The sequence below is a fragment of the Magallana gigas genome, chromosome 2 (assembly GCF_963853765.1).
Source record: "Magallana gigas chromosome 2, xbMagGiga1.1, whole genome shotgun sequence".
In the NCBI taxonomy this organism is placed as follows: Eukaryota; Metazoa; Mollusca; class Bivalvia; order Ostreida; family Ostreidae; genus Magallana; species Magallana gigas.
In genome coordinates this window covers 12,029,081-12,081,998 of record NC_088854.1, presented here as the reverse complement: position 1 = coordinate 12,081,998, position 52,918 = coordinate 12,029,081, and the positions used below count along the sequence as shown (strand labels likewise).

At 33.7% G+C, this 52,918-nt stretch overlaps 1 protein-coding gene, 1 long non-coding RNA gene and 1 other non-coding gene across 3 annotated transcripts; 2 read left to right on the top strand and 1 right to left on the bottom strand.

The window, feature by feature from the left end:
• The first annotated feature begins 5,169 nt into the window (after window positions 1–5,169).
• On the top strand, window positions 5,170–6,755 carry LOC105321814 (uncharacterized). The gene is made up of 3 exons (XR_010710066.1): window positions 5,170–5,673; window positions 5,969–6,145; window positions 6,262–6,755. It is a non-coding gene; the product is annotated as an uncharacterized protein (transcript).
• An 8,176-nt stretch (window positions 6,756–14,931) lies between these two features.
• LOC105321815 (heat shock 70 kDa protein 12A) lies at window positions 14,932–19,752 on the top strand. The gene is made up of 6 exons (XM_011420267.4): window positions 14,932–15,204; window positions 16,065–16,184; window positions 16,432–16,728; window positions 16,836–17,060; window positions 17,664–17,823; window positions 17,922–19,752. The coding sequence occupies exons 1-6, from the start codon at window positions 15,151–15,153 to the stop codon at window positions 18,971–18,973; spliced, it is 1,908 nt and encodes a 635-aa protein (XP_011418569.3). The 5' UTR covers window positions 14,932–15,150; the 3' UTR covers window positions 18,974–19,752.
• Window positions 19,753–35,189: 15,437 nt separating this feature from the next.
• On the bottom strand, window positions 35,190–49,645 carry LOC136272726 (uncharacterized). The gene is made up of 2 exons (XR_010710762.1): window positions 49,223–49,645; window positions 35,190–35,709 (listed from the first exon to the last, which is right to left on the bottom strand). It is a non-coding gene; the product is annotated as an uncharacterized lncRNA (long non-coding RNA).
• Window positions 49,646–52,918: the final 3,273 nt, after the last annotated feature.

Genomic DNA, 52,918 nt, shown 5'->3' with positions numbered 1-52,918 from the left:
CATCGAATATTAACCTAACGCAAACACCTAATTTAGGTCGGGCGTGATCTACTCACAGAATCGTAACTTGGCGCACATGAGTTATCACACAAATCGCACACGATCGACAATTTCTAAATATACTTTAACATTTCCGATTAACAAAAACGATCAATCAATAGCTTACTTGCGTTTCAGACAATGTTAACATCACGTATGTAAGTCAATTGACAATAACAGTAGGTAGAGTGACAGTCGTTGTAAACAAGGAAAATATATTTTAAAAATGTCGAGCCCGATTCTAATTACTACTAAAAAATCTATGTACAACAAATTTTGCCTGCGTAACCTCTACGCTACATCATTTGAGCAATTTTAAAAAATTAAATCATAAGACCTAAATAACATATGTACATAATTAAACAATAAAAGTGCATATCATGATCAATCTAATGTTATATTAGGCACTTACAAAGAATATTTAAAAGCAATTTACAACTCAAAATAATTAAGACTTACATTCTTTATGCATAGGAAAATTATTATAAAATTTATATACCAATGTATAAAGCTATCTATTCACCATGATAAAAACATGTGTAGTATAATATACCAATAATAATTCCAATATAAAATAAAAGTAAATAGTCATTTTTGCCTGAATAAAGATGAAAAATGCAATTAATAAGGTTTTACGTCCGTGCGGTTTTATTCAATATGGAAAAGTGACCGACACGGGGACGCGTACCCAGTTTGCCGAAAATGTGATTTTGTGAAAAAATTGACCAATGAAATTCTTTCTTTAAATTATTCTTTTCTTTAGGGGTGTAAAAGTCACCAGCGCACATGTGTTCATACGAAGCGCGCATGGTGATGGCTAATTGATTAAAGAACAATTTGACAACACATTAGTGGTGATAGAAACTCGGACTATACTTAATCCGAACACAGAGGCTAGCTAGCTTTGAACAGTCTAATGGGGTTTTTGTTCATTAACGTTTTCACCTACACAATTTACCTAACAGATCAATTCCTTACAAGAGTAATAGATGACAAAACATAAAAAACATAGATTTTAGCAACCCTGTGGAAGGTAAATAATATAATTATGTAATGTTACATAACACTTACTCCGAAAAGTAAATTGAGACATGCCATCGGATTAAAAGAAGAATTTGATAGCTTTACTTACATGTTATTAAATCAATATATTCAAAAATATATACTGGTGTCTCATAATATCGCGGTACTTATTTCTTTTCCATAAAATAAGATATTCCAATCTGTCATTTTAACATGTCATCAAGTGCTTTTAAAAAAGCTTATATTACACTAACTTTTCAGTGGTACATCATTTTCTAATCTTTCTTCGTTTAATTGTGTGCTATTTTTAAAACCAGAAGTCTTATTTACCTTCAAAAGTAGAGAGTTCCATTGTATCGCGGTATTAAGAGTATGGAAGCCTGGTATAGTTATAAGAAAAGTTTTATTTTCTAAATTTAAATATGATACTACTTGAAAACCAAAATAAAAATCTAACAGGTAATATGATATGAAATGTGCATTTTATTATTCTTTTTATGAAGTTTATTTCTTTAGATACAGTGTGGACACTTAAACTCACTTCCTCTCCGAAGAACTTTCACCTGTGAACAAAATTTTAGGTGTGTCCAATGTCCACAAATGTCACATTGACCCCAATTTACAAAGCTGATTCCTGCCATATGGGAAAGTTCTTCTGGTTGCCATTTGTTGCAAATGCAACACACCTCCTCATCATCAGTAAAATTGTCATCTGAACTGCAAGTATCGACGGGTATAGGGCCAGATGTTTTTGATTGTGCACCAGATGTTCCTGGTTTCGGACTTGCACAGACTGTTGCGGTCGATTTTCCTTTTGATTTACTCGGTGTTTTGCCTCTACCTTTTGGGTTTTTTTTCACATTTTGTTTCCTTTTCTAACTTTTGCTTCTTAATCTCATAGGATTCTAAAATTTGAATATTGGATTCTTTTAGAAGATTTCCGGCGAGGAATGGTGGCACAAACTTCCTCTTGATTTTCTTAACAGATTCTTTTCTGATTGTCTTGTTTTTAAAAAAATCAGAAGGACCAATATTCTCTTTATTTTGTTTATCATCTGTTATTAGTTGTGCTACCACACCTCCCGTCTGCTCTGCGCACTCTGTCGGTTGTGTCTCATCATGGGCGTATATGGTCGCAGGTGCTGTCGATTCAGGCATTGTGTCAAAAATTTCAGGTTTCAAGGGAAATATTCCAGTTTTTCTGAAGGAGGAAACAAGATTATCTAGGGACATTGCTTTCAGATAAGGTTTGCTGCTTAATTTGGCTATTTCATATTTAGTTACTGTGGCTCCTGGAGACTGTTGCATATAACTAGAACACTCTCTATAATACATATTTTTGAATGGTCCAAATATGGCTACATCGAGTGGCTGAGTAATGTGAGGTGGAAGGAGAAATAAAGTGACATTCCTTTGGCGGACCACGTTTGTCAAGGTCAAACGTACATGTGATTTGTGACCATCCAAAAGTATTAAAGTTGGGTCCTGGTCTGGGTCGTTGGTAATTCCAACATGACGTGCCAAGTGATTGGTCAAAGTTTTCAAACACTGCACCATTTGACTAACCACTTTCACTCATCTCACCTGAGGCTCCTGGTGGTGCTCCCTCAAGAAAAACAGGCATCCAACGCTTACCCGGATGAAATATGGAGGAATATGATTACCAATAGCATTTCCTGCTGCAATGATGGTTACTGTTGATGACATTGGTGATGTCACAGCCTGTGCCCTTGTTATCGTTGTTGCAGACAATTTTGTTCCTTTAGTTGTTGGATTTTTCTGCATTCAATTTTTTTATTTCATGTCCATCTTTTGTTTGTAAATAATGCATTAAAGCTGAACACCGCTCGTAAATAGGCTCTGTTTGCCATATTTCTCTTTCAGCACCGCTTTCCCTACAACCCCACAGAACTATTAACAGTTTAAAGTATTTCCCTCTATAGGTCTCATCTGTGTGGACGTACATCTTGCCTCGCCGTGTTACTCAGTTGCAATGAATTTATCAAGTTTTACGCACTTTTTTCAAGCCAGGAGAGTACTATCATCAAATCAACTGGTTAAAGCTGAACACCACTCGCAAATATGCACTGTCAGCCATTTTTCTTTATCACCGCAATCCTTATAACCCCTATTAAAACCACAGACCTATTAACAGTTGAAGTATTTCGCTGAAGAGGTCTCAGACGCCTATGTGGACGTTCACCTTGCCTTGCCATGTTACTTAATTTTACGTACTTTTGTCAAGCCAAAAGAATACTAACATTAAATAAACAGGTAAATGCATTATTAACAAACAAAATATGCACATCAATTAAGAAATGAATGCATAGAACCAAAAGATCGCGAAAGGAATTCTACACGTCGGCCACGATTACTTGGCCAGGGTGACAGTGCCTTTTTACGAACGATGTTCAGCTTTAAAGGGGCATGGTCACGATTTTGGTCAAATTCTATTTTTCTGTTTTTATTATTTACAATGCTTTAAAAATGCATTTCTAATGGTCAAATAAAATTTCGTAGAGTTACAAGCAAGATACAGGGCTCACAACTCGTTGTCATGTAAACAAGGCTTGTGCCCTGTTTTTGTTTACATAGTTTTATTATTACGTTCAATTTACCAGTAAAAAATCTTTTTGCAGTTTATTTGACTATCTTTTTATCTATTTTAGGCATAGATAAACAATTCCTAACGTTTAACACATTTGTTTAAGGTTTAAAGCTGAAGTTTTTACTTCAACGTTCAAAATGTAAACAAACGCTTTGTTTACATAGCGAAGAATTTCAAGCTCAGTGACTCGTTTATAACTCAACTAATGTCACTCAAATTCCGGTTGCCAATTAAAAAAACCTTTCTGAAGCATTGTAAATATTAAAATCGGAAAATTAATTTTTGACCAAAATCGTAACCATGCCCCTTTAAGCTTGCCGTTAGGACACTACTGCCTGCACAGAAACAGGAATCTGTCTCTGTACTTTTTGAGGCCTTCGTTTAACGAGATTCCCTAGGTTTGGCCGATTTTCTTGCATAGTTTGAATCCGTAGAAAACGAAATTTGGTGTCGCCCGAGTTGAGTCTCGCGATTATCTGGCGGGGTCCAGCTCTTTGTCTTCATTGTTTTCCAACGCGGTGCAGGTTAATAACCTCATTGGGGGAAAGTTTGGTTCCTGCTTTTGAGCTATCTTCTAGTATTTTGGCTTTGATATCTTCTGAATTGGATACAAGGATGCAAGATAATCTTATAAGAGAGCGTCGTCAATAATGCTCTAGCTTTTCTAGATTTCTACAAACATTCATGTTTTGTAACTGTATTTGCTCAGTCTTTTCTTCGATCATGTTTGAAATTTCATCGCAAAGGGAGTCTTTAATGGCCCCTTAAACCGCCTCTGCTATTTTTATGTCATCTGCGGAGATGGTTACAGGATGACATATTGAGGGTGGAAGCACTGTATGCTCGAATCGAACTGGAAGTCAGGATCAGCTAATGTTGACATGCCGATGCGCGATGGAGATGATGATAGACCAGTTGGTGGTGTGTCATATAGCCTTTATGAAGGGAACCTACTTTTGAATTTTTTTTGGAGGAAGGGGGTGGTAATTGATCGACCTCAGATGATTTAGAGAAATCATTTAGTGCTCATTTCTGTGACTTAGACATATATAGCGAATTGTTAGGCGATTAAACAACATAGGTCACAATCAGTAAAGGCATTCACAGTCTAGCAACCAAATGAGTTCAGCTATAAAATATGACAAACGTACATGTTTAAGTCAGGTTTTACTGGACTGTTTACATTGAATGGGATAGTCTCTTTACCTCAATCAACTCGAAGTCCGTTCCACAAGCACACACAAAAGTTATTCAGGAGAAATTACATGTTTTAGCTGGAGCTCTACGAGACCGTTAACAACCAAAGAGAGGCAGCAACTCTCTTATGCCGTTTTGCAATCCCCGCATTAGACTCCAAGCAAGGCTGATACGAATCCTGCAGGATGATATAAATTTTTGTTTTTCCTTGGACTGAAATGTCAGAATTTCATTGGTTTAGCCAGAACATGTGACTGCATTATATGTCTCTATGAGCGTTTTTATCTGGAAACTTTAGTCTTGACTCTAGTTATAACAGGACGTAAACAATTCATGCGCACGCAACTCTCCAGATAAACACGTTTTGCAGCGGAGTCTGTACTCGCAATATGGAGGTTATTTTGCTGCAATAGTTTTTGGACGAAAATGTCAATGACATGGCAGTATACCTAGCGAGAAATTTAACAATTTTTGCCTTGCTGAATCACAAACGATTTATTCCGAGGATAAACAATTATGCCGAAAATATCGTGCCATTGTTTGATGCAGCATTATTTAGATCTCAATTTCGGGTAACACCAGCTGTGTATGACGTTATACTTCGTGAAGTGCAAGGCTATATCGTATCAAAGCATGGCGGAGGAACAGGGCAGATTGAGCCAAGTAAACAGTTACTTATTTTTCTTGCATATATGGCAAGTCAAGAATCTTTGAGGGAAATAAGTGTGCAGTTTGGAGTTGGGATCAAGACGGTCCACGACGTAGTCAAATCCATGTCCTACGCAATAAACACTCTCTTAATAAGAGTAAGTATAAATGAACTTGAAAATGATGGTCCAAGACCATGGATACCGGTAACCTAAAGCGGATATCGGTATGCTGTAAATCAAACTATAATGGTATCTATAAATTCATGATATTTTTAATTTTTTTTAAAAATATTATTGTTAAGTTTTAATTCTTACCAATTAACTGTTTACAGAAATGTTTCATTTCATTTCGTTTTGCACACTGTTTTGCAGTTGACCCCCAAATGGATTAGGTATACTGTTTTGATATTGCTGCTTTTCCTCTCAAAAATTTTATATTTTGTTTTATTAGATAATTGACTGGCCTAGTATTCAAACGCAGCAAGCCATATCCCGTGACTTTCAATTACAAAGTGGAATTCCTGGCATAATTGGAGCCCTGGATGGAACCCATATCCGACTTTATTCAGCACCAAAAGGGGACCGAGATTACTTTAACAGAAAACAGTTTCCATCCATTCAGTTGCAGGTATTGCATATTTCCTGAATATTTAATTAAATGTTTGTTTTTATAATTAATTCTTGTGAATAAATGCAATACATGTAAATAATAAACTGATTTTTCGTATTGTCACTTATTTTCAGGTAGTATGTGACAGTGACATGGTCATTCGTCATGCATACACTGGCTGGCCAGGCTGCACTCATGATGCAAGGGTTTTGCGCAACTCGTCACTATTTGAGGATGGGGAGCAGGGAAATGCTATTGGTCAACTCAACTTTATCATCGCAGACAGTGCATATCCCTTAAGAAATTGGCTAATCATTCCATTTAGGAACACAGGACACCTTACTCCAAGGCAGCAAGGTTTAACAGGAGACTTTCGAGTGCCCGGCAAATAGTTGAACGATGCTACGGTCATCTTAAGGGGAGGTTTCGGAGGTTGAGGGAAATTACTGTCAGGAAACCACCTCAGATAATTGCAATTATTATTTCCGGGTGCATATTACACAATTTGTGTGTTCTTAGTCATGATGATGTTGAGGACTTTATAGATGAAGATCATGATGTAAATGCTAATTTTTATCCTAACATATACCTGGATGGAGGGTGTGGAGCAGCCAGGAGAAATGAAATAATGAACCGTTACTGTGAATTTGAGAAATATTAAATAGAAAAACAAAAAAGCAATGTGTTTATGTTTTAATATTCATAACAAATCAACATAAAAATTTAATACACTGCTTGTGTATAAATAACATTAAAAAAAGTGTAAACCACAAAATTAAGAAAAATATCACAAAGTTTTAATTAATATGTATCAGTATATACCTATATTCTGATATAAAAAAAAAGTCTGACAATCATATGACGTGACTGATATGAGATCACATTTGTTACTTTTGGTCCAATGATCTTTCGAACAAATCGAGCATTCTGTCCATTCTTTGAAGTTTGTCTCTGTGCTGTGTTTCCATTTGATCCATTAGTTTTGAATTTTGCGCATCCAACTTTTCCATCAGATCAGATTTTAAATTGGGCCTAATCTTCTTTTTTGGCAATTCAGCTTTTGTTTCCAATGTTTCTTCCCTATCTCCCTTTTCCAATTTTCTTTTCAAACACTCATTGGTTTTTGGTTACTCCTTCAGTCGACCGGTGTCAAAAGACACACTTAGTTTTGTTGATGCCTTATTTCCATATGCCCCATCAAATACATCTTTATGTTTCCAGTCCATCCGATCTGCCCCTGTTTTTGAGTTGTGGTCATTTATTTCTTTATACTTTTTCTTCAAACTTTTCCACTTGTTAATTATCTGCTGCTTTGTCAATTTCAGCCCCTCACCATTCAATTCCTTTGTAATAGCTTGCCACAAGGAGTTATGCGACTTGTTACCACAGAAATCTTCCTCTTTGGATTATCAACAGTCTATAAGGCGTTTTTCTTCTGCGATCGTCCAAATATGAATAGACTGAAATATATATACATTAATCTAAATGTAGCTTGTCAAGTTTTTCAACGAGGAGATTGTGAAATTCCTCCAAAGACATACACATATCATTTGACACTTGAATACTCTCTTTTGACATTATTTTTTCTTCTTTCTCCCAAGGAGAATAAAGTTCAGAAAAACATTTTGTGCTCTCAGGTGACGAGTCAAAAAAAATATATCTAAATTTTTCTCAGGGTAACATTTGTTTCTGTGATGTTTTTCTAAATTTGGCCAGAAATAATTGTCTCCCTGTTCTGATGTTGATGATGAGGCACTGGTAGACTCTGGTGTGGAGAAGAAACTTGACCTTGAAGAGCTGCAAGGTGATTCATTTTCAACCGGAGTTTCATTACTGGTACATGGCATTTCAGTGGTGGTACATGGTGGTTCATTCCCAGTATTCTGAGCCCTTCTGCCAAAGCTTTTCTAGTCATTGGATCTAAAATTTAGGATTAAATAAAAAAGATATAGAAGAACAAATATTTTTCATATTTTAAAATATTCAAATTTGACTAAAATAAAAATGTAGTAACTTATAAATATAATTGTGCTTACCACACTGGGGGGACCTGTACAGTTCTGCTAACTCCTTACTCATTAGAGCAGTGTAAGTGGTACTGTCAATCTTTGTAGTTACAAGGACACTGAAAGTTATGACAATTGTTAATTATGATTAAAATGGAAAAGTTCATATGAAACATTCAATAATAAATGAAATTGAGGTCCTATTAAATAATCATTTTACTTTCATGGTCAAATCTTTAATATTTTCCTGTATTACACTGATTAGTACAAGCACACACACATTCACACACACACACACACACACACACACACACGTATATACCCAAGTGCGTCGGAAAAAAATTGAAAGGGGGGGGCTAGAAATCTTGAACAAAAAAGATTTTGGTTATGGTAATTTGTAATTGTGAAAACTTGGGTGGGGGCACTGGGGGCCTAGCCTGGTAAATATTGTCTCGAAAGCTTACTGGAGTCACTTTTGATAATCTGAGTTGTGAAGTAAATGAAATTCTTTCGTCTTTTGACTATTTATATGCTTTTGGATTAGTTACAACTGTAGCAATGTATCATTAAATAATATCATGTTCAATTTCACAAATTCAGCCATTTTAATAACCTCTGTATTACATTTTCGATAATTTTTAAACTTACAGATTTTGACTGCTGCCGCCGTCGGTCATTTTTAATCCATACAATCCCTGCGTCAGAGCAGGGTCGACCTCGATATCAACCCCGGTAGAATTCGGGTCGGGAGAGTCTCGACTCGAGACGGAATTCGGGTCCCAGATAAAAACGCTCTATGTTAGTTCGGTGAGAATTAATATAAGGCTAAGCAATATGGCCGACGCTTCGTCTACTCGTTTCGACATTTCATATTATTTCATACAGAAACCGCATGCTGTAAGTTCTTAAAATATTTGGAGTAGTTGCCCTTTGAAATTATTTAAATTAGAGTAGTTGCCCTTTGAATATTGACGTCACATTGTTATGTCTGGAGCAGAACAAAATGGTAGCGTCGGCTCAAATACTTGTATCTGCAGAGAAAAGGGATAAAACGTTAAAATTTGAATAGCAACAATTTTCTACTCAGATTTTCAAAGAGTATTTGAAAGGTGAGATTGATAATTTTGAAACGTTTAAATGTGTTAAAATTGACGAGATGTTAGGCATCTTGAACATTGCTTTGCATAGATCATCGCTATTTGTGATTACAAATGTCACTAGATAGTCCTCGCCTCGCCATCTATGCGATTTGTCAACCCAAAATATTTCTGTAGTCAGTCAGTAACAAACCGAATGAGTAATAGTAGGGCTGAAACGGATCCATACCACAACTCTTGCGGGACTGCTTTAATCGTTCATCATTGCAGATTTAGTTTAGCAAACGATTTTGTTATAGGTCGTTAGTTACAAAATAAAACATTGTATATGTCCAGTCGCGTGCCTTAAATGAGTTCGCAAAATGGCCGCCGTTACGTCAAAACAGTCGCTTATGTGAAAATATTGTTACGAGTTTTTAAGTAAATAAAATTTTAATTAATTGTCTACCTTCATCAGTACTTTGTTATATGTCCTCGAAAACGCGATACAGTCCGAATTCTCATCGTGAAACTCTGGTAAAGGCTGGTAAAATGCATCGCGCTTCTCACATTCTAATGGGCGAATATACACCAAAGGGAGCCTATTTCATATGTCAAGAACAACTTATTTCAGGTCAATGGCAGTTCGGATTTCATTTATTCGCCTTTGCAATTGAGCTTTCAGAACTTTCCACACATTTCTATAACACATTTCTATAACAGGTCTATGTGGGGGTCAGGGAAGTGTTTCTTTGTTGTTGTTTTGTTTCCATTAATTAGATCTTAAGGACACATGACATGGGGAATTGTCTTCCTGGAACCCAGCGTTGATTTCTGAAATGTCTAACAACTACTGGCCACAGACACTCGTTCAAAACTTCATATTTCCTTTATTTCCCTTTAATGTCCCACTCCATAAAAGGTAATACAACCCCAAAACATTACAGACGCACGACATGTTGTTTCCCTATCACTGCGTACACAAGGCACTCCGGTCGCAATCTCTCGTCTGCTTTTCTCCAATCATAAATTTTATTATTATTTCCAAGCATAATTTTTGTTTCATCACTAAATATTATAGAGGACAAATGATTAGCTACTGTCCAATATAATTTTGTCTACAAAAGCGATTTCTTCTTTCACGACTAATTTGAGAAATTGTTGTCTTTGAAATAACACATCGTTTATATCCCCCTTGATTTAATCTCATTTTTACGGTTCTACAAGAAATATCACATCCTGTTCTTGTTCTAAACCTGTTTGTTAAATCTTAACACTTCGTAGTAAATACCTCTAATCGCGCGCTGTTTTTCTTGTCCTTCGACTTCGCGGTAAGTTTAATATACTTCTTCTTTCCCAAACACGTTACAGAAATTTCTGAATTAATTCCTACGAAAGCCTATTCAGCTCATTTTTGTAGGTAAAAAACTATTTTTTCGCGAATAAACGCAAAACTTTCGCGAATAACGCGTAACTTTCGCGAATTAACGCAAAACTTTCGCGAATAAATGCGAAATTTTGGCGAATAAACGCCTAACTATCGCGATATAACGTTACTTTCGCGAATAAACGCGAAACTTTCGCGATATAACGCGTTATTTACGCGAATAAACGCGAAACTTAAATATAAATATTGTTATTTCATAGAAGAACTCCTGTGAAGAATAATTACTGAAAACAAGTATATTAATTTAAAGAAAACAAAGTAATATTTTATAAAGATGTAAATGAATAAGATTTAACCTTATACAAATTAACATAAATTCAAACGTAGGAAATCTTTAAAATCTTAGTACTGATTTTCAAAGGACAAAATGCATCGCGCTTCTCACATTCTAATGGGCGCTGTATTATTGAAAATGAGGCAGTAACATATTTTAATTAAAATAATTTTAATTCGAATTAAACGTTTTATTAAATATCAATTAAGAATTTAAAGGATATCATTGTTTGAAAGGTTATAATATACATGTATGTTATATATCGTCTAGTTTAATATCAGAAAGATAAGTCAAGCTGGGAATTGAAATTTTTAAGCTTTTGTTCCAATCTATATGACGTAAATTCGTCCTTCAAATTTATCATATATGTCATTTGAAAATTAATACTAAGATTTTAAAGGTTTCCGACGGGTGAATTTATATCAATTTTATAAGAAAAAGATAATCAATGAATGCCTGTTCGAACACAGGGTCGGCGAACAAATGAAAATCGTAATATGATGCACAAACTTATTATTTACTTTGGACATATAACATATAAAAATGTTATAAAGTTTTATCATATTTATTAATACCTATATGTTAAAAAGATAATTTTGTCTTCATAAATCAACGTAACACGGATATTATAATAATAATGAATAATAAGTATGTTATGATATAAAACTTAAATATTTTTCTTCATAAAGGTTATGTATGAAATGACAATATTTATATAATGGTTTCGCGTTTATTCGCGAAACTAACGCGTTTATTCGCGAAAGTTTCACGTTATGTCACAAAAGTTTCGCGTTTATACGGGAAAGTTTCGCGTTCATTCGCGAAAGTTTCGCATCTTACACGTTATTTCGCGGAAGTTTCGCGTTTATACGCGAAGGTTTCGCGTTTGTTTGCGAACGTTTTGCGTTTATTCGCGAAACTAAAGCGTTATATTGCGAAACTAATGCGTTATATCGCGAAACTAACGTGTTATTTCTCGAAACTTTTGCGTTTATTCGCGAAACTTACGCGTTAAATTGCGAAAGTTTTACATTTATTCGCGAAACTTGTGCGTTATATCGCGAAATTTTGCGTTTATTCGCGAAAAATATATTTTTTTACCTACGATTATGAGCTCAATGGGCTTTCGTAAATTCCAATTAAGTCCTGTATTTTGTGGCTTGAATAACCCTCATTTGACAATTGGATGATTATTTCTTTTTGCTCTATTATTAACTCACTGCTAAGAGGAGCCGACGGTATTTGTTTACCAAAGGGGGATAACTCTAAAACTAAAATTCGGCGAAAGCAGAAAATATCAAAGTAAACCTGCTCTTATTTCTATTTTTAAAATGTACCATACAGAAAAAACAATGTGACGGCGGTCATTTTGCGAACTCATTTATGGCACGCGACTGTACATATGGTATAAGTTAAAACTGGAAATAATGTCTGTGAGTAATAGCTACATGTAAATATATTAAGTTATTGACACAATTTTAATTGCGGCTTGCAGGTTTTTATAAAAAAGACAAAGAAATGAAGTGTAATGGTACATTTGTTCGTCAATATTTTCTTTAGAATTAAAATTGTTACTTGAATCCATATTACTTTGATAAAGATAATCTGAATTCAAATTCATGATAATTATATGATAGAAGTTTTGATGGCAATTTCGGCAATTGTATTTTTGAAAAGATGTATTTACTGTGTTATTCCTTAGTATTTAATATATATAAAAATACATTGCCTTTTTCATATTACAACTTTTATCAACAAAGCCACTTATATCAGCCTAAGGGAAGAATATATTATTTTCAATACACTAAATTCATCAATTGGGTGAATAATCAAAGAGAAAAAGCTACCAAAAATGAGTAAGATTCTGCTTAAAGAAGGTAAATAGCTTTAAACTCATACTCAATGATTTTGTAATGAAGCCAACTGATACAACAAAAGTACGTTTAATATTTGGGCACTCTTCAGGTTATTAGTCAATTAATTTTTAAAAAACAGGGGTGACTAAGAACATGCAAGATGCTTGTAAATATTCGTTCAACAAGTCAAAATACTATAGACACATAACTGTTTTAGAAAAACAGAGATAATTATATAATTATGTTTTTCCAACATAATTTCCCTCCTAATACCGTGTATATTTTGCTTTTTATTTGTCGGCGAACAATAAAAATGAATTCTATTCTCATAACTGACTTTACAGTGTAGAGATAATACTTATGTAAAGACTACTATATAATAGATAAAAATCATTGGTCAAGGTATGATGAAAGGATAACAGATGATTGGTTCAAGTTAACCAAGAGAGCTAACTTTTTTAAAAATAGTATCTAAGTTTACTAATATTGGTAAATTGGTTTATGTTTGTGACATTGAACAGTGTTTCAATTTTTACATCATTTGGATGTAAAGAAAATTTTAAATGAAATTGGGTTCAATGAAGTTTGGAATAAACAAACAACTGATTCACTTACTCTAAAAGTCATAAATCAACGAATCGCAGACCGGGCTAAACAAGATATTTTTAGTAAAATAGAAAATTCGCAGAAATGTCATTTTTATAAATATTTAGTGGATGGATTTTATCTTCAATATTATCTTAGAAAGTTAATTCCTGTAAAATTTCAACAGTGTATATCAAAATTAAGATTGTCTTCTCATCGTTTAGCTATCGAAACTGGAAGGTACAATAATACACACAGAGCCCAAAGGAACTGCTTTTCATGTAAAAATTATGTTGAAGATAAATTCCATTTTATTTTAGTGTGTCCAGTATATATTGAATACCATCAAAAATACATTAAAAAGTATTTTTATGAGAGACCATCGATGTTCAAGCTGTTGCTATTGTTTAATAACGAAAATTTTAAAGATATGTGTAACCTCGGCAAATACATTTATTATAGTATGAAATTAAGAAACGATATATGTAATTAACGTTGGATGTTTATTCTTTTGATTCTTTTCGCCTTTACTTATGTCAATTTTTCATATTTATGTATGTACAATGTAATAGTGTCACCTGTAAAATACCCACTTCTATACTTTACTGTTTAATTTGTAAAATCTGATGAGCTGCAAAGCTTAAAGAAATAAAGAATGAATGATATCAATCCACATTGATTTATAATTTTCTTAATAGCTTCGCACCATGGGTTATTAAAATTCTTTAATTCAATTTTGAGTTCTGGAAATTAAGTAATGTACCGCAGAAGGAAATCATTCTAACTTTAACATTAACTGTTAAGGGGTATCTTCCAAGTTCCCCATATACCATTACCTGAACCACTAAACCAATTATCATAAATTCAAAATTTAAGCAGCTCTGGGGCTCATCTTATCAGAATACTGTGGTGTAGCGTCCACCCACCCTCCTGTACTAACAGGTAACCACCATTTCGCGTTTTGCGCGTCAGTGAGGCCCCTTGTCTTTTCATATACATGTATTTTAGGTCACGCTACGCCACTGGGAAATTTATCACACAGGACAGCTATGGCGTTCCATAGGTTATAATTCAAGTAATATCTGATCTGCGAGTCATATTTAATGTAATATATACGAACAAAAACCCATTATTAAAAAAAATATTCACATTTGGTGTACATGGTATGCACAACGAATGCTTGTTTACTTTACACATCAATTTGATGAAGCTTTCAGCAACTTGATTTGTTTTTGTTAAAGAAAAATAGCTGATTCGGTATATACCGGTAGTGATTTTTTAAAATTATTTCTCTGTATATAAATGTATATTACAGTATATACACGCAAAGTTTGAAAAAATATTGTCTTTCATTAAAGATATTGACAAAGGTTAGCCGAAATTACCATTTTTGACAAAGATAATATTTGTAGTTAACAATATGTTGGAGTTGGTTGCTATAATTTAAATCATTTTAACATTCAGTATATTGTTCGTAGACACGCAAACTACGGCGTTACACGCCGATGGTGCTTAGATATTAATCTTATAAATGTACAAAGTACGGTCACATTTAAACATAATACACTCTATCTTGTTACGAAGTACTGTGACTTTAAATAATGAACAACAATACTGATAAGGATAACCGATTAAGCTGTGGTTAGTTTTCGTTTGGTTTCCGCGAAACGTGAAGATTTATGACGTTCTGGCGGAATTAAAGTATTTTCCGAAAACGGTTTTCTATTTTACCTGTTTAGGGTAAAAGTATTTGAACGGAGATATTGCTTATAGATCACAATGGGACAATGCTTAGGTCGCTTAGACTCAGGAGGGAGAACACCACAACATTCTGTAAGTGTTCAGTAATCAGCAGATTGTTTATTTACATTGCAATAATGTAACTAATTCAAAAAGGAGATTATTAAATTTTTCTACCTGCATTCATGCTATTGATTTTTATGACACTGACCTTGTTGTACGATAACTGTTCAATCGTAATTCATACCAATTTATCATCAAAGTAACCATTTTGAAGGTTTTTGTTGTGATAAAAATTATATTCAACTATATCACGTTGTTCATTGACATTATGTAGAATTTTTAAAGAAGAATTTTTTTCATCACAAAAATATAAATACAGCGAGGAATAGAAATGTTTGGTCCCTGGCCCAATTAAAATAAATAAAAACATATCAGTGTGCAGTGACTTGAGGTTAATGCAACACCACTTGAAGTTTTGAATGTGCACAAACTTATAAGCATTACAATCAATATTGCGTAATTTTTCTGCCAATGCAAACACAGGTATGCAGCTGTCGTCAGGTATCGGGGTGTAGAGTAACAGATCCTAGTACATTTTAAAAGTAAATTTATTGTGTATGAAAAATAGTTGTTGCAACACGGTGAATATAAGAGATACATTCAACCTTGTGTCTATTAAAACGCTTTATCGGGACCAGTCGTCTTGAACCTATAATTTCAGTACACATTTGCAGATATACATCATGTTTGGCGTCTATTCATAGCATATTAACAGGGCAGATTATCTTTAAGAAAAATATTTTACCATTTTTTCTCCCAGTTTCTCACGTGAAAGTGGCCAAATTTTACTTGCAGTATTATTTCTTTTAATCTGTGAGGTAAACTTTACTTGCAACATTGTCTATTTCAATATGCAAGGTGAACTTTACTCGCAACATTATTTCATTAAGGTAAACTTTACCACCGTGGCAACCCCTCCTCCTGTCCCTTGCAGGACTTACCTACAAATATCTGACCCACCGGGTTCAACATCACAGGGAGAACAGCTAACTACAAACGCAGAAAACCAGGTAATATAACACATTCTTTGCCACCCTGTCGTTAGGTAAATGTTACACAATACACACTGTTATCACAGTTACTTCACAGTAATATTTATATCCTTATAATTACCACTAAAGGTAACATATATAATTGAACTAAAATAAATATATACTTTATAGCATTCTTAATTTATCAACGTATGTAATTTTCTGCAGAAAAAAAATAACCAAAACATATACCTGCTTGATTTTTGTATGTACATTTTTTATACAGGGGCCTCCAACACGACTCTTAGTAGCTGCAATTGATTTAGGGACCACATTTTCAGGATATGCATTCTCATTTCGGCATGAGTTCCTTTCCGATCGTCTGCGAATTAGTACTAATCTCTGGCCGCACAATAATGGAATGTCCATGAAGGCACCTACATCAATATTGCTGGACCCCGAAGGAGAAGTGAAAGCTTTTGGATATGAAGCTATCAAAACCTTTGGTGATTTAGCAGAGTATAACCAGCACGTAGACTACTTCTTCTTCAACAAGTTCAAAATGAATCTGTATCAACAAGGTGTAAGTTATTTGAGAGGATATTTTTATTTCTTTCGAATTAATTAGTCCATAAATACTAATGTAAAAATCACTGTTTTATATATACTGTATCCGAGATCTTTTTCCAGGGTCTTTCGACAGACTTCAAACTGCATGACATCTCTGGTAAAACAATGTTAGCCGTCGATGTGTTTGAAAAGGTCATTTGGTATCTTAAACAACATTTGATAAACCGAGTGAAAAGTTTGGATTCAAGAATCCAGTTGGCTCCTGAAGACGTACAGTGGGTTGTCACCGTTCCGGCTATTTGGGACGACAAAGCTAAGTTTTTCATGAGGAAAGCAGCAGAAAAGGTGAAATTTAAGTGAAATCAATTATGACATAATTTCAGCACCAAACGGAAAGCCTATACTTACAGTAGCGATCAGACCCAACCTAACAGAAAGTAAACCCCAACTAAACCCTCGGTTTACTTTCTTGGTTTACTCCGGGTTTACTAGAGTGGACCCAGAGTAAACCCAGAGTGGACACAGAGAGTAAACCCAGTCGGAAGTTTAAACCTTAAAACAGACGCTAACTGTGTATTCGGAATACACAAGGGGCAGAAATAACAGGCAGTGGGATGCTAAGATAAAAGATGGGTCTGCTTCACACTTCAGTGCGTATGGTTGATCCCAAAAGCAATTTCCAAGTAAATTCAAAGTAAACCCCGAGTGGACCCAAATTTTCAAAAAGTAAACCCAGAGTAAACCCAAAGCAAACCCCAAAAGTAAACCCGGGGTTTAGTTGGGGTTTACTCTGGTGTTAGGTTGGGTCTGATCGGTACTGTAGTTTTTAAATCTTGTCCTTAAACGTGAATATCTTTAGATGAAAAGTTTATTTGATAAGAATATTTTAACGAGTACCAACATGGTAGTGTAACAATTGGGTGTTTAAATTATTGTTTTTAAATTCAGGCTGGTATTGAAGGCAGAAACTTGACACTGGCTCTTGAACCTGAAGCAGCTTCCTTGTATTGTCGATATATTCCAACATACCGGACAGATCTACAAGGAAATGCCCAAACATTTGACATTTTTCGACCAAATACAAAATATATGGTTGTCGACCTCGGTGGTAAGCTTTAAAATTGTCCAATAAATCGGAATAGAACATGTAATTAAAATCAATCAGAGAATTGTTTTCTTTACAACGACATTTTTGTTTTATACCAGGTGGGACGGTTGATATCACAGTTCACAGTGTACTTGAAAGTGGCGCTTTAGAAGAAGTACATCAACCAACAGGCGGCTACTGGGGAGGCTCTACAGTAGATAACGAGTTCTGTGCGCTTCTCGTTTGCATATTTGGCACCGATGTGTATCAGGAGTTTCAAGAGAAGTTTACCGCTGATGTGATCGATCTCTTTCAGGAATTCGATTTAAAGAAACGAACTTTTGAACCAGGAAAAGACGCGCCTTTGTCAATTAAGTTACCAGCTTCTTTGATAGAACTTTACAAAATGCGCAGTGGTGAAGATATCCAAGAAGTTTTGAAAAATAAATTTGATCAAGAAATAAAAATAAAGAGAGACAAATTGCAGATTTCTCCTCAAGTTTTTATTCGATTGTTTAACAAATCGATCTCGAGCATTGTGAACCATATTCAGTCTCTATTGGAAAAGAACACTGTTTCTGGTGTAAGTGTCCTTCTGTTGGTAGGCGGGTATGCCGAAAGCCACGTTGTCAGAGACGCCATTGTATCTCACTTTCCAAATCTTCAAATAATTCATCCTCCTGAATCTTCTTCTACTGTCTTGAAAGGGGCTGTATTATTTGGACATGACCCAAAGGCCATTGTCGCTCGAGTCTGTAAATACACTTATGGTATAGCCATGATGGTTCCATATAAAGAAGGCGTTAGCGATCCGAGCAAGAAGCGTGTCATCAATGGAGAAGAAATTTGTGATGATGTATTTGATGTCCACTTGCGTGTTGGCGAACAAGTGTCCCTTTCTGAAAACAGAACTGGAAAACAATATAATGTACAAAGCGGACAGACACACTCTTTGCTAGAAGTTTACGCATCTTCTGTTCCAAATCCTAAATATGTAACTGAAAACTGGTGTACTAGGTTGGGCTCGCTGGTTTTGGAAGTGCCTCCTAATACACAGGCAAACGATAAAATTGTTGTATTGTTGTATTATAGTGGAACTGAATTGGGAGTGTCTGCTTTAAACCCCAGAACAAAACAGGAAACAAAAACCTACTTCGATTTTCTGGGATAAATTGCTACTGTACAGCTCCGATTTTCTGGGATAAATTGCCACAGCTTGAGTTTTAAAGTCACTATAGAAAATCCATAATGTTAAAGACGAGTAGTTTTAGAATATATGAAAAGTTTTATTTCATAAACATTATTGATAAACAATATAGTCTTGGAGACAATTTAAAAAGATTGAAAATGTAAATGAATCTCTTATTTTCTTGAAAGTAGTTTATTGATAAGGAACTAAAGATATTTATTTGATCAATTCAGTCAAGGATACACAACTCTGTTTTAAAACCTGGAAAAAGATACGATGAAATGAATGTGTTTAAGGGTTTAATTGCAGAGAATTTATTGAGGCCTAGTTAACCATTATATCTTCCTTAAATTTTTGGATCTTTAATTTATCATTTAATGAAGGAAAAAATCTTTTAATTTAGCTTTGAGATGTAAATATTTTGCTTTATATAGAGTTCTTGTTTACAGGGGGGTTTAAGCAGTTAAACGGATATTTTGAATTTATTTCATATGTTAGGGAATTGTCATGTTGTAAATTTTGAATTTACTGTGTGGGTGTTAATACAAAATTTACAACATGACAGTATTTTGAATTTATTGTACATGCTAATGTTTTTTGAAAAGGTATGTAACAAAGGTAGTATAAATATGCCGATATATTACAATGTTAATCATTTTTGTTTTGTTATATTTTAAGTTTCATGTTTGCGTTATTTTTTGTTTGTTTTTTCTAAAATTTAACTGTTTGGAAGCACACTGAAATAAAATTAGCTTATTAATGACACGTATATTTTTGGTAATGTAAAAACATCGATTCTGTCTTTCATCGTACACATAACGATTAGCTATCCTTTGAAGTCTGAAGATACAAAAAAAATACGGAGATATTTAGAGAAGCAAGTTTTCCCATTCGATAACCAATTTGAATGAAGCAACAGCTCTATCAGTGATTTTTAATATGCTTAGATGGTAAACAGTTGAGCATCCATCATTAAAATGATCCAAAGATGCTTCCAGATGCGTTTGTGTAGTTGTAACAACAGAATGGGTCTAGGATTAAGAATACGGTAAAATCAAAGATAGCTGAAGTCGTAAAGAGATATATTGGAAACTGCAAGTCTTGATGTAGTCAAAAGTATATTTTATATGACCTTGGCTTGTGTGGCCGCGACTATGTATATAAATTAACAATATTTTCCATAGGAGGATTCCTCTTGTACCGTTTTAATGGATCCAAACGTCACAGTAAGCGTTTACAGTCTAGGTATTTAGAGAAGTTTAAACTTCCATTACGGTTCCAAAATTTTATTGGGAAGGGTCAGTTCGTACATTTTTCTTTTCGTTTCGAAAAATTTGTGTACTTATTATCTACTAAAAATACTTGTTTACTAAATGTATATGAAGTCTATACTCTACACCTAACAACAACAATGATGCTGTCATAGAATCATAAATTGAAAATGAAATAAAGAACGGTTTTCTTCTATCAACGACTAAGACCGTGTCATTGTAAAACTATTATTCTCATCAACTTCAAAGTTTTTCATTGAAAACATTAACTGGTATACTTCATAACTTTACAGAATATTTCGACAAAGTTGGAACAGGTAAAAAACAATATTTCTAACATACAGTGTCTGGCCATAATACAGTAAGCAAAATGGCGGCTGTGTCAGTAAAACCTTTTCACACTTTGCAGTTTCTTTTGTTATTTTTTCACAAGAATTAAACATTCTTTTGGGAATTGGCGTATACGGACTTTGATCGCAAATCAGACGCATCCATTAATGAGCGCCATAACAAACGTCACGTGCAATAAGCATCGGAAGTTATCTAGGTAAATATTTTTTTACAACAGTCCTGTCTATTTTTGATTTCATGTAGGCGGTGTTCTAAACGAACCTTAATTGTTCGCCAAACATTTTCAATAATGTTTATATCAGGTGATTGATTTGGCCAAGTAAGTATATGTATATTTTTTCGTCTTTCCGTGCAACAGTCTGTCTAGACTGATGTACGGGACGGTTTCTTTTTGCAACATCCATGGACTGTCATTGAATTCTTTCGCAACAATTGGCCACAAGTTGTTATCCAAAACACAGAAACATATACTTCTCGGAATTAATTTCCCCCTAAACTTCGGTATAAGTTCCAACACCATTGTACGATAAACAGCCCCAAAACATGCCCTATATGCCGGAGTGTGTATACCAAGACATGCTGGTTGTAATTGCTCTCCGGTTTTCTCCAAACGTGCAGTTTCCTGTTCTTGCCAAAAACACACTTTCATTTCATCGCTAAAGATGACTTTGGACCAGTTTTCTTCAACTGTCCAAGCTAATTTAGACCAACACCAGGAGACTCGGGATCGACGATTGTTCTTTGAAGTCGTAATATTCTTGGACACCGAGCATTGCTGGTAAAACTGCTCCTTCAATATACGCCAAACTGTTCTGCTAAGAACTTGTTCGGGTACAGAAGCGTTTTAAACCTGGTTAAATCCAGGCTTTCTGTCGTCGATTTTTCTTCACCAATCTTTCAAAAGCACGATCCAACCTGTCCGACAACAATCTCTTCCCTACCTATCTTTGATTTTTTTCCACTGAACTCCCATCAGAATTACGTTTTAACACATTTAGCACAGTATTTTGTCTAATTAAAATCATCTCTGATATTTTCCGGCTACTAAATTCATTTTAAAAATACTAACAATTGTCTGTTTTCTCTCTGTTGACAGGTTTTACCCTATAGGAGCCACTTTGTATGACGTATTTTCTATTCTTAGAATGGACAAGTGGAGCCTTTATTGCAGGTGACGTTTGTTATGACGTTCATTTATGGATGTATGCGACTGTCAAAACTTGTTACTTTACAACAACCAAAACATCGAAAACGGCAATGTGTTTATTTTGCTTAAAGACCGCCATTTTGCATACTGTATTATGACCATGTACTGTAAATATCATAAATATGAACATACATATTGTTGTTATGTCTGTGACGCAACATTATTAAGGTACATTGAGTATGTGTCTTATATATATATATATATATCTATATTTCACCTTTGAGGAACCTGCTGAAATAATAAATGTAAATTAATAATTTTTGGTACTTTATTCATGCCGTATCATTTTTAATATCTCATTTATTTTATCACTTGTTATTCCTTTTTGAAGATATTACTTTATGACTTGGTACATAAATTAAACAAGCCTGGTAAGTTGTGTTTTATAAGATGGTGGATTGAAACTGATGAAAATATTCATTTTTAAATACATGTACTTCAATTTTATCAAAGTTAGAGTTGGCAAGTTTGGCATTTCCGTTCCCTGAATTTTTCATTGAATGTATACGTATTCTTCAACATCATTAAAGAAAAAATATTTTTAACAATATCCAATACAAATTAATACTTGTTATATACATTTGTTTTTGTAAAACATAGTACACGTAGATCAAAATCATGAGCAACTGAAATTTTTAAAATCGATCTTATTACTGAATACAGGGAAATATTCGCCCCCGTTTTTTTTCGTTCTTTCGCCCTCGTTGTCAGCGGGCAAATTTATAGCTGGGCGGATTCGTTTGTCTTTAACTATCTTTCTTTTTATTCACACCTGTGTCCGGGCGAATTCAGGACGGGGCGAAACCGTTTGCAAATAAAAAATAATCCTGAAAATAACCCTGTATACACTATGCGGTACATATTTAAAAGGAGTATGTCAAGAATATTTTCAATGGATCTAACTATCCTGGTGTTTGGTCAAATATTTGTTTATTGTGATATTTCTTGGTTTTTGGGGGGTTGTTTCTAAAACTTTTTTAGATTTTTGACAATATTAAATTTAGATCCGCACACTTTCTAGAAGAATGTCAGTTTCTGAAACAACCTCTAAGTGGATATTTTATGTATTCCTGCTACCCGAACCAAGGATCAGCGTCTATTCTGTTCGAGTCAATCAACTGTAATTTCAGTACTACTGGATGTTAGTTTAATATGGGGCTAACGTTTACTCCTTCTGCAATTGTTGCATATCTTCACTACTTATTATGATTGGTCCTACAACAATAGGTTGATTGGCGGGGTATTTTGAATCAAGATTTTTTTCAGGGGTTCATCCACTGTAGGTAGGCAGTGCCTAGTCAGAAATGGAGCCAAATCGAAACATTCTAGACGACTGTAGGACCTCACTTGATGAAAGTGACATGTCTGGGGCTATTTTATCAACAGTTTGATTCTTTGTCACCCATTTTAATACAGCGGTAAATAATGAGTTAATCTTACACTTTCAGTATTAGTATGCAACTTCAACCCACCGATGATAATGAATTCCAATGAAAATAAATATGAATTATGTATAACTGTATCTGTGAATTTGATGAGTGTATCATCACGGGAACATAAACAAAGAACTCATTAAAGACAATAAATTTTTCATCCATACTAATGTACATGTTCCAAAATTTTAGATACACGGCTGATTTGGACATGATATGACTTCGTTGGTTGTGACTTCTGTAGAGTTTGGCAAACTAAAACTAGAACTGTCATTTGTTTCATCACATTTAATCAGTCATGATGAGTCTGTAAAGCTGCTGCTTTCTGGTTGTTGTGCTGTGCGAAGGAGTAAATATGCGTGAAATTTTCTGTTAGGTATTACTGTCTTTTGCCAAATGTCCATTTCTATTACAAATGTAACACCTTCTGTCGTAGTTCTGCTTTGATGAGGTTAAATATGATTGCTGCTTTGGGTCCGTTCAACTGTTAGCGCTTCTGAAACCACTGTTGCTCGGTATTTGCTTCTGAAAAACTAAAAAGCCTTTAACGAATGATGAATAACCATTAGCTTCAATGAACTGATCAGCCAGATTCGAAATTTCCTCTACGGTTTTTGGATGACGCTCCTTAAGATACATTCCTAATTGATTAATACAGCTGTTTAGAAATTTTTCTCTCAAAAATAAGTTTTTAATTTTCTGATAAGATTTAGGACTTCCTGCTAAACTGAACCATTTTTCCGCATAATTATCAAGTCTAGAAAAGAACTACGTAGGATTCTCGCCTTTTCCAGGTCTGCTGGAGCGAAACCTCAAACGAAATACCTCTTCCGTAAGTTGGAATTTCTAGCAATGCCCCTTACAATGATTCATAATTCAATGCCTCTGCAACCGGAATTCTAGAATACACTTCAAGGGCTTTAGCTGTCAGAAGAGCATATAAATTCTTCGCCCAAGATGATTTGTCCTACTTTGCACACGAAACAAACATATCAAATCTTTGCAAATACGAATCAGTACAATCTCTAGATTCATTAAATGGAGTTAAATTTGGTAATTTAGCAAGCCGTTGCGAAGCAAGACCTGAACTACAAGCTGACTCTCCAGATTTAACTCAATACAAATCAGTGTTTCTTTTTTAAAATAAAAACAATAAATTTATCTACATAATAATTTATGGACAGAGAAATTTTTTTTGTTCTCTACGGGCCTCCATCGTCCAGGTCGTTCCACCACGTTTCACCGCGCTTTAGGACAATCCATCAAGATCCACCACCCCTCAATGTTTCAAATCTCGTCCCACCAAGTTAACAATAAAATGGGAATCAACATTGGTCAATAAGTTTAGCAATAAAAATACAGAAAATGTAGACAATCAAGACTCGCACTGCCAACGCTAACAAAATCCACACAGGCTAGCCACATGTTCCCGAGTTCACACAGTAGGGGAGACACATCCAAGTTCTCACAGCAATGGCTTAAAATACTCGAATATACTGCTCAGCGTCCAAACCTCTTCTTCCAAAAATCAGCCCACAACCTGTTTATATAGACATCAAACTAACCAAACAAGTTCTACTACTCAAGATACTTAAAACATCTACGAAACAAGTTCGATGAGCATCCCAATCTAAATATAGTAAGATCGAGGACGTAACGACCCAGTGACCATAAAGCGTAAATAGATTAACGATAAATCTATAACCGATAACTCTTATGTTAAATAAAGTAGACGAACATATAACAAAATACGATAAAAATCATTGGCACAATGTAACACATGGTAAACACAATGTTTGATAATTTACAATTGATACCATCCACCAGTCTACACTGTTTGCTAATATATGACATTATGTGAACCACTAAATTTTGATCACTCAATGTGACAGGGGCAGGTAACTCTCAGTTAACTGGTGGGCATTCGTATTCAAATGAGCACAGAACTAAAACAATTTGTACTAGAACTTTTTTTTGTCTTCAACAAAAAGTAAGGGCTTTTCGACAGCCCCATTATCCCCTTTTAATAAAATGTTTAAAAAAATATTCTCTAGTTTATTTCCAAGTGTTCTAAACGCCTTGGTATCCCAGGTTGCTTAGATAGCAACTTATGAGTAGTGCAATGTGAAAAGAAAGATAACTCCAGAACTTTACAGGTAGCTATATTTCTAATTTCCAGAAAAATATTTTCAAAAAATCATATTTAAGTAAGTATTCATTCCCCGGACACTAATTTTGGTATGCCTACAGTATTCATGCTCTTTATTCATAGAACAAAGCGAGACAACTCTTTCTAAAAAAAATTTGAAATTTGAACAAGTTCTGATCTTTAGGTCCTTCAAACCCCTATAAGGACTCAAAAAGTGGCCCCTCGGACCATAATTTTAAAATTGTACTCTTTATTCTAAACAATAAACTGAAAAGATTTTTAAAATCGGATGAAAGGTAAAAAAGTTACAGCTAAAAGGCTGTTTTGCACATTGGCTCCTGCAGATCCCTAATTTTTTTGAGTTGTCTACCCAAAACTTTTTCAGGTCTGCGGATTGTGTGTGTCATTATAAAGATGAAATATTGTAGCAATTACTTGAAAACCTTTTGAGAAAACGAACCACGCGTGATTTTTGTTTAACATTGCAACTCCCATAGGCGATTTCATTGACCTATAAAACCGGAAGTAGTCATAATATTTTAATGAAACTTAGAATATATGTTTATTACATCTATGTTAGTAATATTTAGGCGTTAAATAATTTTTTAGAGGTCATTTGAATTTTTTTGATTTCTCATCCCCCCTTTTTCAAAGTTTAGGACTCTATATCTCAAAAACGGTAAGATATAGAAAGTTGTGTACGCTTACAATTTTGTACAACAAGACAAGATGCATCTAATTCTAAAAGTTGAACATTCTAATATAAAAACTAAACAAAGTATTGCGTTTTAATCAATTTTTACATTTTTCCTTGTAAAAACCGGAAGTACCGGAACCGGAAGTTAAAAACCTTACATTCCATAGATTGATAGATTTGCTGTAAGACCGTTTCAAAACTGTATCAATATATCTTCCAGTTTTCAAAAAATCGCTGACAGAAATCTGTCGAGAAAAATAATAATAATAACTAGAACTGTTTTTGTCTTCAACAAAAAGTAAGGGCTTTTCGACAGCCCCAGTTTCCCCTTTTTTGTTTAAAATGTCAAAAAAAATCTGTAATCTATTTTCAAATTTTCTGAACACCCATTTGCTTAGATAGGAATTTATGAGAAGTGCAATGCCAAAAGAAAGATAACTCCAGAACTTTACAGGTAGTTACACTTCTAATTTCCAGAGGAATATTTTCAAGAAAATCATAATGAAGTAAGTATTCATTCCTCGGACACAAAACTTGGTATGCCTACAGTATTTATGCTCTACATTCTTACAGCAAAGCAATATTACTCTTACTAAATAAAATTTTGAAATTTAAAGAAGTGATGATCTTTGGGCCTTCCAAACTCCTATAAGGAGTCGAAAAGTCGAAAAGTTACAGCTAAAGGGCTGTTTTGTTCGTTAGCCCCTGCAGATCCCTAATTCTTTCGAATTGTCTACCCACAAACTTTTCTGGTCTGCGCATTGTGTGTATCATTATACATATACATTGTGCGAGTTATTATAAATATAAAACCTGTTATAGTTACTTTGATTTGATCTTAAATTAACATGGAATTCCAATAAACGAATTGATTTTTAACTATATACATTTATAATAAACACTTCTTTTTGACAGAACACTTAAAATAAACCCGGAGTTTTTTTTAACAACGTTTTGGTCTCATCAAGAGGATAAAATAAATTTCTTATATATCATTTTCTCATATAAACACAATCTGAATTACTGGAGTTAAGAAACTCCAAAAACTGACAATTCAAGCGCTTCATGGTAACTATAGTATGTTGGAATCATTGATATTCTTGCATTAATATCTTTGCCATACACATGATCTATCATTGTTCCACTATCAGTAGTTACTTCCGTTACTAGTTGAGTATATCCATTTCTCTCCATTAACTGTTTAATCGAAGAGCTCCCATTGTTTATGTTTTGATTAAAATCACCAATAATAAGGCAAGGAAGATTCAAAGTCTGAACAACTACTAACATTTTATTCATTGTTTTCAAAAAGCCTTCAACAGAATACGACGAGGGTCTGTACAATGTAATAAATAATACATTACTTGCTTTAAAAGCTATGTATTCAAGATTGTCAATAGGTAGAATAACTCGTTCATACTGGCATTGTCTGTTAAGCCCTCTGTATACAGATACTCCTCCTTTGGCTTGAGTTTGTATCGCATTGTCCGAAGTGTATGAATTTTTGCGAAGTTGATGAACTGAAGCAAACGAATTAAATTCCGTATTAGGAGCTATTTCATTTGTGAGCCATGTTTCTACTAAACATATGAAATCAATATTTTTGTTTCTTAAAGTAATCTTAAGATCTTCTAAATGGTTTTGCAAGCCCTCTATGTTGTGATACAACACTGTCAGTGTCTTTTCAGTCACCTCTTTCTCTGTTTCAAGAAACTGATCCATCGAGGCTAGAGATTCCTGGATACATGGATTTGAATATATTGACTTTTCATTGAAATTTCGCAACGTTAAACCTTCCAGAGAAGTTACACGGCTTAAGGCAACATAAGCTTGTCCTGGTTGAAAAATCTTTTTCAATGATACAACTGCTTTAGAAACGGTTAAACCTTGCACTTTATGAACAGAACATGCCCAGGCAAGCTTTAATGGAAATTGTTTTCTAACAATGTTACCGCCCTTTCCTACCATTTCTTCTACCCGCTCGATTAGAACTCTAAGTTCGCTATTTACTTTTGTTCCCCGTCGTTTACCAACATTGTTATTGTCAAAACAAACTTCTATCAACTTCACTTCCGATGTATTCGCCTTTCCATGTACCAATTTTGTAACAGTTCCAAATGCACCGTTAACCAAACCATCTGCAATATCTACGTTGTAAATCAGCATAACACGTGCACCAACACACATTTGAAGCTCTTTTACTAATCTGAATTGTTTTTTAACCGACGAAAGCGTGTTTACTTTCTGTTCTCCTCGTGATGCCTTTTGTTTGACACAGTCTTCGGCTTTTAAAACCGTTGGTTCTATTTCATTATTTGAACAGAGTGAAGCTAATGCTTGTGCATTGAATTCATTGACTTGAGCGTTTGTCGAAAATATATGTAATGCATTAACAATTTCGTCATTTTCTCTGCTCTGTAGTAAATCTTTGTCCTCCGAATTTAAGTTTTCCTTCTTAACCTTTATTCTACATCTGTTGAGAAGCTCGGCAAATTGTTTATCTTCCTTTTGTCTCATGATGTCGGTCAAAGTCACAAGTTTGAAAGAATCATTCCAAAGATCAAAGTAGCAATCGTTTATGAAAAGGGGTTTTCCCTTAACTGGTGGTAATTGGTAAAAGTCCCCAAAGGCTAAAACGCTCACATTTCCAAATGGGGTGAAATCTCCGGTTTGTTTAATTTGTCTTAAACGGCCATGTATGTAGGTCAACATTTTTTTATCAACCATCGAGATTTCATCAATTATCAACAATTTTAGCTGCCCAAGTTTTGTTCTAAGAGTATTTAACTTATCATCACCAAGTGGTTGATATTCTAATGGCAAAGCGCTGTTTCCAGGTATGGCAAATGTACTGTGAATAGTTGCTCCTCCAATATTAAATGCTGCTACACCAGTCGGCGCCGTTAACAATACAGATATATCGTCAGGATTTGCAAGGGAAGGAGCAAACAATCGGGATAATTCATAGTAAATGCTTTTTATCAAATGACTTTTCCCCGTTCCAGCACCTCCTGTGATAAAAACTTGTAGTTGCGAAGGCTGTCTTCCACCAATTGTTTCAAGACACCATGATTTCAGTTTGTAGAAAATCCTTTGTTGGGTTTCATTTAAAGATCGTATAATCTTTGAGCCTTCATCTTTTGAAATTAAAGGTTGGGAAATTTCAACTGAATTCGAAGACTTTTCTAGCAAATCAGGAACTTGCAATTCCAATTCAATATCGTCTTGAGCTTCTTTCTCACTTATACATTCGAGCCTTTCAACTTCTATTTCTGGACAAATCTGTGACCATGCATTTTCCTGAATACCACCGTTTTCTAGAGTTTCTTCAGCTTTTTCTAAGGCGTCTATATCTTTTTCAAATGAACGACGGTTCTTTTCAACTGTTTGTTTAATACCTAGAGAATTATAAAATTTCTCGTAGGTATTTCTTGATTTGAATTCTTCGATTGATCTATGTGGACAAAATAATTGCAAAATACTGAGATAATATTTCTCAGGTGCTTTGTCGGGTGAAAATCGTGGATAGCGTATGACAGCTTTTTCAGTTAATGTTCTTTTCCGAATGAAACCCAAGTTCTTTTGCAATGAATGAATGGGACTTCTTGGATTTTTTGATACTTGTGATGAAGCTAAAACTCTATACTCTGAACAGAATGCAGCCAAGCACATACTATCAAATTCATTAGAGATAGGCCTTGCACTGTATTTCTCCGTAAGGCTTGACATCCAAATTTTTTCATCAGCATCTGATTTTTTTTCCAAAACTTTTAAAGGTAGACTCATACGAATTGGATTTTCGCCTATAGGTATAAACTGAACTTTTCTTGAACATCCTTTCAACTGCAAATTGCATACTCTGAAAGCAGCCTCTTGAGCACTAACTTCTCTGTGATGTAAATATGCTGCTCCAAGTTTCTTCATGGCAGTTTTTGCTTCATGATTACCATCTCTTGCTTCTCGTTGGGTGCAATCCAAAATTTGACTCATTTCTCTTTCTGCTTTTGAAATGTAAGACACTATATAGACCACGCATGCATATGCATCAGTTATATATTGAATGTCCATATTTGCATTCCAGCAGGCGAGTAGCTGTGCGTTGTACTGATTGATCCATGATTCTTTAGGATTTCGTTTAAGGACAACACATGTTGACTTTGTAAGAGAGTTGTTTGCCTCTTCGAACTGTTCTTGAGTAATACCTAATGTCTGGAACAGTTCTTCAGCAACCATTTCTGTCGAGTCATTTTCTTTAATATAATTCCAAATCCTTGTTAAAAGTTCTTTCGATGTATCTTTTCGGTTGGTCTCTTCAATATTGTGACGAATAACTTTATCGTATTCTTCTTCTGAGAGATTCAAATCAACAGTCTTAATATTTTCCTGTTGTGGATGACACACAAAAGTTTTTTCTGATGGTGGTCGTGGAAAATTGAATCTACATTCTTTAGAACCCTTTTTACATGACTTTGAATGCGACTTGCTGTGTGATTGAACGCTTTTAACTATTTCATATGTTTCATCATCTTCACAAGGAATTTCACAGGTAACATACGTATCAATAAAGTCAGCTACTTCACAATCAGAATCTGTATGCAATTTTGGTGCATCTTCAATCCAAAATAGACAGTGCGTATGGGGAGATCCTCTTTGCTGAAATTCAACTCGATAAAAGTAATCTTTAACTTTTCCAATAGGATTGGCATTTGATAAGATCACTCTCTTGAGAAAGGTTTGAAACCGATAATCAAACATGCGTGAAACAGTGATCGGATTCTTTTTAAGAAGTTCCCATTTTTCTGAAAGTGACAAGTCTTCAACATTTTTGTAGTCATTCTGTTGTTTTAAGATAGCTTTAAATATTTCTGGCCATCTCATTTCAGCAGCAGAGAAGGAACAAAACCATGTTGGAAGACCAAGTTGTCTGATCATTGCAAACAGATCTTTCTGTGTTGTCTGCCAATATGGAGGAGTCCCTCGAATCGGTTTTAGAAATTTATATCCGTCATCCGCTTTAAAAATTTCATTAAGAGATTCTTTGTTTTTTAATGACCTCAAAGTCAACTTTTTCCCATCAAAACCCTTCTCTGGTGTCTTTCTTAATGCTATTGAAACGTTTGATACTACTTGTTGCAATTCTGTTAAATACTGAGAAAAGAAAATGAAATCGGTATCATTCGCGTATCTAGGGTCAACATTCATTAATTTGTTCAAAAGGTATCTGGACAATGTTAAACGTACATTTCTTTCATCGTCAAATACATTTTCACCTGTTGGAAAGTGACATGGAAAGCACTTTGTATCTATTCCTTTTTCTGTTAAAATGCTAACTGGATTATTTCTTTCACAAGGTGCAAAACAAAATATTTGATCAAAATATTGGTCAAGAACCTCTTGACCTATATCAACTGGCTGCAGACAAGTATCATGTGGCAGTGCATGATTCAATTCGTCATCAACAGTTTCGCACATTTCTTTCTCGTGTACAGGTTCAGCGTCAGGGTCTTCATCGTTAACAGTTAGCAATTCAATGGGGTTTTCCCAGGTCTCATCAAATTTAAGGTCTTTGTAATATTTATTTGCTTTACATAAATATTCAATTGCTCGTCTGACCTTTTGAGTGTTAATAAACTTGAAATCGCAATGTCCTTTGTAAGAAAGTTTTCTTTTTAATTTAACTTGGATCAATTGATTATCATTTTCAGGTCGTGGCAGTGACTCTATAGTGTCAGAAATATTGCTTGGTACACATACAACAGGTCCTTGAACACCAAACTGACCTCCTTTAGGTAAAGCCATCATTTTCTTGAATGGAATGATTCGCGAGACAAGGTGACGCTCAACAGAGTTTAATTCTTTTAAAACTTCTGGTACCTCTACATTTTCTAATTTATTCATATAACATTCACTAGGCATAGTTCCAGATAGGAGTTTTCTATGGCAAGTGTGGCAGACCCACAATTTACATCTAGAAGAACACATGTGTTTTTCAGTCCCTGGGCATCTTTCTAGATAGTTTCTGGATACACATGCCTGTCCTAATTCAATTCCGTCTGGTGTTTTCTTGTCGTATATTTGAGGCTCGCATATCAAGACTTGTTTTCTGAATAATAGTTTGTAACATACCGAACAGACATGGTCAGGGTACATCTTCATTTCATTTCGAAACTGTTCTTCCACAAAAGTCCATTTCTTTTTATTTTCGTGATATTTTCTTCGTTTGCCATAAACAGAGTTCTTTATTTGTTGTCTGTGAACTTCGCTTGTTTTATACTGTACATGAGAAGCTCTTTTTACTTTGTCTTTGTGAATGATATCGGTTTTGTACTTTTTCACCGAAGCTTCTTGAACCTTTGTTCTATGATTATCGTTAATTTTGTACTTTTTGATTGATGCATCTTTAATCGTGTCCCTGTGCTGCTGATCTACTCTATATTTGATTTTTGAATACAATATTCGACCCTCTCGTAGCTGTTCGCTTGTTTTATATTTTTGCTGTGATGCATTGATCTTTTCCTGTTTGTACTTTTCATCAAGAATGTATCTTTTAGATGCATAGATTCTTTGTTGATCTTTTCGTTTATCTATCTGATTAATACAATCAAAATCATTACAATTGTCAAATTTTGCTCTTTTCTTTCTGTATAAATTCAAGGTTTCGGTACTTCTTCTTTTTCTTCTCGATTTCAAAGGGTCAGCAATTTCATTCTGGTTCAATGTATTGCTTGGAATATAATTTTGAAAATCTGTGTTATCAATTAAGGTAGACAGCTTTTGGTCGTTTTCTGAATTTGTTTGTTCTATTTCATTTATTTCTATCTGATCACCGGTTTCAGTGGTGGAAGTGTCAATTTGGCATAAATACGAATTCGCAACTTTAACCCCCGTTATCTCAAATTGTTCAAACCTAGTGGCTTTCATTGAATTTGCCAATTCTGTACAATGCAAACTAAGCTCTTCTGTTGTGTGAAACTCAAGAAGTATACTAGTTCCACATCCCGACACTTTACCATACATATCTCTTGAGTGAGGATCAAAAACATAAAAGGAATGTCTGTCCTTCAGAATAATAAAGGTATTACCTTTGAATGTTACAAAAGCACCATCAGATTCGACAAGAGCAATATCCAATGCTTCATGCACTGTATGGCTTTGAAATCCAGAATCATGCACACAATTCCCAGGATTTATCAAACCATACAATGAATCAGCAAATTCAAATGTATATTCTTTATTGAAGCATTCAATTTGTCTAGGAATTTCTGCAACTAAAACATAATCATTGTGCATGGTAGAACTGCCTACTAAAAACTGATACAATTCATTTCCAGTATTCAAAACAATATTCATGTCATTAGCATTCCAGTCTCTAGAGTGCTTCACTTTACAATACATCAAGGAAGTTAAACTGTTCAAAACACATTGTTTTCCTGCCGATGCACCGAACTTGGGATGTCCCTGATGACAGCTGCCTTGAAGAATTTTTTTTCGATATTGAAGACTAGCTTCTTCTGTGGTTCTTTGCTGGAGCTCTTCCATTTTATTGTCAGAACTTGCATATTGGTAATAAAAGTTCCTGTTTTCTGTAGATTCTTTATTTGTAATTTGCTTGGCTGTTTTCGGTGATAAATGAACTATATCCTCTGATGCTGTATTTGCTGATGGCTGTGAAAAGTTTTTATTTTTCTCCTCCACTGACAGTACAACTTCGTAATGTGCCCTGTAACAATGTTTAAGATAAATACCCTCTGTTTCAACACTTAATCTGCAATTAGCTTGTTTTCCTGAATACCTTGACCAAGATTTGTTACAATCGTCAAAAACAAAAATGTCAGTTTGTAGCAAGTGTGCTGCAGCAATCATTTCAACTTCGGTTGCCCATGTACCATTTTTTAACATTCTTTTTTTCAGAACATAATTGCAGACTGACTGATATCCTGATCTTAGAAAGCTAAAAAATAAATAATCATTTTTCAAAAGATGATTCACAACTACGCTTCTCATCTTAAAATGCTGGCATTCTTCACCAAAGATTGCAAATGAAAGTGCTCTAAAGAAACAATTTCCGTCCCCTATGATAGCTTTTGTTCTTGAAGGAAATGTAAGCAATTTGTCATTTGATGTAGATTGTTCTTTTAATTCACTTGCAACGACGATTGAGTTTGTTCGTTTTTGCAACCGTTCTTTAGTAGCATGCGAAAGTGGACTGAAATTAAATTCGTTTTGTTCACTGTCAAACACATACACTTCTTCAACGTCTTCTTTTTGTTTTTTTGTGTCCCCAGGGATTTTAATTTTCGGTTTTTGTTTCAAAACATCAATTAATCTAAATTCCTTTTTTCCAAAGTCTGGCTCTGATAATTGGCGAAGTTTGCATTCAATTTGATTTTGAATATCAGTTGAAATTGAAACACGTCTTTTCTTAGCTGCATCACTAATATCGCCAATCCTTACTTTGTCACCCGTTCGATTTTTTTTGCGCTTGTTTGACATTTTAAAATCACTTTCTATTTCTCCTGATTTGATTTCATCGTACTGAGTAATTTCGCGTGGCCTAGTTGCACCTTTTCTTTCCTGCATTCCAATTATTCGTTTGGATTTATTGGTAGGCTTTGTTTCAGTTTTTAGTATTGTTTTTGTTTCTTTTTCATTGTTCAGGTTTGTTTTTCTTTCACTGCTCAGTTTTGTTTTTCTTTCACTGCTCGGTTTTGTTTCCTTTTCATTGTCCAATTTTGTTTTTCTTTCAATGCTCAGTTTTGTTTCCTTTTCATCGTCCAATTTTGTTTGTGTTTCATTCCTCAGATTTGTTTCTTCTTTGTTACTCAGGTTTGTTACTTTTTGGTTGTTCAGCTTTCTTCTTGTTTTTGGTTTTGTTCTTGATTCAGTTTCATTGCTTAGTTTAGTTTCTTTTACATTGTTCTCTTGAATTCTTGTTTTAGTTTCATTGTTCAGTTTGGTTCCTTTTTTATTTTTCAGGTTTGTTCTTGTCTCTGGGTTATCATTCTTTTTAATTTCGTTTTTATCGCTCAGATTTGTTCTTGTTTCTGTTTCTTTGTTCAGTTTCTTTCTTTTTACAGTTTCATTGTTCAGTTCTGTTCTTGTTTCAGTTCTTGTTTCATTTTCATTGTTCAGTTCTGTTCTTCTTTCATTGTTCAGTTCTGTTCTTGTTTCAGTTCTTGTTTCATTTTCATTGTTCAGTTTTGTTCTTGTTTCATTGTTCAGTTTTGTTCTTGTTTCAGTTCTTGTTTCATTTTCATTGTTCAGTTTTGTTCTTGTTTCATTGTTCAGTTTTGTTCTTGTTTCATTTCTTGTTTCATTTTTATTGTTCAGTTTTGTTCTTGTTTTTGTTCTTGTTTCAGTTCTTGTTTCAGTTCTTGTTTCAGTTCTTGTTTTTGTTCTTGTTTCTGTGTCAAGCTTTTTTAAAGAGGACTTGACAAGCCTCTGGCCACTAACTTTGTTAGTTTCGGCCATGGTTCCTGACAAGGAACATACGTTGCCAGGGTTTTTTAACGAGTCACCCTCTAAACTCGAGAGGTTCTCTGTCTTTAACTTTCTTTTTTCTTTTGCTTTTGCTGCTTTCTGTGCGGCTGACATTCGTTTAGACCTCATCCTAAAAATAAACAAGAAAGATTACTAATAATTAGTGGGTATTTGACAAAATAGTTTACACTTAATTACAAAACTATGTATTACTAAATATTTTAAAATTTTCTATCCTATATTTTATACAACTCTACTTTTCACATTTGTTTATAATTATTATTTTGTTATTGTGGTTTCTATGTTTTAATTATGTAACTCTTTGTGTAAATTGCTTATGGAACTTTTTCCCCACTAGTAAATTCAATGTAAAATATTGAGATTCAAGCACAATATAAATTGCACATATGAAAGAACCTTAACGGCATAAATGGGGAATAAATTATATGGTTGAGCTCTTCATTGTTTGACCAAGCCATTCATGCAATAAAAAGGCCCATGGGCCAACATAATGACAAGAGTATAGTGTAAACGAAAGTAATGTCATTTAACGAATTGGAAAGCTCGTTATGTATACAAAGCAACGAGTGAGTCTTCCAGTCCCAAAAGCAAATTCTAAATTTAAATGTTATCCCAAAAAATTCTTGGTACGACTTAAATTAAAAATTATATTTGGTACGGCTTTAGACTATTCATTGCATACTTAACAAAAACTCGAATAATTACAGGAACAACTTAAAAGTCACCATTTTCTAAGCAAAACACCGGGAAATTAAAAATGCCAGAAAAAATTGATATTAAGACCTTAATATCTCTGACATGTTTCCTCCGATTTTTAAACGGATTTCAGTTTCGTATTTAGCATGACAAAATTCTACAAAATGCAAATAATTTATAAATAAATGATGTAAAAAAAACTTGGTAATACATTCTGAAATGTTTCCGGTTTAGAACGGAAGTAACATTAATAATTTCAGACTTAACTAAGAACTAAGTAGTACATGAAAAATAAATCAAACTAAATGTCTAGTCTAACCAGTAGCGTAGCTACATTGAAGTACTGAAAGCACGTGTTTTCAAATTTTTTTCTGAATCTCAATTTTTTAATCAATAAATTTTTATTGTAAAGCATAAATTTAGATAAACACTAATAAAAACAAAGAATTTCATCAACGATTTTGTAAATTTATGTAAATTATTGTAAACCAGTATGGTTAAAACACTTCAAATGTCCACTGCTGTTCCATTGGAAGCGAAAATGATTGCAATTAACGGAAAGTGATACTCCGCGTTATTCAGGGCCAGATGTATTGTTGTTACTTTATCGCAGAATCAAAATCGTATAGTCATACTACTTGCAGGTCAAATTGAAGGTCATGTATGGATTTAGGCCCACATAAAACGAATTACCAAATGTGTGTTTCACTACAATTGCGCATTAATCCATATCAAAATAAAAAGGAGCGACACTACTTGCACCAATACTCCTCTGCTTACAAATATGTTTTGCCTGGCTATGCCATTGCTACCTTTAACAGTAAAAAAAAAATTCTTACTAATTTTAAAACTGACGTACCGTTAAAACGGAAGTACGTCAACGTTAAGTACGTTAACACTTTCATACATGTATTACTTTGAGACAATATAAATTTACATAACCTCTAAACTTCATCAGTTTTGTCGAAATTGGTTGAATACTTTTTGAGATACGAAGCCTAAACGAGGCAGAATTTTGTATTATTAAATAATAAAAAGAAACAGAAGAACAACAAGACCTTAATTAAATGTTTGCAAGAATGGGGTATAATGAATATGAGTTTATTTTTCACTTATAAAGTAATCAGTAAATTTACTAAAATGCAATATCCATTCGAATAGCTAACGGATAAAATGACAAGTCTCTATTGTCTTTAGGAGGGAGTTTCCTTAAGTCTCAGCTTTACCCTATTACCTTTTCAAAACCTATTCTGCATGTTCTACGCATAGTTGTCTGGATGTTTCGACAGAAGTTCGAAATTAGCCACCAAGAACCCACAGTCAAGTCTTATATGTTCAGTTTAATAAGTGTAAGGGCACCATGCTTAATGTGTACTTTTTCCTTGAAAAACATGGGTCTGTTGTGAATTTTCATAATACATTGATTTTTAAGATACTATTTTTACTCCACATCAACCATGCAGACCACACTCCCTCACTGTTTCACGTTTGAGAAATCTCGCTATTTGCTGGGATTTCTCAGATTTTATTTGCACACATTCCGGGACTCAGGTGCCTATTGACACCTTCGTTATTCCCAATCTTTAATAAATCTTTCATTCAACAATCACTAGCTTGCATATTATTATGCTATTTACCATTGAACAATTTGTATTTTGTAATGGATAACTATATGATTATCAATATACTTAAAAAAAAAAATAAACAAGAGGCCCATGACCACATTGCTCACCTGAGACACAGTTCCAAACTATTTTGTATCCTTTTACAAAATTTTACATAGAGTTTTGAAGTAGTTTTTATAACTATTAGTTTTTAAAACTCTACAATATTTTTCTGTTTACTGACACTGTGCCAGCTATTGGCTAAAATTTTATGAAGTACATGTATCAAGGGTAATAACTCCATTAACCCCCCCCCCCCCTTTGCACTCTTTCCAAATGGTTTCACTATATGCAAGTTTGATAGACAGTTCCATTCTTTCTTTATTTTTTTTTTTATATGTGAAATTACTGATTTCTTTTATTGAAATTCCTGAGCAGAATAAATAGTAAGACATATATACCCACCCACCCCTCTCAGCCATAATCCTTGTCTTACATGTAGGTGACATGAAATATTATTAAAGATGACGGCTTAATGTTTTTTTCTTCTAAATATGCAGTCATTCTTTACTCTGTCAGTAGACCTTGTTTAAATATTATATATACATTAACACTAAATGACCATTTTGGCCACACCCTGCATTAAGAACCCCTACCTTATACACTATACGAGTGTTTTGGTTGCGCCCTAGATTCAAATCCCTAGATTGGGAGACATGAAATTTTAATTTTTGATGGATGGCTATATTTTCTTTTTTAAATGCAGTCAGTTTTTATTCAATGTCAGCAGAAGTAAAGAAGACATTTCTTTTAAACATTAAATGCATTAACACTATATGATTATTTTGGCCCTGTCCTAGAGTCAGAATCCCTACCCTCGGGGGACATAAAATTTATAATTTTGTAAGAGGGCTTCCTGATCTACAAAATTATGAATTTAGTTTTCCTTACAGGTGTGTGGTAGTATAAATGATAATTTCTAAACATTATATGCATTAACACTATACATTCATTTTGGTCCCAACCTAGAGTTAAAATCCATACTCCAGAGGACATGAAATTTACAGTTTTTGTAAAGGACTTCCTTGTTAACATCAAAATAAAAAATAAAGTAAACAAAGATTTTTAAACATTATACACATTAACACTTTATAGCCATACTGCCCACCCCCTTTACGGCCTGAACCCCTGACCCAGGGGCCATGAATTTAACCATATAGGTAGAGGAGTTCATTGACATTATAACCATGCATTCGGTAATTTTCCCACATGAGTGGGCGTAAAGAAGATTTTCTAAGATTTAATACATTTTCACTATACAGCTATATTGGCCCCGCCCAAGGGCCTGAACCCCTTACCCAACGGTCATGAATTTCACAATTTATGTAGAGAACTTTATGGACATTATAACCATGCATTTAGTTTTTCTCAAATATATATGGGAGTAGAGAAGATGTTCTTAGAGTTAATACATTTTTACTAAATTGGCCCCACCCTAGAGCCTGAACCCCTGACCCAGGGGCCATGAATTTCACAGTTTTGGTAGAGGGCTTCATAGACATTATAAACATGCATTCAGTTTTTCATCACATGTGTGGGAGTAGAGAGGAAGATTTTTGAAAACTGGCCATTTTTGCATATTTGGCCCCGACTGTGGTGCCCTGGGAGTGGTAAAGCCATGAATTTCAACATTTACATTTCTTTTACCATAGAGATGCTTTACACCAAAAATTGCAACAACTGGCCAAATGGTTTCTGAGAAAATACTTTTGAAGGTTTACTCTATATATATATATTCTTATGTGAAAATTCAACACCCCCTATTATGGCCCACCCTACCCCCAGGGTTTATGACCTACCTGAGGATGCTTTCACGCAAGTTTCAGCTTTCCTTTCTAATTGGTTTTTTAGAAGAAGCTTTTTGAAGATTTACTCTATGTATTCCTTATGTAAAAATTTGACCCCCCCATTGTGGCCCAACCCTACCCCTGGGGACCATAATTAAAACAAACTCATATCTACACTACCAGAGAATGCTTCCACAAAAATTTAAGCTTTTTCAATTACTTTCTTAAATTTTCGTTTGTTTCTTCATAAAACAAAACAAATGTTGACTGTGTTTTCAGGCAACGTTGATTATATTAGCTCGTTTGAGACGAAAATATTGCCCTCTGCTTTGCATCGGGCAATATTTCGTCCCTCGAGGGCTTATAAAATCAATGTTGCCCTAAACCCCATTCAACATTTGTATAATATACACATGAAGTAATGTATTATATAATACATTATCATATTATAAAATATCATATCACATGATACAATATTACATATTACAATATCAATAGTTTTACAACATGTGATATAATTATATATTATAGAAACCAATATCATATTATACAATATTGTTTTAAAGGCTCAGATTAAGCATTCAAGCCTTTCAATTGCATCAGTATCATCAGACGCACCATCAGTGCAAGTTTGGACCAGTAGTTACTAAGATATAATCATCAAAGGGCACCTGCTCCAAAACCTTCAACCAGCTCTCAAAACCTTAACCTCTTCCAGCATCCAAAACCTATGGGTCAGACTCAGCATTCAAGCTTGCCAGGTTTATCAGTATCATAAGATACACCATTCATGCAAGCTTGGTGAAGTTAGAACTAGTAGTAACTAAGATATGATCATCAGAGGGCACCAGCTCAAAAAAATTTAACCTGCTCTAAAAACCTTAACCTCATCCAGCATCTTAAATTCATAGCCCAGATTAAGCATGCAAGTCTCTCAAGACCATGAGAAGGTCCAGATGCATAATCCATGCAAGTTTGGTGAAGATAGGAAAAGTAATAAGTTAGAAACAGGACCTGCAACAAAAACTCCAACCAGGTGGGTCGCTGACTCTGAGGGTATAGCATATGCTCCCCCCGACTTTGTCTCGATGAGGTAAAAAGTAGCACTTTGATATCTTTTACCTAAAATTATGAAACTCATGGAAATCTCCCAAAGCAAATTCTTACATGTTATTGAAAACAAACAATAATTATACTAAAAATTTACCTTTTGATAAATTGGATTATTATTAGGATTTTAAGAGGCAAATAGACATATCGGCCCCGCATGTGATTTCTTGTTTTTGTGAAAAAGTAAGCTTAAAACAATATTTAGCAAATTACTTTGGTTTCAACTGTGATATCAATCATTCCTACCACTTTAATGTCTGTGTAAAAAAAATTCAAACACACCCAGGAAAATATTCCTATTTTAAACTTCGATCCCCCATTGTGGCCCCACCCTACCCCCAGGGGTCATGATTTTCACAACTAGGAATCTACATTACCTGAGGATGCTTTCACACAAGTTTCAGCTTTCCTGGCTGATTAGTTTCTGAGAAGAAGATTTTTAAAGATTTACTCTATATATTCCTATGTTAAACTTCGATCCCCCATTGTGGCCTCACCGTACCCCGGGGTTCATGATTTTCACAACTTTGAATCTACACTACCTGAGGATCCTTCCACACAAGTGTCAGCTTTCCTGGCCGATTAGTTTCTGAGGAGGAGATTTTTAAAGATTTACTCTATATATTCATTTGTTAAACTTCGACCCCCCATTGTGGCCCCACCCTCAGGTGAGCTAAAAAGGTTAAGTTTACAATACAATAAGTTGTTAAAGTTGGTTCTTGGAAGAACAGACTTTGAAAATTTTCTTAATAAATATTGACCAATTTTTTACTTTTTTAAGCTTTAGTTTTTAAGATCTGTGTACAAACATAGAATTGTGAGCAAATCTCTGTATCTTGCTTTTAATTCGAAGCTTAACACTCAAATATGGTTAGTAAATAGAAATTGTAAACAATTAAACACAAGAAACATGCACTACATGTATAACAAATGAAGAACACAATTTTATTTTTTCGAAATGAATCATATATATACATATATATATCGTCAGCGATATCAAACTCTATTTAAACTGAATAAACTCGAAAAAATGCCGAGCATCTCAACAAAACCTATTGCATTAATCTACATGTACCATTACGCAAAAGATAATGCCGAATTACCGATAGAATGAATTGTATTTCAGTACCCCTACATCCGATTTTGCTTAATTTGCGCAGGTAAACAGTTAACTGTTTGATTTACCAAAGTCTCTGTTTGATTTGATACGTAAAAATCACGAAATACAGACGATAGTTTCCAGGTTACAAAGCATAATGAGAACGAAACGAAAATCAGAACAAGCCAACACCAACGTCATGTGTGAAAACTGTCAACGCATTGAAATATTTAGCCTCAATTTACTTCACAAAATCGGCACCAATATATTTTGTATGTTTCAAAATTTCCCTTCATACGCGAACTGTTGCACAACAAGCAAATTCATCATAGTCAGATCGACCCTTTTTCGTATAATGTCATTGCTGCTTTAAACAAAGAACCTCGTTTTAGAAGTATGGAATCATTTTACCGGATGCCGAACCCGAAGCTATTAAACTGATTGAAACACGCATTTCCTTTATTATTATTTTCGTAATAACTCAGATTTGAAACAGAATTACTACTTAATTTTTGCAATTTATATTTTCCTTCCCATAAGGATAATTTATGCTAAACTAGGTTGAATTTGCCTCGGTAGTTCTTGAGAAGAAGATTTTTAAAAATGCACCCCCCCTTTTCTACAGTTTCAAGGTTTTCTCCAATTTGAATACAGATCAAACTTTTATTTCTGCAATTTATATTCGCCCTCCCATAAGGATGCTTTGTGCCAAATTTGGTTGAAATTGGATAAGCGGTTTTAGAGAAGAAGTTCAAAATGTAAAAAGTTTACAGACGGACAGACGGACGACGGACAAAATGTGATCAGAATAGCTCACTTGAGCTTTCAGCTCAGGTGAGCTAAAAAAGTAAATGAATTATGTTTTGTGTGCTTTAAAAACAAAAATAAGTATATTTCCTTATACATTAGGTTGCGATACGTTTATAATACAATAACTCATCATGGTTACAAATATCAAAGAAATTTCAAAGTTCAAAAATAAATTATATTTTCTTTCTGCTTTAAACAGTCTTTGAACAATTTTCAAGGTTCATAATTTGAATACATTTACAGTACGTGTGTCCCTAATTATAATAATAAAACATACTTTTATTTATTTAATTTCCCGTTTGAAACAAGATTACCTATGGTATGGTTGTTTACAAACAAATCCAAAACACATGCTATTTAAAATGCTCGACCAAACCGACTGCATTATCGTGTTTATTTATTGCAACAAAATCACTATATACGTTTATCGCTTACATTCTTTTTGGAGGCCGTGCCCGATAACAAATAAATTTACATATAAAATTTGATTTCTATCGGACACGGTCTCCAATTAAAATGTAAGCGATAAACTAAAATAATATTTAGTGTAGACTGGTCCTCTGTCTCTATCGTACGCATATCAGACAGGCATTGCCAGTCTATATTTAGTGAATGTTTACACCTTATTGTATTCTTCAGCCATTCTTGATTAGGCAAATTTATACTCATGCAGTGAGTTGTCAATTACCAGGGAGGCAAAGTTGGATTTTTTGTACAAAATGTAGGTGAATAAATGGAAAAAAAATCTTGTAATACGTTTAATAGTTTAAGGAACTGATTTCTTGTGCGCATTTAAAAGGCAGTGCAGAGCATGAATTTTTGGACGATTGCCAATCCAGACGATCGCTAGAAGGCTGCCCAGCATTAGCTCGACGCCTTAAAAAGTAAAATAAGGCCTAAAAAAGAAAGTTGTGTGTTGAGGGTAACCCAACCTAAACTAAAAAAAAAAAATGCCCCGATCCTACCATTTTTAGATGTCTGTTTTTATCCAATTGTGAATTTTATATTATTTCTATTAAAAAATCTGTTTTTTAATATGAAACAAACAAACATTCTTAGGATTCATGCAGAAAAAAATATGATAAAATAAAACAAAATCCCTACCTACCTAACTTAATTTTTCCATCAATGTAATTACCCTAAACACACAATTTTTTTTTTATAGGCCTAATGCGGTTTTTCGTTCATTTCAAATTATTTTTCATATCAGATTCTATTTTAAGGTAAAATCCGAATGAATGAAACAAGAGGCCCCTGGGCCACATCGCTCACCTGAGCAACAATGGCTTCATATGGGCATTTAAAGGATATTGTGCCATATGGCCATATAGTTAATCTTTGACATATGTACCGTTATGGAATATCATTTATACGGAAAATAAAAATATCCTTTGCAAGATATGTGACTAAATTTTGGGTAGGGGTTAACTTACAATTCCCTTATTTAGCCCAAAAATTTAATTGGTCTTTCCCATTATAAACGATTGCTATTTACCTGGCGTAACTTGTGTGACGTTTTATAACTCACATAATCGATTAATACACTCAACAGAAAATGTTGTTACCTGATATGTTAAAGAGCTTTTCTAATCAAAGTATTGACAAGCATATAACTCTAATGTACTGAGTAGTTGGAGCTAAATAGACTGTGAATATCTGCTTGGATGAATGGATGGCTATGTGGTAGAGCTCTTGACTGGAGTTGCAGGGGTCCCCGGTTTAATTCCCAGTCCAGCTATATGTTTTCAATATATTTATATGCTCATTTCCTCTTTTTCCTTTACATTGGTGAGAACCAACCCATGGAAATAACAGGTGAACACCTGCCAAAGGAAAGAACCACAGCTGGTCTTTGAGGGCAAAGATCATTTAAGGAAGGAGGAATGTAGTAGTTGGGGCTATATCATGGACCGTTGATATCAGCCTGGATAGCTTAGTGGTAGAGCTCCTGCCTGGGGTTGCAGGGGTCATGGGTTCGATTACCGGTCCAACCATAATTATGTTTTCAATGTATTTATATGCTCATTTCCTCCTTTTCTATTACAGTATTAAGACCCACCCATCTTCATCTTTAATCAAAAACAACATATGGTTACAAAGATAATTTTCCGCTGCAATTTTTTAAAAAAAACGATAATACATTTATCCTCATAATAATAAGGTGTCAGAACTATGGAAACTGTTTAAAAGATGTCTTTTTGTTTACCCGTTTTTAAAAAACTATTAATAAAAAAATTGGTGAAAATTTCATATGACTCATCGAATAAGAAGGGGCTCAAGAAAGTACATGTAGTTACATGTATAGCATATCATCCTTTTAATTTTTCTGTACAAGTATTTAATGTTAAGCGATGCATTTATAATGATCAACCAAAATTTCAGCATCAATCGTAAACTAATGAGCAAGATACAGAGCTCACAATTCTGCTAGATTTATGTCATATTTTTGTTCACATGAGTTTATTACATTCAACTTTAGATTTTAAACTTGGTATTTCCTATTCACCATTTAAAATGTAAACAAACTAAAGCATGGTCTCAGCTCTGTGTACAAACATACTCTGCATTTAGTTTATAAATTGAAGCTTGACAATCAAATACAGTTAGTAACAAGAAAATTGTAAACAATTAAAACAGAGGAAAAATGCACTAAAACAAAGAAAGAGCACAATTTCTTTCTCAAAATGAATCCTTTCTATAACTACATGTTTCCATCAGGGAAAATAATCCCTGTTTAGATTGTAATTGTTTAGCATTTTAACAAAACACATTGCATTAATCAACCATTACACAAAGACCACTATGATCTTATCATGATCATACCGACTTTTAGTATGTTGTTTATATTGCATCAGATTTTCAATTTTGCTCATTTTTCGCCGATAAACAATCAGCCGATAGTTCGTGATCCCCAAGTTAAAAAGCATAATTAATGTAACAAAAATAAAAACAAGCTAAAACCACTGTCAGTAGTGAAAATATCAACGCATCGAGATAGTTAACCTCAATTTACTTCACAAAATCAGCACTTTTATATCTTGCATGTTTTAAAAATTCCCTTTGCACACTAACAAATTTATCCTTGTCATTGATTGATCCTTTTATCATACGTCCAATATGGCTGCTTCAAACAAAGAACTTCATTTTTGATAAATGGAATACCGAACCTAAATTATAAACCGATTGTCATTGTCCACTTCTTTTTTGTTATTTTCATAATTAATTCAAATTTGGAAAAGAATCAGCATTTAATAATTGCAATTTATATTTTCCTTTTCATATGCTATAATATCATTTATATATCGCACAGTCCTCTAACTCCATCACTACCCTAACTCTCTCATTTTCAAAAAACCCTAAACATTTGAAATCAAGTGCGATTATGACTTCATTTTTTGCATGTCATTATTAATCTTCAATTGAATGTCAAGACATTAAAACGATTAAATTCAAAAATGTGTTAAACATAACAAAATCACACCTAGTTCATTTTATGCACCATTAATTGCGTGAAATCAGCTAACACTTTTTCACGGATGCACTTAAATATCAATATATCTGACATGGGCGCCCATTCAATCATTTACGGTGGTCAGTCATTTTCAGAGAGGTTAAGATAAAACATTTCACATGTAATGCATTTTTTATTAAGCTTATCAATACACTTTTTTTTTCATCCACAATAGCGTTTATGCACCACACTTGATGATAACGTCAAATCGCTCATATTGTAATTTTTGCCTTATACAAGGTATAGATATATATGATATGTCGCTATTTAGAATATGCTATATTTATAAAAAATGTAATAAAAAAATAATATAATAATTAATATATTCATTAATGATATGAAATATTTGATAAGAACAGTAATCAAACAGCATCCATGCATTAAGGTCATTGTGATTCTTATTAGGCTAAAAAAAAATATGTGTGTTTCCGGTTTCCCACCCGGCCCTATTTTTTATGCGCCGACCCTAACACTTTTTATTCCAATCCAGATTACCATGATTGGTTTAAACAATAGAGTCTTTACAAATCAGAGTTTAAAAAACGCTTGTAACAATTCAATAGAAAACACCACTTATCAAAGCATTTTAAAGATTTTTAAGTGCAGATTGACAGCATGGATGAAAGTTATCCTTTAATGAGTTGGTTAATTTAATAGCTAAATCATCAATGCAATAAATAGTTCCTTAGGGCAGTGATGTATTATAAATGAATATAAAGATGTACATGAAAAAAGCAGAGGGAAAGTTTTTTTTATTAATATATATATGGGTGTGGAGACTGCAGACATCTTAACTCTTTGAATAGTCCTAACAATCATTCACATAATAAATATGATTTTTAAATGCTGCATTTCAATTGCAAATGAAATTTTTAAAATTTGTCTTAAACCATTAATTAATTTAAAACAAAAATGTTGAAAAGATTTAATTCTAAGGCTCTCGTCTGATCAAGCAGAATTTCCTCTGTTTCTGAATTCAACACCTACAGTTACGATATTAATGTCCACTGTTATGTAAGTTGACCAGGAAAATAGAACTAATAACTGCTATATAATATTTTTGTGATAATGAGTATTATACTCTGTTAAAGGGACTTGGACAAGATTTAAGATCAAAAATTTTATTTTTTATGTATAAAATGGTTAACTGGTCATTTTAAATGATTGACCAAAATATTTAATGTTAACGTCAAGTTACAAGCGAAATACAGAGAAAAGAATTGGTTGTCATTTAAACAAAGCTCAAGTCTTATAGTTGTTTACAAAAATGTAATGTAGAGAATTACAATTTCATAGATAAAATGACATGTAAAAACCAATTTAAACTAATTCAATATCTTCATAAATACTATTTAGTATTATCAACAAAAGAAAGATACATTTGATTGAAACTTACCCCAATACAACACATATGTAAAAACTGACAATATTTGAGCTTTGTTTACAAAACAAAGAATTACAAACTCTGTATTTTGCTTATAACTTAATATTTGACTTTTAAATTTTGACCTATCATTATAAACTTCTATATTTATCAGTATTACTTTAATTGTAATATTATGCCTGCCTTCAAACAGTGAGAAGAATTTATAAATTTGTCAATCTAAATAATCAGTGTTTTAAGCAGAAGATTGCATGTAAACAGAAATGTATTATCAAATGTTGATACATGTAGAACTTAAAGATGACATTATATTATTAAAATATTTATATTCATTTATCTCATAATTTCTTAACTATTGTAATTCAGAGTTTTTGAAATAAAAAAAAATTCACTGGTCAAGTGGACCGGTGATTTTATGAAATTTACTGGTCTGAACAAATATTCACAGGTCAATATTAGACTTTCATATAAAAGAAACAAAACACCATTAAATAAAACTAACAAGTTTATATTCATAAATCATGTTAGTATGGGGAATTTCCTCTGAATCTCTCCTCTTTACTTTTAATTTCTTTACATTAAAAACGTAATCATATGTTATATGATAACCTCATTAGTACTATAGATATAATAACGTAATTGATGCGCAGGCTGTTTGATCAAGTTACTTGCACTTCTAAACTGTTACAAATATATTTCAAACTCCGTCAAATTTTCGCGTAAAATGAAATCAAACTAAACTGTTTCCCGTGTTTGGCACGAGCCATGGTGTTTACGAAGTACGGTCGTACTAAATGACGAAACTGAGAAAAGGATAGAAATTCACAACAACAAATAATTAGGTTTTTAATTTGTTTCTGGGTGTTTTTTAATTTTTAGTAATAAAATGTAAACATAGTTAGTCCATTAACAAAAGATTGAAAATCATAGCTGTCGGTTAATAGCAGTTAGATACCTCATCACAAGTATGTCATCTAGCATTTTTTCGTTAATTAGCCTTCCCTTACAATGCACCCAATGCGCGTAAAAGTCAATCTTGTTGATAGAGTGTGAATCGCTTTGTTAAATCAAATTGAAGTTGGTTGCAAACATTTTCATTCTGCTTGTAAAGAGGTTAAAGTCTTAAATCGGTCATTTTTATATTACCGGTCATTAAGACCGATTGAATAAGAATAATTACCGGACATTTGAAATATTTACCGGTTTTGCCGGTGGGACCGGTGGATTTAAAAAACTCTGGTAATTATATCAAAACCTAACCTTTACAGATTATCTTTTGCAACCCAAGTATCATTGTCTACCACCGGACAAATGGAATGTTAGTCTGTTTGGGTACGAGTCGGTTTGGGTACGACCTCACTTGGCTCCTATATTATATATATACATAAAACTGTGTGTATTTGATTCAAAATTTGTGCTGCGCTCTCCCCAACGGTCGCACCGTAAAACATGTTAAGCATCAAATAATCCTGTAAGTTTTATCTAGTATTTTTATATCTCTTAAACATTTTCACGCAAAAAGTCGACATCTTTCTGGAATAAAATATAGCATTTTACTTACTCGTTTTCTATGTAGGTCTCCTCTTAAATTACTTGTGGCTCAACTGTACAAAGTACTGGCTTTACGAGCTCTTCAGCGCTGGCTCTCTTGTGGTTAACCGTTGTAGTATTTCAATCAAATTATCAGTGTCGTCTATGTAATTGCTCTTTCAGCATGTATGGTGTAAGGGCTGCACGAGGAATATGAGCTATTTCCGTAATCCCGAACCCGATGGAGTGATTTTGCTCAACGACACATTAGCTTTGCATGCGATATTTCTGGATACATTTAGTACAGTGGTTATATTTATGGAGTGTTAAATTGAATAAAGTGAATACCTAAAAATTGGTTAAAAAGAAATAACAACAGTAATCAAATTATTTATATTTTGTTATTATCATGCTGATTTGTCGAATCAGATCGTAGTAGGCGGAGTTGAGACATTATAGAGAGAGAGAGAGAGAGAGAGAGAGAGAGAGAGAGAGAGAGAGAGAGTTAACGGAGTACATTATAGATGACGGAGATCGTCTATATCTATCAATAATTATAAAGTGACAAATCAGCAAAGTCTAAATACCTAGTAAATTTATGTAACTTTGAAATGTTTTGATTTTTTTTAACCGGGGAACAACGATGTCTATGATAGATAGATAGATAGATAGATGGATAGATAGTGGAATGAAGTAATGTCGAACATCCAAGACTGCTCTGTAGTCTGTACGAATATTTAAGAACCTGTTTTCATTAAAAGTGTTACCGTTACCTAATTAAAGTATGCCGAATCTTCCTAGAATTAAACATAGGTTGTAACATTACTTTGTATAAAAACTTTGTACTTGGTTTCTTAGTGTGAAACATTCTTTATCTAAGGACGAATTTGTCCACCATTGTTTTATTTTTCCACTAAGCATCTGCCTGCGTTGCCTTTCCTTTTCACTATATCTATATTTATAACTGATCATTCGTTCGCATTTCAAAATATTTAATGCCCGTATTCTCGGACTCTATGACATAAAAGAAGATGGGTGGATAAGGCGTGTAAAATGCCCATACACGGTCGGGACAAGCTACTGAAAAAATAAAATATCAATAAATCTGTTTTTTTTTTTAAAATCATGTACAACAATATATATTTAACATATCATTGATTTTCAACTTATAGATATGTTCAATACCCGGAATATGTTGACTCAAATAGGCGTATACGTATTAGAACCTGCAAATACTGTCATTTTATAGAACTTCAAGGCATTTTCTTTTCTAGAATGGGTCTTTGCTCCATATTTTTCTCATAGTCTAAATAAGGTCTATTGAAAAACACACCAATTTCAATTAAAAAAAAACGTGGAGAGATGACCGACTATACAATAAAATATTTTTTGTATCCCAACAATTGAACGTTTTGAAAAAATAATACAAGTCCTTAAATTCGTGGTCAAAGTCACACATAATATTAAAACAGCCTACTTTGTTGTGTCTGAAATGGCTCAGTGGTTAGAGTACCTGACATAAGCTAACCTTATTTATCTAGGATTTTATGTCATGGGGTCGATACCACAAAATTTTCAGGCAATATTTTTTTTTCTTATCTTGATGAAATATATTAAAAACTGAATATAGTTAGAAATTATGCTTTTGCAAACTTGTATTATTAAATAGATAAATTCAAAATTGTATTTCACTACTAAACTGAATGGGCATTTGCGCCATCTTATTCCCCTATCTTCTTTAATTGGTTAGTTACGTCATTCATATGTATGAAGACACTGCTGCCGACGACCAAAGAAATATTCACAATCGTTCGATCTTTAAAACGCTTTTAAATGACACCAAAAAAGGATGTACATGTAATATATAGATCTTAATTTATTTGTTTGCCACTTTATAACTAATGATGATTTCTTCATCGGCATCACCTATAATTTACTAAATTCTCTCTCTCTCTCTCTCTCTCTCTCTCTCTCTCTCTCTCTCTCTCTCTCTCTCTCTCTCTTCTTCTTCATCTTCTCCGATTCAAGTCACGAGTGGCTTCGCCCAGCTATGATCTTATTGGACAAAGGTTAGTCAACACATTTCTGGAGTTAATGCCTATTAAACGCTTCTATGTATAGTTCTGTATTACGTGTTCATATGTTGCATATTGATGCCACATGCGTACCCCTCCCCCTGTTTTTCCTACGCGGTTAAACGAACTGCGTCATAATTTTCATGGAAACGAAAGCTGAAATAACAATTACTGCATTTGAAGATTTTTTTAACATACATTTTCATTTTGAAGAATGAAAGAAATAATTTTGAATTTAGACCAATTAAGAAAGGTTACCCCCCCCCCCCCCTCAAAAAAAAAAATCCATGATCTACCAATTAATTTGTAGATTTTCTAATGTAATAAAGAACTCCTGCCTCTGTTGCTTTTGCATGCATCTTCTTATTGCTAATTAAAATTAGATAAAATAAGAAATATACAAACAAGTTGTAAAACCGGAAAGTTTCTGGGACAAAACAAAACACAAAGTTTCTAGGTCACGCGCATGTTTAGTCTCGCTTTTGTACTGGAAGACAGATCATAGGCATCATTTTTAACCATGCACGGTTCAGCTCTTCAAAGTCAGATGGGAGATGATCATGCATATTGATCATAGTTTTAATAAGGGACTACATGAGTCCACTCTATTAACGCCACCTTATACAAGAGAGCTACAGTTAAATATTTCAAACCGAAGAAAATGTATCATTATCCTTAAAATGAAATTGTTCTTTTAATTTCGATTATTTCATAGTCCTTTTTAAACGTAGGTGGTATGGGACAGATACTTTCTACCGAAATAAACAATAAAATAAAGTACATGTATGATTTTATAAATGTTATATGCAATGGGTTACAGCGTTAACTACTATTCTTTTAGCCATAAGCTCAAATTCCGCTGGGGCTTTTATATTATATTTACCTTTGGCATCCCCTTTCTCCTTTTTATTTCAAATGACAGGAAAAATCATATCTAACCCCCCTCCAAATTTTCATCGCCTTTGTATTTCCAATTGACTGAATAAGAACTTATGAGTAATACAATGTTAAAAGAAAGATAAATCATATAAGAGTAAGTCTTCATTTCTCAGGCACAAGCCTTGGTATACGTAGAATATTCATGATATGTATATGACCTACATTCTTAGAGCAAAGCGAGATAGCTATTTTTAAATAAAATTTTGAAATTTAAACAATTTGTGATCTTTAGACCGTTCAAACCCCTATAAGGAGTCAAACAGTTGCCCCTCGGACCATAATTTTAAGATTGTACTCTTTAATCTTAACAATAAACCAAAAAGATTTTTAAAATCGGATGAAAAGTAAAAAAAAATTACAGCTAAAGGGCTGTTTTGCACGTTGGCCCCTGCGGATCCCAAATATTTTCGAATTGTCTACCCAAAACCTTTTCCAGTCTGCGCATTATGTGTATCATTATACAACTGAAATATTGAAATGTTAACTTGTAAACTTTTTGAGAAAATGAACGACGCATGATATTAGTTTAACACTGAAACTCCCATAGACAATTTTTCATATACTCATAACACCCGAAGTACTCAATATTTTTTATTCAAACTTGGAATATATGTTAGATTCTTCTTTCTGAACAATGTTCCGGCGTCTTATCAAATATCTAAAGTTTTTTAATTTTTGTTTTGTTTTTCATTCCCTCATTTCCCAAGTTTGAG

Coding starts and splice junctions, on each gene's coding strand:
- LOC105321815 (XM_011420267.4), top strand. CDS start 15,151: ATGGGACAATGCTTAGGTCGCTTAGACTCAGGAGGGAGAACACCACAA. Junction 15,205..16,064: donor GGAGAACACCACAACATTCT/GTAAGTGTTCAG, acceptor TATTTCATTAAG/GTAAACTTTACCACCGTGGC. Junction 16,185..16,431: donor CTACAAACGCAGAAAACCAG/GTAATATAACAC, acceptor TTTTTTATACAG/GGGCCTCCAACACGACTCTT.